General features: G+C 46.3%; 1 pseudogene; it reads left to right on the forward strand.

Moving 5' to 3' along the window:
* The first annotated feature begins 24,784 nt into the window (after window positions 1-24,784).
* On the forward strand, window positions 24,785-25,430 carry LOC104980619 (annotated as a pseudogene).
* The last annotated feature ends 44,469 nt before the right edge of the window (window positions 25,431-69,899 follow it).

Raw genomic sequence — 69,899 nt, forward strand, 5'->3', positions numbered from 1 at the left:
ATTTATTTGGCTGAGTCAGGTCTTTGGTAGCATGCGAACTCTTAGTTGCGGCATATGGAATCTAGTTCCCTGACCAGGGATCAAACCCAGGCCCCCTGCATTGGGAACACACAGTCTTATCCACTGGACCACCAGGGAAGTCCCCGTGCTGCCTGTTCTATTCCATTGATCTATATGTCTGTTTTTGTGCCAGTACCACACTGTTTTGATTACTGTCGCTTTGTAGTATTATCTGAAGTCTGGGAGGGTTGTGCCTCCAGCTGTGTTCTTTTCCCTTAGGTTTGCTTTGGCAATTCTGGGTCTTTTGTGGTTTCATATAATTTTAGGATTATTTATTCTAGTTCTGTGAAAAACAGGTAATTTGATAGGGATCACATTAGATAGCATATTCAAAAGCAGAGACATTACTTTGCCAACAAAGGTCTGTCTAGTCAAGGCTATGGTTTTTCCAGTGGTCAAGTATGGATGTGAGAGCTGGACTGTGAAGAAGGCTGAGTGCCGAAGAATTGATGCTTTTGAACTATGGTGTTGGAGAAGACTCTTGAGAGTCCCTTGGACTGCAAGGAGATCCAACCAGTCCATCCTAAAGGATATCAGTCCTGGGTGTTCATTGGAAGGACTGATCATAAGCTGAAACCCCAATACTTTGGCCACCTCATACGAAGAGTTGACTCATTGGAAAAGACTCTGATGCTGGGAGGGATTGGTGGCAGGGGGAGAAGGGGATGACAGAGGATGAGATGCCTGGATGGCATCACCGACTCGATGGACGTGGGTTTGTGTTAACTCCTGGAGTTGGTGATGGGCAGGGAGGCTGGCGTGCTGCGATTCATGGGGTCACAAAGAGTCGGACATGACTGAGCAACTGAACTGAACTGACAATATATCTGTCTATTATTTTGGGTAGTATGACCATTTTATTTTTTAAATTGTTTTTAGAGAATAGATTTATTTGTTTTAAAAAATCTTGGCCATGCCATGAGGCATGTGGGATCTTAGTTCCCCAAACAAGGATTGAACTCATGTTCCCTACATTGGCAGCACAGAGTCTTAACCACTGGACCACCAGGGAAGTCCCAGCATGGCCATTAAAAAATATGTATATTTATTTATTTATTTTTGGCTGCACTAGGTCTTCATTACTGCACACAGGTTTTCTCTAGTTGTGGAGAGTGGGGCCTGCTCTCTAGCTGTGGTGTGCAGGCTTCTCACTTCATTGGCTTCTCTTGTTGGGGAGTACGGGCCCTATGGAGTATGGGCTTCAGTAGTTGCCGCTCATGGGCTCCAGAGCGCAAGCTCAGTAGTTGTGGTACACAGGCTTAGTTGCTCCAGGCATGTGGGATCTTCCCAGACCAGGGATCAAACCAGTATCTCCTGCATTGGCAGGTGGATTCTTAACCACTGGACCATCAGGGGAGCTTTCCAGCATGGCCATTTTAGCAATATTAATTCTCCCAATCTAAGATCCTGGGATATCTTTTCATTTCTTTGAATCATCTTCAATTTCCTTTATCAATGTTTTATAGTTCTCAGAATGCAAGTCTTTGACTTCCTTGGTCCATAATTATTTTTGTCAGTTACACTGCTGTATATGCTCAGTATAGGAAAATCAGCAAGTACTCAAAAGTAAAAAAAAGGAAATAATTGAAATTACTAGAATTCCCATCCATTAACATTCTGTCATGTATCCTTTTGACTTTTAGCTCATTGAGACAGCTAACCTTTCCTGTGTGCCAGACCCTGTGCTGACATCTGGGAACCACAGTGCTAATTCTTGCCCCACGATGCAGGGCTTCCCAAGTCACACTCGGGACATGGTGTTTCACCGGCTTCATCCCCAGGAGACTCTGGGTCAGTGGAGGGGGACCAGGCCTGGGAATCCAAATTTAGCATGCTCCTGGGAAAATCCTGAGGCAGGTGCTCTTTGGACAATGCTTGGAGTCAGCTAGCTGTGGTCCAGCCTGCTCATCGCTGGTGAGCATGATGGAGGCCCACAGAAAATGTGCTTGCCCAGGGTCACCCAGCCAGGATAGCAGAGCCCAGACTCCCCCATACCCTCCTCCTTGAGAGCTCTCTCTGCTGGGCTCCTGCCACTTTCCTCATGCCGACAGATGTTATTGTTTTCTTATGCCGCCAATTAAACAAAAAATCCTGTCAACAGGCGACAGGCCTAATGCAGGGAGGCATTAACCAGACTTGCAACCCGACCTGGGCCTGCTCCTGTGGGTAAAGCACATTCCCTATGTGGGCCTCCCTTGCTGACTGCCCCCTGACAAAGGGCCCCACTCAGGCACCATCACCCTGCACGTTGGAGCCACTGGATGCCGGTCAGCCTGCCACCACGGTGACCCAGCTGCCACCCAGAGGTCTGCTGAGAGCTCCTTTCCTGGGTGCCAGGAAGCTCTGAGCTGGGGAAACAGTCCCAGAGAATCTGGGCCTGCCTGAGATTATCCATCAGGTAGGAGCAGAATCTCTCACCAGCTTCTTTTCAGTTTTGGTTAAGAAAAGTGAATTAGCAACTCTGGGGGAAGACCCCCTCCAGAACAGGGCCAGCAAGAGTGGGGTGCATTGATAACATCAGGGTGGTCCTTCCTGTATCTCTGCTTCCAGTACCAGGAGCAGAGGCCCTGGGGAGAGGGGCAGCTGTGATCTCCCCAGTGCTTCTGCCCACCTCCCTGAGTCCTGTGTGGGGCCAAGACTCCTGATGGGGAGCCTGAGACTCACATTTCAGGCCAGGGAAACATTTAGAGAACAAGTTCCAGCTCCTTCAGGTTGAGATAGGGAAAATGAGACCCAGGGAGGATGGAGGTACCCATCCAGGGTCACACAGACTCTAACTCTGTCCTCCAAGTCCCTAACAAGCAATCACTGCACAAGAAAACCTGTTACCTCAGCCTATTTTAATTCTGCCTAGAATTATCACTGTCATTTTTACTTTCCATTGTTCTCTAAGTTTCTCATTTTTAGACTGTAAGCTCCATGACAGCGGATGTCTCATGCATCCCTCATCCCCAGTGACAAATGCAGTGGTGTGTAATAAATGTTTATTAATGGAAAGAATAAATGAATGGCTTCATGTCTAGTGAGCTCTCTGACAAGTGGGATGCAAGTGGAGTCTGGATATTCATTTGTGGCCGATGCTGTCTAGGTGGCATATACCTTAGTCATTAAGAGAAATTAAGAATTTCTCCTTTGGTATTTGCTCACTGTGTGACCCAGGGGAGGTTACTATACTTCTCTGAATCTCACTGTCTCCATATGTATAAGGAGGGTGTTAGTAGTACCTGATTCATTGGCAGCTGTGATGATTGTATGAGATGCTGTGATAAAGAATTCAGTGGGGGCCTGGCAGATAGTGAGTGCTCCATGATCATTAGTAAAATCCCTTCACTGGGAGGCCAGGTGTAATGCACAGCTCTGAGATCTGCACTGACTATCAGCCCCTCTGACTGTGAACTCGGGTGGCACACACTCTTGTGCACTATTCTCCTCTCTGTCTCCCAAGCACCGTCTGCACTTAGTGCTTTATCTGTGTCCTTCCTGAGCCCCAAGCCTCTGGGGCTGGGGCTGGCCGCATAGCTGGCAGTGTGAAGGGGTGGACAGAACAGGTGCTCAGGGTGTGCTCCCTCAGTGCCTGGGCAGGCACTGCATTTCTGCAGTGTCATCAGGGAAGGCTTCCAGAGGAAGTAGGACTCTCACTATACCTGGTCAAATGGGCAGGTTTGGGAAAGAGAGGAAGGAGGAAGGAGGGACTGGAGACAGGAAGAAAGGCACGAAGGAAGGCCTGGACGAAAGGGTGCATGCATTCATTCTTTCATTTGTTGATGGGAATGTTTCATGAGCACCTGCTATACAGCAGGCCTTGGCAGGCCCCTGTGCTGGACAAGACCCCCCTAGTTACAAGGAGTGAGGCAGAAAAATAAGCAGATGACACGGCACAGAAAGTGAAGCAGGGGTGCACAGCACTTCCTGGGGTGTCACTGAGTCTGGAAGATCAAGGAAGGTTTCCTGGAGGAAGCCATATTTAAGTTGAGCCCTGAAGGAAAGTGGGGTGCAGGACCAGTGTTCCAGGCAGAGGGCACAGAGTGTGCAGAGACCAGCAGCAAGAGAGAGGGCTTCAAGTTCAAAGACCTAAAAGGCATCCATGAGGCTGGAGTTCAGTAGACAAAAGGGAGCCCTGGTCTACTTTCTGTTCCTATGGATCTGCCTGTTCTGGATATTTCATATAAATGGGATCATATGATACGTGGCCTTTTGTGTCTGGCTTCTTTCCCTTAGCATCATATTTACAAGGTTCACAGTAGGGCAGCTTTGGGACACAGACCTGTAGGATGTGAGCAAGTCACCCATGCAGACGTCGGAAGAGGATACTCAGAGCAGAGCAGACCAGTCAGTGGACCCCAAACTGCCCAGCCATAGACAGTGAACACTTGCTCCTGTCAAGCTGCCCTAGGCGCATGGAAGTTGGTTGGACAGCCTCTGACACCCAAGAGATTTGGAAAGGCTCCCTGGGGCCTCTGTATCCTCATCTACAAATTGGGGCGGGGGCGGAGGGGAGTTGTCATTTGGCTCCTCCAGTCACATGGGGCCGGAATAATGTCCCAATGGACATGTGTCTGTGTGTATCAAAAGCCTAGAACATGTGGAGGGGCTGGTGTTACAGTGATGGTTTGGGCCCCTCAGGGTTTGGGGGGATAGAGGAATAGGGGAGACACAGCTGGGCTTAGGCTTAAGAACCAGCTTTCCCTTTCCATTCCTTTCCTGTGTCCTGAGTCTGCACCAGGCCCTCAGGGATCCAGACAGGCCTTTTCATGGGACTTCTGCTCAGTCAGAGGGTGAAGACTGGAAGTTATCTCCTTGTGCTCATTGGCACTTCTGATTTTTCTGGGTCAAGTCAGAGATGGAACCTGTGAAGGGGAGGAGATGCCCAGAGTCAGGCGTGGCCTCCTGCTCTTAGCAGCATTGTGTTGTTGTTTAGTCAGTAGGTCGTGTCCGACTCTGAGGTGTCAGGAGTCCAGGGTGGGAGTCCCAGCTCACAGGGATCTTTGGCAAGTCCCTTCACTTCCACAGTCTATAGACTCCCTCAATGAGGACACAGACAGATTGATCCACAGTCCCTCCTAACTGTGACCCTCCAGGATTCCAGACCCCTGGAATCACTACGGGAGAGAAGACACACGCCTCAGGGGCACTGAGACTCGAGTAAACTCAAGATGGGGCACATGGCTAAACATATAATATGATGACAGGGTACGGTTTTTCCCTGAAAATGAACTCATTTTTTTAATTTGAAAATATTTTGTAAATCTAAATTGTAGGGTCTTCTGTTAAAGTAAACTACAATACCATTATCACATCTGTATCAGTCAGCTAACACCACAGTAATGCTGAGTAACAAAGCAAACCAAGTTCAGTTGCATAGAAGACAGGCATATGGTTCTCTGCCACGTGGGTGGAGCAGCTGGTCAAAGTAGGATGGGCTTGGCCATAGGCTGTTGTTCTGCTCAGATCTGTTCCGGGCTGTTCTGTGTTTAGTTTTGTATTCTCTTGGGGCCAGTTGGCTACCCTAGGACATATCAGCGTGTTGAGGACAGGAGATAAAGGGCAAGCCCAACCATGTAAGCGCATCTCCACTCTGCTAGGTCATATTCACTAGCATCTATTGACTAAAGCAAATCGAATAACCCAACTTCAACTGGCAGAGAGAGGGGTTACACCTCCCAGTGGGAGAAGCTGCAGAATTCCCCATAGGTTCAGGAAAGGATGAGGAACTGGGTCCATTTTTGCCATTAGCCAGACCCAGCATTTCCACAGGAGACCCATGAGGTATTTGTTTGTTGGTTTATGATTCTTAATGAACTCTAAATGTATTACAGTTGTTTATCCTTTTTAATACTTCTTCCACCCCACTCCTGTCTGCATGCAGTGGGAGCCTCTTCAGGTTAGCATGACCCCAGTGGTCTCTGAGAGCTTCCTTGCTCTGTAGTATTATAAGATGTTGCATGATCATCTTGTACATTTCTGCCCCTGGCCTGGAATCAGCCTATTAATTTGTTTTAAAAAGCTGTACAGTTTTAAGGTTTACAAGTCCAGCCATTCTTGAAAGTACAGAGTGTACAGCACACTCCCAAGCCCCCAACCCTGTCTCTAGAGGCAGCCCACGAATTTCAGTGTCCCAAGAATCTTTCTGAAGGTTCTCGCTGCCTAATTTAGTAGAGATGATATCCATCTTAGTTTTTAAACACAAGATTATAAATTCATTGTTTTAATATTACAGTGTGTGATGTTTTCATTTTATAGCACGTAATAATAGTAATGACTAACACTAAGGCAGCATTTACCATGTGCTGGGCAAGCTGAAATGGTAGTCGGCCTAAATCCAAAGGTATTACCCACGCCCAGTACTTCCATCTCCAGGGTACCAGACATACTCACTGTTCAGTGATCACATTTGGCCAGATCAGTGTTTCCCCAAGTATGGAAAACCCGATGACTCTACATCATACAAAGTGAGCATCTGTTGTTTTAATAGTTATGAATGTATTTTCCTACGTAAAAGAAGAGATAAAACAAGGGTGACGAGGGAGCCTGCAGTGCCCATGACTGTTTGATGGGACTCACTGCTTCCATTACTGCAGCTGAGTCTGTTTGGCACCGGGCAGACCCTGGCTGTCTCTGAGCAGCAGGTAACTGGGATCTCTTGTTTCTCATCCCAGCCCCACTGCTACCTTTCCATGTAGTTCTGAGCGAGTCCCTCTATCTCCCTGCATCTCTGCTGCTTTGCCTACTGCAAAGACCCAGCCTCCAGGCAAATTCTGCAACTTTGATTAGAATCAAGACATCCCCGAGTGTCACAGACTCTTAGGCGCCATCGATTCCTTTCCTCATACAGACAGGGACACTGAGGCCCCAAGAGGGAAAGGGCTGGCCTAAGGCCACACGGTGAATCACACAGGCCAGCCATCTTTATCCCACACCTAACTGTGCCGGAGGTGGTTGTGCTCCTGGGGGTAGAGTACTGGGGCAGCAGCCACTGCGCTCTGATTTCGTTTAGATAAAGGGGAGGACACCTTCCTTCTAAACACAATCAGAATGAAGGGATGAGAGCAGCTTCCAGGGTAAAAAATAAATAAAAATACATGTTCAAACAGCATAGAAGAATAAAACATGAAAACTAGGTCTCCAACAGTAAATCTCCTTCTCACCCCTGCCTGCCAGTCTCCCTCTCAAGAGACAACCATGGAATTTTCTTCAGTATATTTTCCAAGAGATTCTGTGCACACAGCCATAGAGGGATGCCTGTGACTGCACGCACACACACACGCATGTGTGTGTGTGTGTGTGTGTGTACTGAAAAGCTGACATGCTCGGAGTTTCAATTTAGGATGACTAAGTTCTAGAGCAGGTTAGCTGTGATGGTTACACAACAAAGTGGAATGTCTTTCATGCCACTGAATTATACACTTAAATGGTTAAAATTGTAAAATTTATATGTCTTTTACTAGAGTTAAAAAAAAAAACGTGTCTGCCATCCATATTTTCCTCTGTGTTTTTCAGTTACCGGTGTGTCTTGTAGATTATTCCACCATCGTCCCATGTGGTGATCTGTTCTCAATCATTTTGGTTAAGCTAGCAACTTTGTTTCCCCAAATGCCCTTCCTTGTAGGTGTCTGGTTAGAGTCGGCCAGAAGTGGGGTTTTTGGAGATCTGGAAGGTGAAGGCCAAGAGGCCATCCCTCTCAAGATTATGGCAATCAAATGCCCCAGTGGTGGCAGCTTCTCCTCACTCCCTTCACAACCAGCTCCTCTTACCAACCAGGACCACCACCAAGATGATGAGGGTGGGCCAGAGAGACACAGCCATCCAGACACATCTTCCTCCAGCTCTCCCAGGGTGGCCCATTTGCTGGTCCCTCAGATCACGGGGCTCCTCTTATCTACTAGCGTCCCTGCTGAATCTCCATGCCCCTCATCATTCCCCCATAACAAAGCCTTATTCCAGAAATCACAGTGGTTTTGTTTCCCTGAGGAAACCATGACTCTTTCACCATGTTCTGCCTCGTCCTTTTTATCTTTGAAAGTGAAAATGAAAGTCGCTTTGTTGTGTCCGACTTTCTGACCCCATGGACTATAAAGTCCATGGAATTCTCCAGGCCAGAATACTGGAGTGGGTAGCCTTTCTCTTCTCCAGGGGATCTTCCCAACCCAGGGATCAAACCCAGGTGTCCCGCATTGCAGGCGGATTCTTTACCAGCTGAGCTATCAGGGAAGCCCCTTTTTATCTTTGACTGCGGTAAATACACATATAAAACCTGCTCCCTTAAGCATTCCTGAGTGTACAGTTCAGTTGTGTTAGGTACGGTCATCGTTGTGCAGTCCATCTCCAGCACTCTCTTCATTGTGCAAAACTGAAACTCTGCACCCATTAAAGGACTACCCCCCTTCTCCACCTCCTGGCGACCGCCACTCCCCTTTCTGTCTCTATGAACCTGACTTGTCTAGGTCCCTCCTCCGAGTGGAATCACACAGAATCTGTCATTCTATGACTTTTCACTGAGCATGATGCCCTCCCAGGATACTCATGTTGTGGTATGTATCAGAATTTCCTTCCTAATGAGGCTGAATCCTAGTCCTCTCTATGTACGGACCACATTTCCCTCTCCATCCATCCGTGCATGGACACTCGAGGGGCTTGTATCTCTTGGCTGTTGTCACAAGTACTGTTGCCACCTCCTTCTTGATGGCTGTGCTGGAGGAGAGCGGCGAGGATGGGAGCACAGGCTCTGGAGCCAGAGGGACCCAGCTTTAAATCCTGCCTCCCATCCTGGGGACACAGTGGTTATACAGGAAGTGTTTAGTGAACTCTCAGAGCTGGCACCCTTACTGAGGCCATCTCTAGGAGAGGTTCTCCTTTCAAAACTGTAGCCACAGACTTCCCTGGTGGTCTAGTGGTTAAGAATCCACCTGTCAGTGCAGGGGACATGGGTGTGATCCCTGGCCTGGGAAGATTCCACATGCCAAGAGTCAACTAAGCCCGTATACCACAACTACTGAGCCCACCACCTAGACCCTATGTGCCACAACTACTGAGCCCACATGCCACAACTAGAGGAAGCCTGTGCACACCAATGAAGACCCAGCATGGCCAAAAAACTAATTAATTAAAAAAAAACTGTAGCCTCAGCTTACCCCTTGGGTCATCCCATTCTCAGCAGCCCAAGGGCCCCCAGCCCCAGTGTTTCCCAGGGCTTCTGGTGACCACAGGCTTTCTCAGTCTCCTGTTCACTCTGTGGTCACCCTGAGCCATGGAACAGACTCCCTCCCATCTTTTGATCCTTGGCACAAGCTGCTGGGTGTGTGCATGTGTCTGCCATACACATAAGGGCCCCATGGAGGCCAGGTTACAGGTGGAGGGACCAGGTCACTTGCCTCTGGAATGTCCCAGCCACCACCTGAGAGCTGGTTATGGCATCACCAGCTAGGTGGCAGCTCTGCCCTCAAGTCTCGGGAGCCTCTGGCTGCAAAATCTGGGCAGTTTCTTGGCTTGCCTGTTCTCTCATTTGCTCCTTAACATCCTGTGGTTGAGGGCACTGGACCAGGAGTCAACACTCCAGCCTCTGGTCAGCCCCCTGCAGCAGCTCATTCTTAAATTCAGACAAGCCTTATCCCTTGGTGGGCCTCCATTCCTCTCTGTAAAATGCAGGGGTTGACTAGATTCAACATGCTCCTGAGAACACCCAGGCTCTGATTTTCATCTGGTTCCTTTGAGCAGCATTCATTTATCCTTCTACCCATCCATGCACCCTCCAATGAGTTTTCCTTATTTTTTTCACCTTTACTGTTGTTTCTTCTCATTCCAGTGTGTTTTGCTTGCACATGGCCGCATTTCCAGTGTAGGGCTTAGAAAGTGAGCACCACTCTTAGGTTACATCCTCTAGATCTGTGGTTTCCAGTGGGGTGGGATGAGAGTGTTCCCCAGGGGACACTTAAGAATGTCTGGAGACGTTTCTGGCTGTTGTGTCTTCTAGGGGGTGGGAGGGGAGGCGTTGCCACTGCTGGAATCTAATGAAGAGAGGCCAGGGATGCTGCCTGACACCCTACAGTGCCCAGGACAGCCCTCACAGCAATGAATTACCCAGCCTATAACATCAATAGAACCGAAGTTGAAAGCCCTGTTCTAGAGATGGATGCTATAGATATTTGCAGGTTTATTTTCCCTAAAATGTCTATGAATATACAAATAAAAATGTGTATTTTTTAAACCCAAATGGGCACAAATTGCAATTTACCTTGTTCCTTTAATAAAATTAGCAGTGAATGTTTTAGGCATTTAGAGTCCAAGATTGCCTACCCTGGAATCCTGACCTCACCAGTTACCAACTGCGTGACTGGTGCCCCTGTTTCTTCATCTGTAGAGTGGGGATAATAACAGTACTTGCTTCACAGCATAGGCACAGTGTTAGCTGCTTATTGTTACCGGTGTTTTCCTGTGTTTGTGAGGAAGAGTTAGCAGCATCCTTGTGCCCACTGCCCAGATGAGCAGACTAAGACTTGGAATTGCCCGGCGACTCAATGCAGGCAGGCTGCCCAGGAAGTCAGTGGCAGGGTTAGACTGGAATCCAGGGCTCTCTCTCTAGTTTAAGCCACACTTCTAATAAAAGTATGTTTTGTTGTTGTTGTTTTAAGTTTGTTCTATTCTGTTTTGTCTTGGTGAGCAGTGGGGTCAGGTCCAGAGGAGTGGAGGGCCCTAGCGCTGTGCTCCAGGATGGGAGGCAGAGTCTGTCCCAGGCCTTGGACCGGGGTCCAGCCCTCTCGGCCCCAGCCATCAGGGGCTCAGCCTGGCTCTCCTCTAGGCTGCAGCAGGCCCTCCCTTATCTCCAGACGCCCGTTATCTGCACACCCATCTGTGGACAAATGGCCAGCCGGCTGGCTCCTGGTCACCCCTGCAGGAGGGGGGCCCTTCTCTCAGGCCTGTGTCTGGCAATTTGGGCTGGAGCCCAAGGTGGGGGGTCTCACAATGGAGGCGGCCCAGCCCAGTCCCACCCCTGGGGCTTTCAACCCCAGAATGAACAGCTGCTCAGACATTCGGCTCACAGGCTAGGAATCCAGGCCAGAAAACTCATCCCGTCCCACCACCCCTTCACTGACTTGTTTTATGAGTAAGGGCCAGAATTGCCATTCCCATTGAGCAGATAGGGAAACCGAGGCTCAGAGAGGGCATGTGACTTGGCACAGGGCACACAGCAACGTGGTGGCATTGCTGGGCATAGAACCAGGCCCCCCGCTCCCATCTTGGCCTGTGAGAAGGAGGACCCACAGCCCCCAGCTCCCAACCCCACTGCAGTGGAAGCTGGGTGGCTGGAACAGAGAAACTTCCTGTCTGGGCCTTAGCTTCTTCACTTCTCAAATGGAGACAGAAGTGAGGAGAGGAATGGGCCTGCCCTCAGCTCCCAGAGGCCAGGGGAGTAGTGGGTGCAGTGAATCTTGTGGGTTCTGGACTCACGGTGCCTGGGTTCAAACCTGCCTTCCCCACTGACTCTCAGCATGATTTTGGACCATCAGCCAGCCTCCTTCACTTTGCCTTGGTTTCCCCCGTATGAAAAATGGGAAAGCAAGACCCCTTACCTCATAGAGTTGTCTTGAGGATGATAATCTGATAAAGCACTTGGAGCAGTGCTTGCACATGATTATATATAAGTAAATGTGAGTTGCTGTTACTTTTGGGAGACGGAGTCTTCTTTTTTAAATTGCTATTATTTTCATTACTAGTGTAGCATAGCAGAACACGAGAGAGTGCTGGTAGTAGCAGGGTTGACTGCATGACCTTGGGCCACTGATGTCACATCTCTGAGCCTCTGTTTTCTTACCTGCAGAAGGGGGCAGTGAGGGGCAGTACGTCTCTGTGGCTCTAGAGCAGGGCTTGGCAGAGAGTGTGGCCCCAGCAGGCAGGGCAGGGCAAGGCTCTGCCGCCAGGGACCCGCAGGGAGGGGCGTCTGTGTGTCAGTGTCCGCTGGAGACAGGCTGCGGGCCATTGTTTACAGAGCCCATCTCCCCTCTGATGGATGCAGCCGGCAGAAATCTGTTTGCTACTTTCTCCTGGAAACATGAATCAAGGTCTGTTTGGAGAACACGTGGACTCCTCTGTCAAACATTCCACCCATGCTGGGGCCGCAGAGCCCCGGGGAGCCGAGAGCCAAGCATGTCCCAAATCGTCCTCAGGGACAGAGCTGAAGCCCAGAGACCGAGCCTTCCAGCCGGGCCTCAGCAGAACAGCCTGGGCTCGGCGACCTCGGAGACAGACGCCGTCCCTGGCCTCAAGCGGCTCTCTAGAAAGCAAGATAAGACCCGAACTCGACCAGAAAACAGGGAGGGAGAGATAAGAACCCATCTGCTTCCACTCTTGTCCCCTCTGATCTTCCACAGCTGCGCCAGAGTGGTCTTTTAAACACGTAAATCTCCACCCCTCGGTCCCTCACAACCCGCCAGTGGCTTCCTTGACAGTTTGGTAAAAATCAGGTTCCTTAAAAATGGCCTCAGCCCCGTGGGGTTTCACCCCTGCTCTCCGTTCTCCCAGACCTCTCTCTGCTCAGGCACCTCCATCCTCCAGCTACTGCTTTCCAGGCCCTTCCAGCAAGCCGGCCACGTGCCTAACGCAACACGTTCCCCGCCTCCTTCGTGCCCGTGGTGGTCCGCTCCCCAGGGCCACGCGCCTGACGCAGCACGTCCCCCGCCTCCTTCGTGCCCGTGGTGGTCCCCTCCCCAGGGCCACGCGCCTGACGCAGCACGTCCCCCGCCTCCTTCGTGCCCGTGGTGGTCCCCTCCCCAGAGGTCCCCAGTCACCCTGCGGTCATAGCGCCTCTCTTTCCATGATGGCCTCCATCCATTTGGGATTATATGTGTATTTGATTGTTGATCATTTCAGTCTCCATATCTCTAGGGGAAGAGACAGCATCTACTTTATATATAGCACATCCCCAGCCCTTGGCACAGTGCTTGCTGCATGGAAGACTCTGAACTAATGTTTCTCTAGTGAATGAATAGTTGACTATGAGAAGGATTGATCTCAGAAAAGGACAGGTGTGTAGGGGGGATTGGAGGCTTCCTGGAGAAACGGCACTAAAGCCCAGTCTTGATGAGTAGGATGATTTTGACTGGGGGAGATGACAAAAGGAGAGGGATCCTGCTTGGTGTGGGGCGGGAACTGGGCTGACGGAGCTCCAGTGAGAGCAGCTCAGTGTGGTTCTGTCCCTCAGGGCTGCAAATTCATCCACATGGGCCAGGTCACCTCAACCCTCTGAATCTCATTTTCTCTTCCTAGAAAAGGAGGTGATGATACCTACCTCACAGAGCAATGAGAAGTAAACAGGGTGCTGTATGGAAAGCCCTTAATCAGAGCTCAATAAATGATATCACAATTACAGATTTTCATTTTACCACCATTCCAACCTGAAGAAGAAGGTATTACTGTCTGCATTTTTTCTGTGCTACATTAATTTGATTTACTTATAATGCTATATATATTTAAAATTGAAAAAATTTCAATGTATAGAAAAGTTGGGAGTAAAGTACATAGATGTTTTTACCCCTGAACCACTTGAGAATAAGTTGCTAATATGATGCCCCACCTCCCCTGAACACTTTTATGTTTATTATTTCCAACAAATATAGACCATCTCCTGCCAACCATAATACAGCATCACTGCTGGGCGAGTACCACTGACACTCTGACCATAGACTCCTGAGATCCCATCTGAGATTGTGTCCCAAGCTAGAATCCCATGTGGCAACCGTTGTTGTGTCTCCTAGGTCTCCTTCAGCCTGGAACAAACCCTCAGCCTTTCTCTGACTGTCACGACCTTGCCACTTTCATAGATTACAGGCCAACTGTTTTGTAGAACATCCCTTAATTGGGTTTCATCTCATGATTAGATTCAGGTTATACAGAAGGAACACCACAGATGTGATGCTGTTTCTTCTGTCTGCATTTTTTTTAAGTATCTTTCTTTTTGGCTGTGCTGGGTCTTCATTGCTGTGTGTGGGCTTTCTCTAGTTTCAGCAGGCGGGGGCTGCTTTTTAGTTGTAGTGCATCCATGCACGGGCTTCTCATTATACTGCCTTCTCTTGTTGTGGAGCATGGGCTTTAGGCACATGCGCTGCATAGCTGTGGCACAAGGGCTTAGTTACCCTGGGGCATGTGGGATCTTCCTGGCCCAGGGATCAAACCTGTGCCCCCTGCATTCTCAGGCAGATTCTTAACTACTGGATCACCAGGGAAGTCCTGCATATTTTTTTAAGGTAAGGAAACCAAGGAGATGAGAAAGAGAGACAAGAAAGTTGTTAACAGTGGCCTCTGAGTAGGAAACACAGAGCTGGGAATGTGTGTGGCTTAGTCTACTGTAAGTCCTTTCTGCTGCAAGAATGCCCTCATTTACTAGAGGGTTATTGAAGCTGAGACAGACCAGAATGATGCCTCCTGGCATCAGGTACGAGACTGGAAGCTGATAGGGACCACTTTTGGAGAAGGCAATGGCACCCCACTCCAGTACTCTTGCCTGGAAAATCCCATGGACAGAGAAGCCTGGTAGGCTGCAGTCCATGGGGTTGCTAAGAGTCAGGCATGACTGAGCGACTTCACTTTCACTTTTCACTTTCCTGCATTGGAGAAAGAAATGGCAACCCACTCCAGTATTCTTGCCTGGAGACTCCCAGGGACAGAGGAGCCTAGTGGGCTGCCATCTATGGGGTCGCACAGAGTCGGACATGACTGAAGCAACTTAGCCGCAGCAGTAGCAGCAGCAGGGACCACTTTAAAAGTGCTTGTCAGTCTCCCCATGGGATGAGTTGCTGGGCTCCCGGCTTCCTCTAGGTGGCGCACAACTCTCTGGGGAAAGGAAGGAAACCTGGTGAAAATCCAAAGGGAGAGATGATTTTACAGAGGTTCAGTTCAGTTCAATTCAGTCGCTCAGTCGTGTCCGACTCTTTGCGACCCCATGAATCGCAGCACGCCAGGCCTCCCTGTCCATCACCAACTCCCGGAGTTCACTCAGACTCATGTCCGTCGAGTCGGTGATGCCATCCAGCCATCTCATCCTCTGTCGTCCCCTTTTCCTCCTGCCCCCAATCCCTCCCTGCATCAGAGTCTTTTCCAATGAGTCAACTCTTTGCATGAGGTGGCCAAAGTACTGGAGTGTCAGCTTTAGCATCATTCCTTCCAAAGAAATCCCAGGGCTGATCTCCTTCAGAATGGACTGGTTGGATCTCCTTGCAGTCCAAGGGACTCTCAAGAGTTTTCTCCAACACCACAGTTCAAAAGCATCAATTCTTCGGCACTCAGCTTTCTTCACAGTCCAACTCTCACATCCATACATGACCACAGGAAAAACCATAGCCTTGACTAGATGGACCTTTGTTGCCAAAGTAATGTCTCTGCTTTTCAATATGCTATCTAGGTTGGTCATAACTACAGAGGTTAAGCCCTGCCTATCCAAGCAGAGTCCCACAGAGGAGTCAACATTGCACCCCCATACTCTCCCTTGAGGTGGGACCAGTATTCATTCATTCATTCATTCATTCATGTACAACAAGCATTTTTCAGTGCCTCTTTCCTCCATCTGAAGGTCACAGCCCATAGCAAGGGAGGGCAGGATTGTTGAACTTGGAGCTTAGGATAGTAGGCTCAGGCCCCGACTTACTGTGAGACTTTGAGCCCGTTTCTGAGTTTCAGGAGTTTGTTGTTGTTGTTTTTTACGAGGATATCCTCTTGGCTAGATTGGGGTCCTCTTTCATCACTCCCCATGCCCAGCCACGTCCATCTTGCACCCATCCCTAAATCTGTCTGTCCCTCTACTCCACACTCCTCCTCTCTCCCATAGGAAAGGAACCAAGATGTGGGGTTCAAGTGTTCACAGTCAGATGAGAAGGAAGCTTGAAACCGGAGGTAGCTACGTATTTACGTGGTGGGGGAGGGGCTGGGCTGGCCAAGAAATCTCCAGCCCCACGGAGGGGGTGGTGGAAGGAAGGAAGGAGCTGGAAGGCTTATTGAAGCTTATTTTCCCCGCCATCCCCCACCCCAGGGCAGAACAGTACCTTGGCTCCCTGTCCAAGTGCTGCCCTCCAGCTTGCTCACTTGGAAACCACACCAAAGGGTATCTAGGGACTGGCTTGTGCTCCCAGGATCCTCTTGGGCCATAAATTGTGTCCCCTGGGGAAATGAGGCAACCTCTCTGTGCCTCATCTGTTAAATGGGAGCCAACAACACTTTTCCCGCAGGGAGGTGGTAATCACACTGCTGACTAAAATGTTCCCACATGTTTTTGTTCCTAAGAGCAGGGCAGGTGTAAGGGAGGGCACCCTGACTCACAGAAAGACCATGTAGAAAGGAAGAAAGGGGGCCCCAGGCTGTCCATCACAGATAAGGGGGCCTTTTGCTGCTTGCCACGTCACCTACACTATTCTCAGTCACAGAGAGCAGCTTGCAGTGTCCAAAGCACTTCCATGTCAGTGGCCTCTTGTGAGCCTCACCAGGGGACAGGGCTGAGTCTTGGGAAGAGAGGTGTAACTTGCCTGAGATCGTACATCCAGCTAGCAGCAGAGCCAAGCTGTAGAGGAGTCAGGAAGGCCTGAGTTTGACTCCCAAACTGTGACCTGAGGCAAATCAGTTTACCTCTCTGAGCTGCAGTTTCTTTATTCATCCAGTGGCTGCTGCTGCTGCTGCTAAGTTGCTTCAGTCATGTTCGACTCTGTGCTACCCCATAGATGGCAGCCCACCAGGCTCCCCCGTCCCTGGGATTCTCCAGGCAAGAACACTGGAGTGGGGTGCCATTTCCTTCTTCAATGCAAGAAAGTGAAAAGTGAAAGTGAAGTCGCTCAGTTGTGTCCGACTCTTAGCGACCCCATGGACTGCAGCCTACCAGGCTCCTCTGTCCCTGGGATTTTCCAGGCAAGAGTACTGGAGTGGGGTGCCATTGCCTTCCCCGTCATCCACTGGGGATAGTTCAAATTGTTTTGAGTGTTAAATAGGACAAGTCGAGTGAGATGTAGGGTGCCATCCTAGTTTTGGTCATGTTCAGAGTGAGAAAACACTTTTTGTGGTTCTGAACCATCTTTGGGATAGGGGGTGTTTCTTTTTCTGATCCCACTTCTCATCTCACTGACACGTTTCCCCTGGCTCCCGCCTCCCCCCTCATCATCTCTCATCACAGTCTAGCCCTGATGTCTTCCTGGCTGTACTGTAAGCAGCATGAGGTCAAGGACTTGGTGTGCTTCTCTCTTAGTCTGTTCAGGCTGCTAAAACCAAGTACCAAAGTACTTATAAGCAACAGAAATTTATCTCTCACAGTTCTGGAGGCCAAAAGTCCAAGATCAGGGTGCCAGCAGGGTCAGGTTCTGGTGAGAAATTTTTTTCTGGCTGCAGGTTGCAGACTCCTGACTTCTCACTACAGCCTCACACAATGCAGCTCCCTGGGGTCTCTCTATAAGGGCACTTATCCCATTCATGAGGGCACCACCCTTATGACCTCATCACCTCCGAAAGGCCCTACCTTCTAGTACCATCATTTCAGTATATGAATTTGGGGTAAGGAGACACAAACAGTCCATCACAGCCTTGTTCACTGTTGAGCACACAGCATGGCCCCTTACCCTGGGTAAAAACTGTACATGGCTGGCATTCAACACGTTGCTGCAGCAGTTCATGCTAAGCACTGTCTCTGCCTCTTTTCACTGCTCACAGCCCTCCGAGGCAGGAGCTGTTACTCTCATCCTCATCCTGAGGACAGAACTGGAGTTCAGACAGGGAAAGAGAGTCACCAACAGGGCCAGCTCTAGGGTGAGGCAAGAGGAGCACCCAAGGTGCAAAAATGTTGCCATTTATAAAGCCCACCGTGCCAGGAACATTGGCCACGTTAAATCCATGCTGGCTGTTACATGAGCGTCATCATCGCCTTCTGATTCGCAGTCCCTCTTTAACATCCAGGGTTATGTTACCCCAACCCATGACCCACCAACACCAGCCCCTAAGGGCTTTTCCCAGCTCCATGGGGAACATTTTTCAAGCTCTCTTGCTCAACTCTTATCAGTGACCAACTCCTGTGCGTCAGAGAGAAATGACACCACCTGCATGTATTGCAGCCCTGTTTTGTCTGTTTATAGGAAACATGATCTTAGTGCTGTTTCTGTTACAATGGCCCGCATCTCAACCACCTGTGCACAGAAGCGGCAAAACCCAGTCCTGCCTGAGAGAAAGCTCAAGAAATGTCTTCCTCCAGGAAGGAGGAATGTCTTTCCTTCCTTGAGGAAGCAAACTGCTTCAAGGGGAATTTTGAGGGTCAGCTTGTCTCCTTCCCTCCCCCCACCCCCACCCCCCATCTATACAACAACAGCTCCTGTTACTACATCTTCGAGATCATTCCAGCAGGTTTCAGCCAAGGGGCAGGATTTGACTTCAGGGCAGCATTTAGCCTGATGAGGCTATTACCTCATCATTCTGCCTCTGGCCAAAGTAAAGAGACCAGCTAGCTAGAGCCTGCCTGACCCCTTCCTTGGGTCCTCCCTCGCTGGACTGAGAGTCAAGGACTCTAGTTCAAGGTCTTGGGCAAGGCTCTCTCCCTCTTGGGCCTCTAATTGCCCACCTGTGAAATGGAGCATACTCTGGACTTCATGGACTTGGGGGCTAATACGTGAGAAGTCACTGTAGAAAGCGTGGCGTGCACTACTGACCACAGACATACGTAGAGCTGGAGCCTTTTCTGGAGTGTTCCTAAAGGATCAAAGGAAAGGGCCCTGGCCAGGGAGTCGGTGGACCTGGAGTTCTGAGTCCCAGTCCCATGCTCACTGGCTGTACGCTGGCAGGCCGGTTGCCTGTTGCCTCCTCTGTAAGATGGGGCACTGTCTTTGCCTGGCCCTCCTTGCACAGGCATGGAGGTTATGAGATACAGGGACACGTAAGACAGGAGTCCCTGGTGGTTAAGGTCACAGGCTTCAGATCAGAAGGGCCTGGACTCAAGTGCTGCCCCAGCCACTTGCTAGCTGTGTGACTTTGGGCAAGTAACTTAACCACTGTGAGCCTCTACTTTCCCATTCATAAAATGGGGAGAATGGTAGTTCATATGTACAGAGTTGTTGTGAGGATTAAATTAAATGAAGCAGGGAAAGTGTTCAGCACAATGATGGCAAGTGGGGAGGGGACCCAGGACGGCTGCGTGGTTTTGAGTGCATATGCAACTCTGCCTCCTTGAATTTGGTCTCCTCACCTAAGTGATGCCAGGCAGGAAGGAAAGGGTTTAGGGCTCCAGTGATTCTCAGTGCTGTGTTGATGAAGAAAGATGTCTTTCGATCCACAAGCCTCTACCCCTTCTCTGCCTACCGTAGAAACAAAGGATGTTTGCCATGAAGCCAACTCATCAGTGTGCAACCCTGGTGAAGTTAATGAACCTCTCTCTGCCTTGCTTCCTCATGTGGAAAGTGGGATAGCAATGTCTGTCATATCCACCTCTTACGGTTGTTTGAAGACTAAATGCATTAATGTATTTAAAGTGCTTATAGCAGTGCCTGCCATCAAGTGAATAGAGTGGTAAATAAAGACGAGCTTTCCTTTGAATTATTTTGAAATATTAATACTTGTTTTCTTGAAGATGACTTGTTTTCAAGTCATCTTTGCAGTGGACAGGGCTGGGCTGACTCCTTGGGAGTGTGTGGAGAAGCCACAGAGGGTCAGAGAGATCCCAGAGGCCTGGCCCTGCCACTTGCATGCTCAGCGTCTCTGGCAAGTCTTCTCCCCAGTCAGGACCTATTTCCCCATTGGTAGGACGAGGGGGTGAGACCAGGAGTTTTCCAGAATCCTAAGTCTTAGAGTGGCTTGGTCCCCATCAAGAACTCCTGAGGTGCCCACTTTGCTCTAAGATCTCTTGGAACAAAGCCTGCCTTGGTGGCCCCCCTTGTCTCACTTACTCCACAGCTCTGGCCCTGAGAGAAAGCAGACCCTGCCCGGGGCGGTCACGTGGGCTGACCCCAGCTGGGCCTGGACAGAAGGCTGTGGTGGGAGACCAGGGAAGAGGGCATGGGGGCCGGCATGTGCACAGAAACACGTGAGCGCTCACATGGACAGACAGGGCAGGCGCGCCTGTTCCGACATGGGCGGCAGCCACACAGCACGCAGCTGGGCCCCCCGCCGCCTCCCTGAGAGCACCCCAGGCCAGGCCCCTCACCCTACTTTAGTGGCAGGACCCAGCCCAGTGTTCTGCACATCGTGGCCCTAAGCAGACATTCGTTGCTTGACTGAACACAGGAAAGCCTCATGTTCGGGGTGGGGGGTGCCACCTGCCACCAGCCCTTGACCATAGCTTTCCACAGCACAGACCCTCCCCTGCCACAGAAACGAGAGGACTGTTAATAGCTCCCAGATGAGCCAGGCTGACTGGGGTCCGTGCACATTTATCTAAGGTGCACAAAATGTGTCTCAGATAAAATGTGACCAGTGGTTACAATGGAATAACAGACATAATAAACAAATTTTTCCTTATATTTAGAAGTTTCTTTTCCAAAAGCTAAATTTAAAAACAAAGGTAATTAAGTCTTTTTTTTTTTTTAAAGCTCCTTAAATAAAAAATTTAAGTTAATAATAATATGGGTGGAACTCAGGTATGACAACACCTTGGTTGCTTGCTGTTGGTGACACTCTTGACACCATTCAGTCCCAACCCCTTGTCACCATCTTACAGTTAGGGAAACTGAGGCCCAGCTCAGGAAAGGGAAGGGTCTTTCCTGAGGTAAACACTTGCTTGGGGACCCAGTGAGCAGAGCTCTTGGCTTTGCCTCTGATTATGTGATCTTGGGCTAGTCTTCTCATCCCCAACTTCACATTTCTCCACTGTAAAATCAAGGATGGGAATTAGTTAAGACTCTGCTTTCACTACTGAGGGCCCTAGTTTGATCCCTAGTCAGGGAACTAAGATCCCATAAGTTATATGGCATGCCCCCCCCCAATTTTTTTTAATTAAATAAAATCAGGGAGAAATTTATCCCCATATTGCTTGCCTCCCAAGGTGGCTGTGAGGATTGCAAGACAGAGGCAGGAAGGGGAGAGCACCTTGCAAACAGATTTAGAGCATTGCTTCCTTGGTGGCTCATCTGCCTGCAATGCAGGAGACGTGAGTCTGATTCCTGGGTTGGAAATATCCCCTGGAGAAGGTCATGGCTACCCACTCCAGCATTCTTGCCTGGAGAATCCCATGGACAGAGGAGCTTGGTGGGCTATAGTCCATGGGGTCACAAAGAGTCAGACATAACTGAGTGACTAACACTTTCACTTTTCACTCCAGCAGAGGCAGAGCTGAGTCCAGAGCCCAGGGCTCCTGTCCTCCCACCTGAGCTTGCTTCAGGGCAGAGCACAGCATGAGGAAGGGGAAAGGGTGGGCTTCAGAGAAGGTGGGAGGTTGTCTACCTGTTTATTCTCAAAATTCCGCCCCCACTCCACCCCTCCAGGTCATCACTTCAGCACTGTTTTTTTCTTTTAGTACTATGTGTGGGATATAGTATAAAATGTTGAGAAGGTAAAGGGGATCTGGAAGAGGCAGAAATTAGTCTAAAATACATATATTGATAAAAAAAGTGATATTACAAGTGCAGCATGGCGCAGGTTCATGATGTGGAGAGGGAGATTTGCTCCAGTCAGGGAGGTCAGCGCAGGTTCATGATGTGGAGAGGGAGATTTGCTCCAGTCAGGGAGGTCAGCGTCAGGGCAGGTTGACCAGGAGTGATGATCAAACTGAGGTTAAGGAAGAGGAAGAGTTAACTTTACAGAGGGAATGGAAAAGTATTCCAGGCAGAGGAAACAGCCAGTGCAAAGGCCCTGGAGTAGGAGTGAGCAGGCGCCCTTGGTAACTCTAGTGTGGTTGAGGTATAGAGTCCCAAGTGAAGTGTCCTTAGCCAAGTGAAGCTGCAGAGCTAGGCAGTGCCAAGCATGCTGCACTCAAGCAATAGTTAGGATTTGGGCTATAATCGTAAGAGCAGTGGAAATCCATTAAAGGCTTTTAAGCAGGGGCGTGATATCCATTTTGATAAGCTCACTGGCTACAAGTCAAGTGTTAAAGAAAAGAACATGAGGGGGGACTTCCTTTACAGAAACCAGAACATGCAATAAAGTCACTAAAATCAGATCAGTCTGATATCAGGAAAGGCATAGACAGATAGATCCATGGGACATGGTAAATAATCCAGATTTAGACTCCAGGATACAGGTGTCAATACTGGACAAAAGAGGTATCTCGTTTCACTGGAAAAAGGGATGGCTTATTTCACAAATTATGTAGCCCACTGAGATAAATAAAAACAACCGCCCATCTTACACCACCTGCATTTCAAGTGTGTCAAAAAACTTAACGTAAGAATGAAAATAATACAAAATATTGTAAGAGATTCCAGGAGACTGCATGTGCAAAGTAGAGCAGGGGTCAGCTAACTGCTGCCCATGGATCGAATCCATGCTGCCTTTCCCTTTTGTTTTAATAACAGGTTTATTGAAATGTAATTCACATACCATAGAATTCACTTATTTTGGAAAAAATAGCTAACTAGTTATTTTTCCCCCAGAGGGGAACGTTATGTTCCGCAAATAGTGTGAGTTTTATTTTACTGTTGAAAAGCACTTGCTATTTATTTTTTTATTTCCTAGAAATTAAACATATTGTATAGGAACCCCATAGCATCATGAATTAAATTTTGAATTTTGCATGTTACACTCAAACATCAGTACACTCATCATTTCACATGTATTTAATGTGACAGTTTTTTAGTATGGTATGTGTTCATTTCTACCTTTTTAATATTTAAAATTGCTTTTAAATAAACATATTCTCAGTTGATTCCCCCCAAAAATGAAGTGTACAATTGAATGGTTTTTAGTATTTTTTTAGATATGAACAACCGTTGCCAAAGACAATTTAAGAAAATTTTCATAACCTAAAAAAGAAACTCTATAACCATTAGTTATCAACCTCCTATCACCTATCCTCTCCCAGCCCTTAGCAACCACCAGTTTACTTTCTGTTGATAGATTAGCCTATTCTGGATATTTCATAGAAATGGAATTATACAGTATGTGGCCTTTGGTGTCTAACTGATTTCACTTAGCGCACTGCTCCCAAGGTTCACTCATGTTGCAGCACGGATCAGGACTTTTATAGCAGAATACTATTCCATGGCGTGACTATTTATCCATTTATCAGCTGATAGACAATTGAGTTATTTCTACATGCTGGCTATTATGATTAATGCTGCTATAAAATTCAGGTACATATTTTTGGTGGGACCTATGCTTTTGTTTCTCTTGGGCAGATACCTAGGAGCAGAATTACCACTGCTTGTTTTTGTAAATAATATTTCATTGGAACACGTTTGTTGCTATATTGTCTATGGTTGCATTCTTGCTACAATGGCAGTGTTGAGTAGTTGCAACCGAGTAATTGCAACAGAATCAGACAAAATCTGAAACATATACATACTACTTGGCCTTTTAGAGGAAAAATGGGAAGACCTCTCCTTTCAAGGCTGAAAATGAAGAAGTTATAAAAGAAAAGAGGTATTATTTAAAAATTAAATTTGACTATATATATGATCACATATGTCATATATATTTGATATGTGAGAGATATGTATATAAGACATATATAAGATTATGTAGTACATATAAAATCTATACAACCCAAATGTTCCTCGATGATAAATGGATAAATAAAATGTGATATACCATAGGATATTTTTATATATAATGTAACATTATAAATAATATATATTAAATTATATATATGTGTGTAATCTTTAGTATGGCAAAGATACTAAAAATAAAGTCATTGGGCAAAAAAATAGACCTTGAAGAAACAACTGTAACACTGATAACAGAGAAAGGATTCCTATCTTGTATCAGTCAGAGTCCAGTAGGAGTAGTTGTGTCAGTAGGAGGTGGGAAGCACACCCAAATTGAGTAGTATAAGGAGAGGTCTTCAAGGGACAGTATGGAGAGACTGTTTTCAAAGGTGTGAGCAGGGTTGAGGAAGCATACCCAGGGAGGTGCATGAGAGCTGGTATCAGAAAGGAATCATCTCTACCTAGGACCTGCGCCTAGTGGGAGGGGTAGGGAAAGCTTGGGAATAAATACTCCAGTCTCTCTTTCCTCCTGCCCAGTGACCTCCAGCTGTGCCTCCATTTGGCCAAACCCAACCAGAAGCTGAGGACTGCAAGCTCTTTAGAATCCCTATGGTGTGAGAGCCACAGAGCAGATGGAGAAAGGCAGACAGCATGGATCTGGAGGGGCAGATGGAAGATAGCCACCATGCAGATTGAAAGGAGAGAACATCCCAATAGAAAATTGGGTAAAGGGGATGATGAGGTAGCTAATGACTGAACAAATTAGGTGCCCCCCACCCCCCAAAAAAAGATTATGACGCTAGTAGTCAGGAAAACCTAAAGTCTATCTAGTAATACGATGTTTTTGTGTCTATCAGAGCTGTAATACCTACTGCTGATGGGAAAGTAGGGAAAGTCGTACTCACCTAGTGCTGGTAAAAACAGGAAGCGTGACTGCTGTTTGGAAAGCAGCAATTAAACTCTTGGGAATCTCTACCCCATAGAAATACAGACCTTCATAAGGAAAGACTTATGTGCCAAGAGTGTTATATAGAAGTGCGCTCGGCGGCCCCGCGGATCTGTCTCTTGCTTCAACAGTGCTTGGATGCAACAGACCCAGGGACGCCCCTTGCTCCAGCCTCGGACCACCCTCCAACCTTTTTTCCAGTCGCAACCTCCGGAGTCAGCTACTCAGCTGTCCGCGATCCCCGGGACCAGCCACCATTTTTTAACTCCTTATTATTACCAACCAATCATGAGCTCCCAGATTCGTCAGAATTATTCTACCGAGGTGGAAGCCCCCGTAAACCGCCTGGTTTACATGCAACTGCGGGCCTCCTTACACCTACCTCTCTATAGGCTTCTATTTCGACCGCGACGATGTGGCCCTGGAGGGTGTGGGTCAGTTTTTTCGCAAATTGGCCAAGGAGAAGCGCGAGGGCGCGGGGCGTCTCTTGAAACTGCAAAACCAGCGTGGCGGCCGCGCCCTCTTCCTGGACGTGCAGAAGCCATCTCAAGATGAGTAGGGTAAAACCCAGGACACTATGGAAGCCGCCCTTCTCGTAGAGAAGAACCTGAATCAAGCCCTGTTGGATCTGCATGGCCTGGCTTCTGCCCGCAGAGACCCCCACATCTGTGACTTCCTGGAGAACCACTTCCTAGATGAGGAAATGAAACTCATCAAGAAGATGGGTGACCACCTGACCAACCTCTGCAGGCTGGCTGGTCCCCAGGCTGGGTTGGGCGAGTATCTCTTCGAAAGGCTCACCCTCAAGCACGACTAGGAGCTTCTGGAGACCAGTGGCCATTGAAGAACCCACCTAACATCAGGGCTGCCTGAAGCCCCTCTCTGCAGCCACTAGGCAGCTTTTTAACACCCTGGAGCCTTTTCCCAAGCCTTGGATCAAATGGAAACAATAAAGCTTTTTGAAGCATAAAAAAAAAAAAAGAGTGTTATATAAATGCTGTCATACTTGCAATTGCTCAGCGTCTTTTTTTTAAGTTATCTTTTGACTGTGCTGGGTCTTAGTTGTGGTGTGCAGGGGCTTCTCTTTAGTGCACGGCTTCTCTTGTTGAAGTTTGGGGGTTCTCTTCTTGTGGCGCATGAGATCTAGAGTGCACAGGCCCAGGAGTTGTGCTTAGTGAGCTTAGTGGCCCTGTGGCATGTGGGATCTTATGCAACCAGGGATCGGAACCCACATCCCGTGCACTGGAAAGCAGATTCCTAACCACTGGACCACCAGGGAAGTCCCCATTATCTTTCGAACAGCCTTTCTCTGACGTTTGGGGAAATGCCCATGTTGGAGCTCCACCTTCTCAATTTAGGAATCTCAAAGTTGCTGCTGGAATGTGGCCATCCCAGCAGGCTCCACCAATCAGATACTCCTAGTGAGATTTGTCTTATTCTGTGCAAGTGCAGGAGGCAAAAAGGGAGCCCAGCTCTGGTGGCCACAGCACTAGGGGCTGTCTCTGAGGGGCTGAAAAGTGGAACTCTAGGTGAAGACTGACATAGGGTGGTGTGAGGGGAAGGCTTGGTGAGACCACAGCTGGTGAATTCATCAGACTATTCTGTGGTATAGTTTAGGGCTTCAATCCTAGAAACTGAGCCTCCAGGCCAAATAAGATGAGCTGCCATCACATCTTAGAACAGTACCTAACATTTTCTGCAACATTGCTCCCAGTGGTGAGAAACTGGAAGTGAGAAATGAACATCAGCAAGGCAACAACCAGATAAACTCATCCATCCACATAACAGAATATTAGACAGCCGTTAAAAAGAATGAATTAGGGCTACACTAGCTGACTTGGAAAGATATCTATGAATAATGTTGGGTGAAGAAGGCAAGGAGCAAAAAACTATAATATGATCCCATTTTTTAAAAAAGAAACAGTGACAAATAAACTCTGTATATGTAAATGTGCATACAGGTACATGCTTAGAATTGAATGAGTCTGTTTAGGATTGAATGGGTGAACAAAAACACAAGACACATACTAGGTTGTTGGCATGGAGTGTGGGGTGCTATGGTGAGGGGAGGAGACGGAAAAAGAGGAGTGAAATGAAAAAGGAAAGAAAGAAAACTGTATTGACTAAATGAAGTGTATTTCTGATCATTTTAAGGTATTCACATAAAATTATACATGTGTATATTTGTATGTTAAAGAAGGAAATGGCAACCCACTGCAATATTCTTGCCTGGGAAATCCCATGGACAGAGGAGCCTGAGGGGCTACAGTCCATGGTGTTGCATGAATCAGACACAACTTAGCGACTAAACCACCACCACCACCACCACATTTGTATGTATGTGTGTATGTATTGTGGGCATGTGCAAAACGAAATCAAATTTAAAAGATTTTTAAAGCAAAAAGTCACTGGTTATACAATTGGGACAGCCTGGTGACAGGGTGACCAGTTAGGAGGCTATGCCTTTTTTTTTTTTTTTTTTCCTTGGCCACACCGCACAGCAGGTAGGATTTTAGTTTCCTGACCAAGGACCAAAGCCACATCCCTTGCATTAGAAGTGTGGAGTGTTAACCACTGGACCACCAGACGCTGTGCTTTTTGATAAGCAAAGGGAGAGGATGGCTTGGACCAGAACCTGACAGTAAGCATAGAGACAAAAGGATGGACTTTGAAACACACCCAGCAGATAAATGGCCTAGACAGGGAATGGGTTGGTTTGTGATTTGGCAATAGAAAGAAAATCTTGGGCTTCCCTAGTGGCTCAGTGGTGTAGAATCCGCCTGCCAATGCAGGAAACATGGGTTCGATGCTTGATCTGGGAAACTCCCACATGCCACGGAGCAACTAAGCCCATGCGTCACAATTATTGAGCCTGTGAGCCTGGGAACCAGAAGTACTGAGACAGCTCACCCTAGAGCCTATGTTCCACTGCAAGAGAAGCCACCACAGTGGAAAGCCTGTGTACCATAACTAAAGAGTAGCCACCCCAACTGGAGAAAACCTGTGCTCAGCAAGACCTACCACCACCAATAAATTAAGAAAAAATAAATTATATATGAAGAAGATCCTCAGGTTGCTACTAACTGGGTGATCTTGAATTCCTCCATTCCCCAATCTGGACACTAGGTGATGATACCACCTGTTTCACAGAACTGTGGGGATGAAATGAAAGACCATATAAAATGCACATCACCCTCTTTCATTCCCAAGTAACTCAGCTAGGAAGCAGCCATCTAAAGACCAGAGCCTGTTTGAAAGGGTCTCATTGTCATCTTGAAGACCATATGCTCTAGGAGTTCACCCTGGGGAGGCTGAGGGCCTGGGATGCTCTGATCATGGAGGCAAGGAGGGGTTTGGAGAAGGCCCAGAGCATGATTGGAGATAGGGTCCCACTTTTTCTTTGTTACTACAGAGCCCAGATCACTCTGGGAGGAGCCTGAGCCAAGTGAGCTGGGCAGATAATGGAATTTCAAAAGAGGAGGGAGGGGACATTTCCATTAAAGAGTGCTCCTGGAAGGCTTTTGGGAGGAGGTGACTTGAAGGATGAGTGGAATTCAGACATGTAGCCATGGGCAAATTCTTTTTTTTTTTTTAACTTTTCTTTCTTTTTTTTTTTTTAAAAAGGACATTCTTCCCATTCTTAGAGGATCAACTCAAAGACTGCTTCCTGCTTACTAGATCCTGCTGGCTGGAATTATTCATGTTTTCCCAGCACCCTCATTGACAGAAGGTTATTAACAGTGCCCAATGTCTTCCTGTCTAGCTGAGAGGGTTGAACAGCTTGGGGACAAGGGTGGCATCTTCAGGGCTCTTACCCTAGTGCCAGGCAGCTTGCACCTCCACTTAGTATTCAAAAAGCTATGTGTTGAATGAAAGGAAGTGTAACCAATCATGTTTCGGGTAAAATCCACGTTTTTATTTTCCTCTGTTCAAGAACCCAGCAAACATTTCCCAGTTATTTTATTTCCCAAATCAGGCTATGAAAATGTGTTTCTCAGAAGTAAGAAACAGTAGTAGCCTGTGTATTAAGCCTTTACCGTATGTCAGGCACTTTACAAAGTGCTCCATAATCTTCATCCACGTAACCATCAAAACAGTTTAAGAAGAGGCTTTTTTTTTTTTTAATTTGTGCCCATTTCATACCTGGGGAAACTCCAAGATTTAGCAAGGCCAGCAATTTCTACAATACAGCACAGGAAAGGTCAGAACCCCAAACCCTCGAGTGCCATCCCTCACATACACATGGCACTCTGTATGTATGCTCACACATGAAGAGTTCTCAAATTTGTAAAATCAAAAAAAAAAAAAAAAATTTTGTAAAATCAGCATTTGGTCCTGATGGTCTTAGTCGCTAAGTAGTGTCCAACTCTTTTGTGACCCCATGGACTGTAGCCCACCAAGCTCCTCTGTCCATCAGATTTCCCAGGCTAGAATACCAAAGTGGGTTGCCATTTCCTTTTCCAGGGGATCTTCATGACCTAGGGTTTCAACTCATGTCTCCTGCATTGGCAGGTGGATTCTTTACCACTGAGCCACCAGGGAAGCCCCTGGTCCTGATGGCCTTAGACAGCACCTTGGGCCCTGACAAGCCATGGACTCAATCAATTCCATAAACATAAAGATGGTCATTTAAACTTTAGACCCAGGGAGTTTCCTGGTGTTCCAGAGGTTAAGACTCCATGTTTCTAGTACAGGGGGCATGAATTCAATCCCTGGTCAGGGAACTAAGATTCCACATGCTAAGCGGCAAAAAAAAAATTTAATTCAAAATGGAAAAAAAAAAAAAAGAAAAAACCTTGAAACCCGGATGATGCTCACCTGGCACTTGAGAAAACAGGCTTGGCAAGAATCTGTGACTGGTGCAAAACAGGGGCTCCTTGGTGGTGGAGCTGGGTGCCTGGCCCATCTTCTCTACTCACCAGTCTGTGCTCTTGTTCTCCATGCCTCAGCATGTTCTGGTCCAGCGCCCTGATTGTGGTCCACATGATGGCAACAGCTTCATGGCCTGCTGTACATCGCCTTTCAGGTCCCAGAGGAGATGGAGGTCATTCTTCATTGTTTCCCCCATTTGATCCCTTTTTTCTTTTTAAAGACTATTAAGTGCCATGTCTCAGGCTTCCCAGATGGCTTTGTGGGTAAAGAATCTGCCTGCAATGCAGGAGACAGGGGTTCAATCCCTGAGTGGGTATGATCCCTTGGAGGAGGACATGGTAACCCACTCCAGTTTTCTTGCCTGGAGAATCCCATGGACAGAGCCTGGAAGGCTACAGTTTATAGGATCACAAAGAGTCAGACACAACTGAAGTGACTGAGCAAGCAAGCGCCATGACTCAGACACTGCGCTAAGCAGTTTACACCCAACAGTGCTTTCACTTTCAGTAAAATCCCGTGAGGTAGGTGTTAACATTCTCATTGAATGCATGAGGCATTGAGGCCCGATTTCCTTAACTAGGGAGCAGAGGTGCTAGGATTTGATCTCAGGTCTGCTGCTGCTACTGCTGCTAGGTCGCTTCAGTCGTGTCTGACTCTGTGCGACCCCATAGATGGCAGCCCACCAGTCTCCCCCGTCCCTGGGATTCTCCATACAAGAACACTGGAGTGGGATACCATTTCCTTCTCCAATGCATGCAAGTGAAAAGTGAAAGTGAAGTCGCTCAGTCGTGTCCGACTCTTAGCGACCCCATGGACTGCAGCCTACCAGGCTTCTCCATCCATGGGATTTTCCAGGCAAGAGTACTGGAGTAGGTTGCCATTATCTGCCTGACCCAAAGCCCAACTTCTCCAAGCATGCACACAGCACCCAAGGCCACAGCTCTGCAGGGGGCTATGGAGGGGATGAGAATTGAAGGCCATCCACCAATGGGGCCTTGGAATTTAAACATCTGTTCCTTTGCCCAAAGGCTTTGGGGGCAAGACACTCTTCTTTGTGGCAACTCTAGGCTGTGGTGATGATTTTATGGGACAAGGACACTTTGAATGGGTGAGCAGAGAAGGACACAGCAATAGATGTAAAGGTTGCTAGCACTTAATAAATACACTGTTCCCTCTTTTCTCTCTCTTTTCCCTCTTTCCCTTTGATGATTAAGAGCCAGACTTTGAAGTCAGGCAGACCTAACTTAAAATGCTGGTTGAGCAACTGACTAGCTGTGTGGCCTCGGACAAGCCATTTAACCTCTCTGGGCTTCAGCTCCCTCATCTGCAAAATTGGGGACCCTTTTCTATGGGCCTCAGCTTCCCAGTTTGTACAGTGAGCATGTTTGACTAGGTCAGTGTTTCCCCAACCGTGGTACACCGGTAGTAAGCTGGACAATTTACATGGTATAAAGTGAACATGCATCATTTTAGGTTATGAGTAAATTTTAATGTATAAGAGGAAAAAATAAAACTCAGATACCAGACACATGACTTCATGGATGTTGTTTGGAACGTAGCTAAGTGAAAAGGTAATGATTTAAAGTAAATGCCATTAAATAAATAATAAATGGTGCTAGGAAGTGGCAGAAATTGAGAAGGTGGTCCTTGAATAGCCGGCCGTAGGGGAAATTGGGCCAGATGATCTGGCTCTGATTACATGGCTGCCCAGAGAAACGGTGGCTGTTGAGTGACTTGCCAGAGGGATCCCTTGTTCCCCATTATATTTCTAAGCGGCCAGGTTCCTGTAAAGCCCCACTGCCAGGAGTTTAGGGTAATGCCCTTTCAGTACACATTGCAAAAATGATATAAATAACTCATCCTGGGACTTCAAACACGCCACCTCAGATGTATGGTGGGAGATTACAGGTTCCTAAGATGCAGCCCCTCCATCATCCCCATGGCTTAGAGGCTTGCTGGAGAGTGGAGATCAATGCTTTGATTTTATGAGCAGCTGGGCCACGTGACCAGGCCCCAAATCCTTTGCTTTATGGGTTGTTTACACATTCCTGGTGAGAAACGGTTTACATTCTGGGCCCCAAGCACACTCCTAAATCAGCTGCCGGGTTCTTGCAGTTGGAGGTGAGAGAGATCTGTGTGTCGGTGGGCACCAGGAGGCAAAGGGGAAGACAAAGGCGGGCTAGAGGAGGGGCACCCCTCGGGGCCCCTGGGTTTCCTGCCAGTGGCACCTGGATCCCATTTCTGGATCAGTGGAGGGCACTGTGCAGGGCCTGACATGGGGAGGATCCTGAGGGTTGCAGGCGCACCGTGGCTCCAGGTTCATCAGGCTCCACTCTACGTGGGCACACATTAGTTCATGGGGCTCCCGCAGCAGCCCCGGGAGGTTGGAATTACTCTTATTTCCAGATAAGGAACCAGAGGCTCAGAGAACTGAAGCAGCTTGTTCCCTCTCTCATGGCTGGCAAGTATCCTGGAGGGATGCAATCCACTTTGACAGAGGCAAAGGCTGATGTCTCACCACTACTCCTTCTTGTCACTGGGGCTCCCTAGAAGTCACTTGGGCTGGAATTTAGGCAGTGGCTTGGAAGCGGAGGATTAGGTGATGACTCTTTCTGTCTGGGTTTTGCCCCTGACTTAGCTCAGTCATGGTCTGAGAATCCCACGTCACAGCGTTGACTATAAGGATCCAGTGCACAAGATCCCCGGAATGAAGTGGTGAAGCTCAGGGTACCCAATGGACCCTTGTTTGCTCCTTTTATCCCCATCCCTCCCTTCCCTGTCCTCATTCCCTGCTTTCTCTTCCTCATCCTGGCCCCCTTTCCCTTCTATCCCCTCACTCTAAGAGGGTCCTCCCTATGCCTTGGTTCTTCTTGTATCTCTCTCCTTGTGGTTTGCATCCCTTGGTCCCAGCTCTGCCCTTTGTAGCTGCCTGGGCTTCTCCTAGGATGGTGCTGTGATGTTGGGGATGGTCCTCAGTCACATCTTCTCCAAGCCACTCAACGCCTTCAGCAATTCTCCAACCCACATGGGCCGTAGCTCCCTCCTCAACCTGACTGCTGTTTTCTGAGGTCAGGGCAGAGAGATGACCCAAAGTTGGAGAGTGGACCTAGCAGCAGCCAGGTTAAGGAATCTTCTCCCTCTAGACTGAAAGGCATCTGGGTCTTGGGGAAAGCATACAGGCTCTGGGGTACATGGATTACAGCCCTGTTCTGACATTGGGTCATCTGCTTCAAGGCACTTAACCTCTGGAGCCTCCCTGTTCTCCTCTGTAAAGCAGAAGTAGTGAAGACAATGCACAGCGGGGCTTTCTGCTGTCCAGCAGCCTTCCACCTGGTGCCTCAGTTTCCTATAGGGCACCATTTCTCTTCCACCCTCAGCCCATATGGTTTAGAAGCAACTGCACCCTCTGCTCAGGGACTCAGCTACCCACACTTCCCCTCACCCTTCTCCTTAGTGATTGGTTCAGGGGTGTGCACGTGACCCAGTTCCAGCCAGTGAGAGTCAGCTTTGAGGGACAGCTGCTGTCTCTTTTTGGTAGGTGTAAAGCTGTGAGAATGTGGGCTACCAAATCACTTTTGTTGTTACACTATCATGAAGGAAAAGCTTATCTAAAAGTAGAGCAAACCCAGAGCAGAGCCAAGCCAGGAAATGGAGATATTGAGTGCCTACATTAAGCTGCACCTGAAGCCAACCTCTTTTGACTTTTCAGATACACAAGCCAATACATACTTTGTAGATTATTTACAAAAATGGGCACGTTTCCTAACCCCTCTCTTATCCATGTTCTTGTAACATGGCTTTGCGACAATTCCCTTCAAGAGGTAGAATCTTTCTCCCCATTCCTTGGATCTAGGTTAGTCTGGTGATTTGTGTTGGCCAACAGAACACGGCAGAAGTGACAGTGGGTCAGTTCCAAGCCCAAGCCTAAGGGGTCTTACGCGTTTATACTCACTGTCTTGGATCTATAAATCCCCTTGGGCTAGCCTGCAGAAGGAAAAGAAACAAGTGGAGAACAGCCCACTGTCCCAGCCAAGAGCATCCTGGACCAGCCTACGTCCTGCTGGCTGGAAATGCATGAGAAAGTCCAGCCAAGATCAGCAGAGCTGACCACCAAAGTTGAGCCTGGAGGGACCAGAAGACCCGCCCATTTAACTTATGAGCTGCTGCTGCTGGGGCTAAGTCGCGTCAGTCGTGTCCGACTCTGTGCAACCCCATAGATGGCAGCCCAACAGGCTCCCCTGTCCCTGGGATTCTCCAGGCAAGAATACTGGAGTGGGTTGCCATTTCCTTCTCCAATAACTTATGAGTAGTTAGTAATTATTTTAAGCATTGCATTTGGAGGCATTTTATTATGGAGCAATAGCTAAATAGGTTTATTTTATTTGCTTAAATTAATCCCAGTTGGTTTTTCTGTCATTTTTAATCAGAGAATTCCAAATGATACAACTATAATACCTATCTCACAGCACTGCTGCGAAGATTAGAAATGATATTGGCAGAGTATGAGTTCGGGCTCTATCTCCTGGCACTTGTCAAAGTGATTCATCTCACTGGCAGCAAGCACGGAACTCAGCCCTCAGAACTAGTGCTGTTGCCTACAAAGAGAAACCATTACCCACCATGCCTGCCATTGTGGGTGCATCTTTGAGATACGTGGGTGTTCTGTTTCTTCTGTATATACTTAATAAGTACATGCTTAATACTTAAAAGTATACTATATATTTAATAAGTATTTAGGGAGTCCCCTGTTATCTGAATATTCATTATCCAGGATCCCTAGAATTACAAGTTTGCAGAAGGAACCAACAGTGCTTTGAAACATGAAACAATTCACTAATGGAGCTGATACTTTAAAAAATTAGGCACCTTTCCCCATATGCCTCTTTAATACAGATTTCTATCTCCACCCATTACATCAACTCTTTCTCCCTGGTCTTTACAAAGACACAAAATAATAGTACAATTTGGTCATTGAGTGAAATTGTAAATATTTTTAAAAAATGTATATAGATTTTACAAAATCTGTGAAAATGATGGTGTTGAACTACCCAAATCCTTGCAGTGCTGTGGACAATGTGGGACACATCAGAGTTAGGTCAGTTAACACTGTAAAAGAGGAAATGACATTGGGGTTTCATAAGAGAACAGGCTGACTGCTAGAGGATTACTGGAAACCCTTTGGGAGATTGATAAACCCTTGAATATCTTTGCAATAATTATTTTCTTCAAAAATCATGCTGAGACTAAAGTAAAGTGAAAGACATTGTCATAAGACTTGATTAGGAAAAAACTGTGCCACCAGAGCTAAAACAAGCAGCACATGATTTCTTTGTTCATGCTAAGAATTAGCACATAGTCATAATTAATAAAAGTTCAATTAGGGACTTCCCTGGTGATCCAGTAGCTAAGATTTTGCCTTCAAATGCAGGGACTGAGGGTTCGATCCATGGTTCAGGAACTAAAATCGCACATGCCTTGTGGCCAAAATACCAAAACATTTCAAAATATCAATCAAACATATTTATGCAATGTTTTCTTTCATTTTCCAAGGTAAAGTCCCAGTCCCAGTCTCTCCCCCACAGACATACACACTTTGGTGTGAAATTTTGGCCCCCATATTCAGAAGATTCACTAAGGGACTCTTTCCTGTGTCACTTATTCTACACCCTTCTGTCTCCGAGAGGATGAAGAGGCCAAATCCTTGCCGGGCAAATGGAGCTGTGGGAGAGGCGAGCAGGGCACATGCAAGTGGTAGAGAAGGTTTCTCCCTGGCAGGTAGCCTCAGGAGGAGACCAAGGGACCCAGCTTTGTCTCCCTGTCTCTTGGAGGTGATCCCCTACATGCCTCTGAAGATGCAAATGACATGCTGCCTCACAGTCGAGCTGAATGGCTGTTTAAAAGTCTTCAATAGGGATTTCCCTGGTAGTCCAGTGGTTAAGACTCCATGCTCTGCGTGCCAAGGGCCCAGGTTCAACCCCTGGTCAGTAACTAAGATCCTGCAAACCATGCGGTGTGGTCAGGGACATGGGGAGTCTGGGGGAGTCTTAACAAGACTTCTCTATTTACATGATATTGTAAATCAATTATACTTCAGTCAACTATACCTATGATTCAGCAACTCCACTTCCTACCTGTATATGCCTGAGCAAAATACTTTGCTTCCCTAAACTTCAGTTTCCTTGTTTACAAAATGGGGATGAAAAATAATAATCACCTCTGAGAGTAGGATGAAGATTAAATGGGAGAGCAGGTGAAGAGGGGGTACCTGGGACCTGGCACAGAGTGAAACCACAGAAAAGGTCAGCCATGGCTGGTAGCACGTTTTTCACTGTAGCTTGTTTTTTGTTTAGCAACAAATTTTTGGTGATCACAAAAAATGTGTTTACTATTCAACAAATCTTTTTTACAAAACCCAAAATGCAAAAAAAAAAAAAAATTCCTATAATATGTTGGCCTTCTTTCTACATATATATACAGATGTATTAAAAAAAATTATGTCCATACCATGCATACCATGCCGACTTCCTTCCTTTCTCCAGTAGTGGATCGCACAGAGTTCCCAAAGGATTGTTTCTTAAATGCCCATTACAGTCCTGCTTTGCTGGAAAGGGGGAAAGGAAAACTGAACTGCATTGCAAAAACAGCGGCCCCTGTGGTGCCCTTTGGGGTAGTTGTCGGCCTCCCTCATTACAGGGCACGCAGCCCCTCCCAAGCCCTTCTTGGAGATATTGGTCACCCCACTCCGGTGAGAAGAGTCACCCCCACTCCAGTGCCCAGTCTCTTCTCACCCCTTCCCGCCTTACCTCCCAGCCACCCAACCCACTGCTCCTCCGCTCTGCCCCTTCCAGGTGTCAAATGGGGGAAATTTCAGTCTGGAGTGAATGTTTACAGCTTACTTGAAACCCTTAAAAATAAAAATTCATCATAAACTGACAGACCCTTAAATTTAACTGCACCAACAGTGCCACTCTCATATTTAAAGCTCCGCTTGAATGGGTGTTCTATCAAAACCACATGGGCTCCCACCTGGCTCTCTCCCTGCAACAACAACCAAATCCGAGGAAATGCTGGTGGGATGTTTATTTGGGCTGAAGGCACAGATCCTGCTGGCTCTGGGTTAACCTTTTTTCCAGGGACTTTCACGTTACTTGGTGGACAGCCCTGGGCCTTTGGTCTGAAGTTCTGAGTGTCATTGTCTGCATTCACACAAAGGAAACACGAAGAGGCGGAGTGAGCACTTGGCAATGTGGGCTTCAGCTTTGTTGGTTGGAATCTTGGTTCTATGAGTAACAAGCTGTGTGACCTTCAGAACCTTACCTAACCTCTCTGTGCCTTGGTTTCTCTATCTGTCAGATGGGAAGTGGTGACAATGAAAGTGAAAGTGAAGTTGCTCAGTCTTGTCTGATTCTGATTCTTTGCGACCCCATAGACTGTAGCCTACCAGGCTCCTCTGTCCATGGGATTTTCCAGGCAAGAATACTGGAGTGGGTTGCCATTTCCTTCTCCAGGGGATCTTCCCAACCCAGGGATCGAACCTGGGTCTCTTGCATTGCAGACAGATGCTTTACCGTCTGAGCCACCAGAGAAGCCTGACTTCCTTAATACAAACTCTAAGTGAGTTAGTTTCTGTAATGCGCAACAATATCTGGAATATAGTATGTCCTGAATAAATGTATGCGTGTGTGCTTATGTGTGATACTTTAGGTACAGAGGATAGAGTTAATATAATTCCTCACCATAGAATTGGACTCAGGATTGCCTTTGCCCCACAAAAAATACCACCCCAACATAGTAGAACATGTCCTTTATGGACCTGTGTGAAAATTTCACTAGACTCTACAGCTAGGAATGAAATGATCAGATAATATGAATGCATTCCTGCTTTGATGGGCTTCCCTGTTGACTCAGACGGTAAAAAACCCGCCTATAATACAGGAGACCCAAGTTTGATCCCTGGGCTGGAAAGATGCCCTGGAGAAGGGAATGGCTACCCACTCCAGAATTCTTGCCTGGAGAATTCCATGGACAGAGGAGCCTGGCAGGCTACAGTCCATGTGGTCACAAAGAATTGGACACGACTAAGCACTTGATTTGACTAAGAACCATAAACTGCCAACTCATACCTTTGGCCAATTTTCTATTAAGGGTTGTTTTTCTTGTCAATTATCAAGAACTCCTTTTATTCTTGCTAGATTTTGACCATGCGATTTATCTTCCTTCATTCTGTCATCTCTTTACATGAGATGTAAAGCTCTCTTTACAATCTCTTTACATCTATATTGTTCTCCATTTTAAAATTCTTTATTTTTATATATTTATATTCTTTTTCCATATGTTGCGTACTTTTTAGCTTTATATGACTTTTACTGAGTTATATACACAAAAAATGTGCAGACTTTAAATGTATAGTTGGGTGAGTTTGGACAAGTGTGTACACACATGTAAGACTACCGCATTAAAGATATAAAACATTTCCATCACCCCAGGAAGTTCTTTCTGGCCACTCAACCCCCACAAAGGCAAATACCATTCTCATGTTCATCACTGTAGCTTAGCTTCTTCCATTTCAGAACTTCATATAAATGGAATCACACATTTCATGGCTGGCTGCTTTCACTCAGTGTGTTTTTCAGATTTATTTATGTCATTGCATGTACCAGTAATGTGTGCTTTTTTATTACTGAATCATACAACATTATAAGAAATTGTTTGTCCACCAAATTACAGATGTCAGAACTGTTTCTAGCTTTTGGCTCTTATGTATAAAGCCACTATTAGCATTTGCATTCAAGCCTTTTGTATGTGTGTGTGTATGTTTATCTTTATATAAATATAAAATCTTTGTTATATAAAATACAATATTCTAACATATATATTCATTTCATTCTTAGAAATTATATTGCTGGCTCAAAGGGTAGGTGTATTTTACCTTCAAAAGAAACTGCAAAAGGGTTTCCTAAAGTGGTTTTACCATTTTACACTCCAGCCAGAAATGTAAGAGAGTTCCAGTTGTTCTATGTCTTCATCAATACTTAATATTGTCCGTGTTTTTAATTTTAACCATTCTGGTATATAGTATCTCATGTTGGCTTTAGTCTGCTTTTCCGTTGTGTCTAATAATTTTGAATGCCTTTTCATGTGCTTCTTGGCCATTTCTATATCTCTTTGTTCATAAAAAAGAACAAATTACTGATGCAATTTGTTTTGCAATGTCATTGCAATTAACATGCAATGACATAAATAAATCTGAAAAACACATTAAGTGAAAGAGGCCAGCCATAAAATGTGTGATTCCATCTGTATGAAGTTCTGTAATACGAGAAGTTATGATGAACATGAGAACATGACACTTTGTAGTGTCTACTCAAGTCTTTTGTCCTTTTCGTTTTAAATTAGATTGATTATCTTTTCATTGTTGAGTTACAAGAGTTCTTTATATACTTTGGGTGCAAGTCTTTTGTCAGATGTATACATATTGAAAATATTTTTTCCCACCTGTGGCTAATCTCTTCATTTACTAATGATATCTTTTGATGAACAAAAGTTTACATTTTTGATGAAGTCTAATTTATCAGTTTTTAATAGACAATTTTTTAAGAGCCATTTTAGGCTCACAGCAAAGCTGAGCTGAAAGTATGAGTGGAAAGTACAGACAGTACTGCCCCACCCAGGCATTGTCTTCTACCATGAACATCTCCTACCAGAATGGTGCATTTGTTACAATCTACATATTAATGATTATCACCTGATAGTTTACATTAGGGTTTACTCTGAATATTGTACATTCTGTTGATTTAGACAAATGTATAATGACATATAATGGTTTCTCAGAATAGTTTCATGGCCCTAAAAAATCTTCTGTGCTGTGTCTATTCATCCATCCTTCCCTCAAGTCCTGACAACCACTGATCTGTAATTTTACTATTTCCATAGTTTTGTGCTTTCCACAATGTCATGTAGTTGGAATCATGTGGTATGTAGCCTTTTCAGATTTGCTTCTTTCACTTAGTAATATGTATTTGTGTTTGTTCCATGTCTTTTTATGGCTTGATAGCTCATATCCTTTTCAGTGCTAATTGCATTGTCTGGATGTACCACAGTTTGTTTATCCATTATCTACTGAAGGACATCTTAGTTGATCCCAAGTTTTGACAATTATGGATGAAGCTGCTATAAACATCTGTGTGCATGTTTTTTGTGACGACATAGCTTTTTAATTCATTTGAGTAAATACCTGTGAGCACAATTATTGGATCATGGCTCAGATGGTAAAGAATCTGCCTGCAATGTGGGAGACCCAGGTTCGATCCCTGGGTTAGGAAGATCCCCTGGAGAAGGGAATAGCAACCCACTCTAGTATTCTTTCCTGAAAAATTCCATGGACAGAAGCTACGATCCCTGGGAATGCAAAGAGTCAGGCATGATGAGCGACTAACATACACACATGGTAAGAGCCTGTTTAGTTTTATAGGAAAAAGCCAAAGTGGTTGTAGCATTTTGCTTTCCCACCAACAGTGAATCCTTGCTGGCATTTGGTGGTGTTAGTGTTTTGGATTTTGACCACTCAAATAGATGTGTTGGTATCTCATTATTGCTTTAGTTTCCAATCCCCTACTGACATATGATGGTGAGCATTTTTTCATATGCTTATCTGTATATCTTTTTTGGTGAAGTATATTTTCAGGTCTTTGGCTCATCTTTTTAAAATCATGTTATTCATTTTCTCATTGTTGAGTTTCAAATGTTCTTTGTACATTTTGGATAATAGTTCTTTTTTTATTCAAAAATTCAGAATGATTTATTTTTAAGCATTATATTAATATGTATACTTATAAATGCACATATGACATATTTTATGTATGCGGATTAGATAGCTCTTTGAAAACATGTTATATACCTCCTGGAAAATTACTTTCTACAAAAATACAGTGTGAAAATTAACAGATCAATTTATGAGACTAAAGTTTTACATGGATACACAAAATTAGTATAGGTTTTCATAATCAGGAAGAGTATCCTTACTCTTTCCTAACTCTGACCTCCATCCTAGGGGATTATTGTGGGACAGAAGACTGTTGATTAATCAAGGGCAGTGCTTTAAGATACTGGTTCCCAGGTGGCTCAGATGGTAAAGAAACCACCTGCAACACAGGGGACCAGGGTTCAATGCCTGGATCGGGAAGATCCCCTGGAGAAGGGAATGGCTACCCACTTCAGTATTCTTGCCTGGAGAATACCATGGACAGAGGAGCCTGGCGGGCTACAGTCCACTGGGTTGCAAAGAGTTAGACACAACTGAGCGACTAGTATTTTCACTTTCACTTTCATAGCCATTAACAGTGTTGTGATAGTTTCAGGTGGACAGCAAAGGGACTCAGCCATACATGTACATGGATCCATTCTCCCCCAAATTCCCCTCCCATCCAGGCTGCCATATAGCACTGAGCAGAGTTCTCTGTGCTATACAGTAGGCCCTTGTTTGTTATCCATTTTAAATACAGCAGTGTGTACATGTCTATCCCAAACACCCTAACTATCCCTTCCCCCATTCTTCCCCCTGGCAGCCGTGTGTTCTCTAAGCCTGTTTTATAAATAAGTTCATTTGTATCATTTATTTTTAGATTACACATATAAGGGATATCATACAATATTTCTCTTTCTCTGTCTAACTTACTTCACTCAGGATGAAAATCTCTAGGTCTACCCATGTTGCTGCAAATTCTTTTTGATGACTGAGTAATATTCCATTGTGTGTATATGTGTGTGTGTATACTGCATCTTCTTTATCCATTCCTCTGGGACAGAGGATTTTGAAATATTCCATGCCCAGGAAAATCAGCTAGTTGGTTTGTTTTTGGCAACTACTGGATGCTGTGAAAGTGCTGCCCTCAACATGCCAACAAATTTGGAAAACTCAGCAGTGACCACAGGACTGGAAAAGGTCAGTTTTCATTCCAATCCCAAAGAAAGGCAATGCCAAAGAATGCTCAAACTACTGCACAATTGCACTCATCTCACACGCTGGTAAAGTAATGCTCAAAATTCTCCAAGCCAGACTTCAGCAATATGTGAACTGTGAACTTCCTGATGTTCAAGCTGGTTTTAGAAAAGGCAGAGGAACAAGAGATCAAATTGCCAACATCTGCTGGATCATGGAAAAAGCAAGAGAGTTCCAGAAAAACATCTATTTCTGCTTTATTGACTATGCCAAAGCCTTTGACTGTGTGGATCACAAGAAACTGTGGAAAATTCTGAAAGAGATGGGAATACCAGACCACCTGACCTGCCTCTTGAGAAATCTGTATGCAGGTCAGGAAGCAACAGTTAGAACTGGACATGGAACAACAGACTGGTTCCAAATAGGAAAAGGAGTACATCAAGGCTGTATACTGTCACCCTGCTTATTTAACTTATATGCAGAGTACATCATGAGAAACGCTTGACTGGAAGAAACACAAGCTAGAATCGAGATTGCCAGGAGAAATATCAATAACCTGAGATATGCAGATGACACCACCCTTATGGCAGAAAGTGAAGAGGAACTAAAAAGCCTCTTGATGAAAGTGAAAGTGGAGAGTGAAAAAGTTGACTTAAAGCTCAATATTCAGAAAACGAAGATCATGGCATCTGGTCCCATCACTTCATGGGAAATATATGGGGAAACAGTGGAAACAGTGTCAGACTTTATTTTTGTGGGCTCCCAGATCACTGCAGATAGTGACTGCAGCCATGAAATTAAAAAATGCTTAGTCCTTGGAAGGAAAGTTATGACCAACCTAGATGGCATATTCAAAAGCAGAGACATTACTTTGCCAACAAAGGTTCGTCTGGTCAAGGCTATGGTTTTTCCTGTGGTCATGTATGGATGTGAGAGTTGGACTGTGAAGAAGGCTGAGCACCGAAGAATTGATGCTTTTGAACTGTGGTGTTGGAGAAGACTCTTGAGAGTCCCTTAGACTGCAAGGAGATCCAACCAGTCCATTCTGAAGGAGATCAGCCCTGGGTGTTCTTTGGAAGGAATGATGCTAAAGCTGAAACTCCAGTACTTTGGCCACCTCATTCGAAGAGTTGACTCCCTGGAAAAGACTCTGATGCTGGGAGGGATTGGGGGCAGGAGGAGAAGGGGACGACAGAGGATGAGATGGCTGGATGGCATCACTGACTCGATGGACGTTGAGTCTGGGTGAACTCCAGGAGTTGGTGATGAACAGGGAGGCCTGGCATGCTGCGATTCATGGGGTTGCAAAGAGTAGAACACGACTGAGCTACTGAACTGAACTGAACTGGCCTCTATGATAGGTCAGCAGCACTTAAAACTGTCCTTTCTTGTCTCTAGGGAAGAGGTCTGTGTCCTGGGTACCCTTTCCAGTCCTAGAAGGAGTAGATTGTCTGCTTCAGATAAGGCCAGCTGGAGAAAACTATCTCTGTATTATTTTCTCTGAAGTATAAAGCAAAGTTGGGCAAAAGTAGAGTAGTAATTTAAAAACCACCTCCAGCATGGTCTGATGGACTGATCACTAGGTTATCAGCTCTGAGGTCTCACACAGGATTCAAAATTTGGCTCCAATATACATTGGCTGTGTGATCTTTACATTCTCAATTTCTTTGTGATTTTGTTTCCACATCAATCATTGAGAGATTATGCTCTGAGCCACAGAAAACCTTTTGTTAGATCCTAGCCATCTTCTTCAGGCTGGAGAAATGAGTGGATAATAGTTCTTTATCAGATATCTCTCTTGCAATTATTTTCTTCTAGTCCATGGCTTGTCTTCTCATTCTCTTTGTAAATCCTATGTAGTGAGATCTCTCCAAGAGATATTTGTCTACCCCAAGGTTGAAAATATTCTCCTGTCTGTTCCTAGAGGCTTTATAATTTTAGCTTCTACAAGTAGCTCTTTGATTCATCTGGAATTGATTTGGGGTATAATATGAGGTAGGGATTGAGATTCATTTTTTCCCTCCCAGATGTCTCATTGTTCCAGCACAATATGTTGAAAAGTCTTTTCTTTCCCCATTGAATTACCTTGGAACTTTTGTTGAAAATCAGTTGGCCCTATATAGGTGTAGATGTTTCTGTAGACTGTTCTGTTTCATTCATCTGTATATCTATTCTTTTTTTTTTTTTTTTTTTTTTTTTTTTTTCTATTCTTGATTATTGTGGTTTTACTGTAAGTCTTGAAATCAAGTAGGATAAGTCCTTCAACCTTGTTCAAAATTGATTTGAGTATTTGAGGTTTACATTTCCATATAAAATTTAGACTTAATTTGTACTTTAGAGAAACCCTCCTGTAACTTTGAGATTGTGTTGGATCTATACATACATTTGGAAATAATTAATATCTCAACAATATTGAGCTCTGCAATTTATAAACATGGTATAACTCTCCCTTTGTTCAGGTTTTTTTTATTTCTTTTTTGTAGCTTTTAGTATGGCGGTATTCCACATCTTTTGATACATTTATTCCTAAAAATTTATATGTTTTAGAACTATTATAAATATTATTTTTTACTTAAAAATTTTAAACTATTTGTATTTATGGCTGCACTGGGTCTTGACTGCAGCACACGGGCTCTTCCTTCTCCTCATATAGGCCCTGTTAACCTTCTCAGTGGCTCTACCCGTCCTCCACCCTTTTCTAACTGGACAGTTCCAAGCTTCCCTCACTCCCATGTCAGTCATTCCACAACATTCAACAAATATGTGTTGAACACATACTAAACTCCAAGTTCTGGAGACACACTGATGAACAAAACAGAGCTTTGTGCTTGCAGAGCTTGTATTCTAGTGGAGAGATACAGATAATAAATGTAACAAGTAAATTATACAGCATGTTAAAAGATGACAAGTATAAAACTAGAATGGTGTTTTTCTTTCTGGCTTACTTCACTCTGTGTAATGAATCACCAGTCCAGGTTCGATGCAGGATACAGGATTCTTGGGGCTGGTGCACTGGGGTGACCCAGAGGGATGGTACGGGGAGGGAGGTGGGAGGGGGATCAGGATCAGGAACACGTGTACACCCTTGGCGGATTCATGTTGATGTATGGCAAAACCAATACAATATTGTAAAGTAATTAGCCTTCAATTAAAATAAATAAATTTAAATTAAAAAAAAAAAACTAGAATGGGTTGATGGGGATTAGGAGTAGGGAGTGAAAGATGGGGGAGACAGTTGGCAGTTTAGGTCAAAATAGGTCTTACTGAGCACACTTGAGTAGACTTGATGGAAGTGAAGGATGAAGGGGGGAAAGCATTCCAGGCAGGGGGACCAGCAAAGGCCCTAAAGCAGGAATTATCTTGGTGTATTATAGCAACCCTTTCCAGTATTCTTGCCTGGAAAATCCGATGGACGGAGGAACCTGGTAGGCTACAGTCCATGGGGTCGCAAAGAGCAGGACCCGACTGAGTGACTTCACTTTCCCTTTCTATCAAAGAAGGGAAAGGTCGGTGTGGCTGGAGCAGAGTGAGTACTGGAGAAAAATGAGATGAGGTCAAGGGGCGGATGAAAGATTGTGCAGGAACTGGTGAGGTTTTGTAAGGAATTTGGCTTTTATTCTTCTTTGGAAGATTTTGAGCAAAGGAGTATCAGGGTTTGAGGTGTAATTTATAAGAGTCGCTGACTGTGATCACAGACTCTAGAAGATAGGAGATCACCCAGAAGTCTATAGTAGAAATACAGAAGAGTGACAGTGGTTCACAGCAGGGGCTAGCCATGGAGGTGGCACTAAACAGTCAGAGACTATCTGAAGGGCAGTCAATGCTTTCATGGGAGTGGGGAGAGTATCTTCTTCCAGGCCTTTAGATTCAGTTTCTGACTCTCCCCAACTGCTCTATGCCCTGGGAGGCTGAGATCTATGAACTCCATCAAGAGTTTTCTTTGCTCTGCTTTCCACTGGGTTTGGCCAGAGGAGTTTCCCATTAAGTTTAGCCAAAAACAGTACTGGCAAGGGATCTGAGGGAAGGAGGAGAGTGAGGTTGGGGTACATTTCCTCGACTTCCTCCTTTCAGGCTTGGCTGAGCCCTCTACCAAGGGCACAGCTCTAATCAGGCAGTGCACTCAGAAAAGCTACTCCTTAGGGGTGGATAATGGCTCCTCCCCTTGCCCATTAGACCTGAGTGGTGACCACCCCCTGCTCTTGCCAGCCCCAGGGTACTATGCTATAACTGGTAGCATTTTTCTTAACTCTGCCTATAAATCTGTGGATAGTTCCTTTATTAAATTCCCCTCAAAACAACCACTCTGCGTGTGCCCCCTGTTTCCTTCAGGTACCTGATTGACAGATTGGATGCCAGTCATGAATGAAAAGAATGGTTCCTTTGGCTGCAAGACCCAAGGTTAATCAGGACCTCTTCTGAACAACTCTGTGCCTCAAACCTGATTCCCCTTGGAAGTACCTGAACTGTGCAGAACTTCTAAACAGTGGAAGGTAAGAGTAAACACAGCCATTTTCTCCCACCCTCAGGCCTTCCAGATGAAACCTGGTATAGAAAAAAAACACTGGAGTGGACATTAGGAAGCTCCCTGGTCTGGTCTCTTCAGAATAACTACCTGAACAACCATTAGCAAATCCCTTGAGTGAGCCAATCCTCAGTTTCCTCATCTGAAAAACCGGTAACAATGAAACCTAACTCAGAGACTTGTGGGGGAAGATCAGATAACAGTGCTGGACTCAACACCCTGTGATCTGCTGTGTGGGCTTGGGAGCTAGAGGCCGTGACTTGTGTTACAGCCTTGTGGTTATTAAGCCGCACGACATTGAGGAAGTTGCTGAGCCTCAGTTGCTTCATCTGTAAAATGAAAATGTTAATAGCACATCCTCCTGTGCAGGGGTATAGAACTTACATGAAATGAGAGCCTGCTTAGCAAGTGAGTATTCAGTGTTAAGTAGTCAACAAATATTAGATTGTTTCCTTCTCCCCTTCTGGAAATGAGAGAATTGAACTCAACATAAAACACATACAATAACTTTCTTTGCTGATGCTAAATCTAGGGGTAGGAGTTAAAAATTTTATTATGCAGCTTTTCAAAATTATACAAAAATGTGTACATGCTAGAACAAACATCCATCTCCCCACTACCAGGTTGAAAAATCAGCTTTACCAAGGTAGTTTGTATATTTCATATAATGATTTTCAGTGTTTTAACATTTTGAATAATTGGTGTCATATTATGAATTCACCTGTAACTTGGTTTTTTGTTTCCCCCCAACAATGTCTCTGAGGTTGTCCATTTCACTACTGTGTGATGTCACATTGTATGAATTTGCCACAGTTTATTCATCCATTCTCCCATGGATGGACATATACATTGTTTCCAACTTTGGAGATTACAAACAATGCTGCTCTGAACATCAAGATAACTGGTCCTGTGTTCACATACACCTTTCCAAGTCTGAGTTTGTGACTCAGATGCTGGTATGAGTTCCATTTCAGATGGGGGAAGTAAAGGGAGACTGTACTAAAGTTGGGAGTGGGAGGAGTCAGGGAGCTGAATCTTATTTAACAGGTTCTGAGGCTTTGTAAGGCTGATGCTGAGGCTGAAACTCCAATACTTTGGCCACCTCATTCGAAGAGTTTACTCATTGGAAAAGACCCTGATGCTGGGAGGGATTAGGGGCAGGAGGAGAAGGGGACGACAGAGGATGAGATGGCTGGATAGCATCACCGACTCGATGCACACGAGTTTGGGTGAACTCTGGGAGCTGGTGATGTACAGGGAGGCCTGGCGTGATGCAATTCATGGGGTCTCAAAGAGTCGGACATGACTGAGCGACTGAACTGAACTGAACTGAGGCTTTGTAAGTAACAGCTCTTAGATTTTGAAGATTTAAGTGTAAATGAATCAGAGCCATATGGATTACATTTGCCCTGAAGGGCACAGGATTTAGAGGGTGAAAGCAGTGCTTCAGGGCGAAGGTGCAGGCAGTCTGTGGGTTGTCTCCTTTGCTCACCAAAGACCTATACTTCCCTATCTCCCAGTTGTGTGCAGAGAAGAGCAAACGCTAGCTGCCCAGGTGCCCTTTCCACGGCCCCAAGAATCAAGTAGCCAGTGCAGCCCCAGGCTACCCGAAGGGGGCACTGTAGAGCCTCAAAGCCTCAAGATGTTTAGTCCTGGTTCCTCCTTTGACGCTGCTTTGCTGTGTAGCTTTGGGCCAGATGTTCTGCTTCTCTGGGCCTTAGATTCTTTCTTTGCCAGTGAAAGGACTGGAGGTGGGATAGCATAGTAATTAAGAGCCTGGGTTTGAAACTATCTTCTAATCTCTTTTTGGCTGTGAAACCTTGGACAAATTGCTACTCAGCCTCTCTGTGACTCAGTTTCCTTGTCTGTAAAATGAAAATATTAACAGTATCTGCTTCATAGGTAGGTGTGAAGAATAAATGAGCTAGTAGTACACCTAGCAGGTGCCTGGCTCTTAGAAAGCACTCAACTGGTACCATTTTTGCCTTTTCATTATGGTCCTTATCAAAGATCCATCCAAGTCTGATTTCCCCTGGCACTCTCAGGCAGATATGATGGAGGAGAGCATGAGAAATGAGAAAGGGTTACCTGGGGGCCGGATATTTTCTGTTCTTGTAGCAACCGCATCTCTATTTCATGTTTATCAATTCCATACCAGGTTAAATATGAATATATACACATGCTTTGGCTCCCAGGTGGCTAAGTGATAAAGAATCTGCCTGGCAAGCAGGAAGTGTGGGTTCAACCCATGCGTCGGGAAGATCCCCTGAGAAGAAAATGGCAACCCACTCCAGTATCCTTGCTGGGAAATCTCACCTACAGAGGAGCCTGGGGGGGCTACAGTCCATGGGGTCACAAAAAGAGTCAGACATGAATCAGCTACTAAACAACAACAAAAAAAACACGTGCTTATAAAATGGACCATGCTGAGTTATAATCTGCTTTTTTTCCCACCTCCGCTGTCCCATATATGTATTTCCTTGTCATTAATATTCATCTCCAACATTTGTCTATATCTGAACCAGCACACAGCAAACCACCGTTTACCAGTGGTAAATGGAGCGCTTACTGTACTCCAGGCAGCGTGTTAAATGTTTTCTATGTGTGTCCTCATTTAATCCTCAAAATAAGAGAACAAATCTGGTTTATTATCACCCCCATTTTACAGCTGAGGAAAATGAGGCTTAAAGAGACTGCATAACCTTCTTAAAATATCCCTCAAGTCCAGACCTGCTGACTCCTGCCCATTACTGCTCATCCACTCCCAGGCACAGCCTGCAGGATTGAAATATATCACGATGTGACCCCTGGCCCCTATTCTTAGACACTTGGGTTGGGGTTTTTTTTTTTGGCTTCTTACTCTTATCAACAGCATGTGATGAGCATTCTTGTAGCAAGATCTTTGCCCACATCGAGATTGCTTCTTTGGGATAGATCTCCAAAGTGGATGGGATGGGGTTTGGGCTTTTGTTTTGGAGATGAGGAGAAACAGAGGCACCCAGCTGGACAGGAGGGTGAGGCGGGAAGCCCTCTAGGAGGTGGGCCCAACTGGAAAGCCAGGATGCCTGACTAATCCACAGTGCACGCTGCTTCGATTTATCTGAGGGACGGTTGCCCAAGCTCCCCAGGCTTACCCTGAAGCCCTTAGGAATCTAGTTTTTTTCCATCCTGGTTTTGCTGACTTGGCCGAAGTCCCTGCTCAGTGGATCAGCTACAAGACACAGTCACGTCACACACACACACACACACACACACACACGTGCACACGCGCACCCACTATCTCTCTCTCAAACATTCCTCCAGGAATTGGGCGTGAGGAAGACACTTTGCAGGGAAGAGGCCAATCTCTGGGAAGTAGGGGATCGTACCTTACTCAGAAGCAAAATTTTCTGGGAAAAACTGTTCACTGTATTTGCATAAATCCAAACTGGCCCGGTTTCATTTAACATTTTCATAACAGCTTTGAAAGCTGGGGGTAATTTTTTGTGTGTGGGGAGGAGAAGTTGACATATTCATTGTTTTTTAAAATCCCTGAGAAATCTATTTGAAGATGTAAAAATATTTAAAACTCTCATCTCAGGCTGGGTGATGTAAGTCAGTGCTTTTCCAGCACTGGGCATCTTCTTAGAATGCAGATACTGATTCAGGAGGTCTGAATGAGGCCTGAGAGTCTGCATTTCCAACCTGCTCCCAGGTGAGGCCAATGTCACTGATCCATGGCCAAGTCTGCAAGCAGGGAGGACGCAAGATATATTCGTTAAAACAGAGATTCTTCTGTTGTGGACTTGTAACTCCAAAATATTCCCATGTCAGAGCAAGGGATCCTAAAATCATTTGGTCAGAGCCTCTGTTGATGGGGGGAAACTGTGGCCCAGTACGGGGATGGGCCAAGCCCAGGGCCAGGGAGCTCAGCCAGAGCATGATTAGGGGCTCCAGGTTTCTACTCAACCAAGTCAGTTTTGGCTGTAGGACCAGCAAAGGCTCTGAAACTGGCTTTGTGTAAGGAACAAGGCCACCAGGCAGGCTGCGTGCCAAGCACCATCTGATGCTTTACATGCATACAATCTCAGAAAATCCTCACTATGGCCCCACAGCAGTATATCATCAACTCCATTTTACCCTGAGAAACCGAGGTTCAGAGGGCCAAGTCACCTGCCTGAAGTCACAGCAAATGAGTGTGGAGCTAGCATGGGTGCCATGTGTGAGATCCCCCAGCACTGTCTCCCAAAGTCCTTTAGCACCCACCTTCAGAATCTTCACCTTATTATGTCTGAACAATGGCTCACTTTCTGTCAAGGGAAAACCAGTATTGCTTAAAAGAGACTGTGAAGTGAAGGCTCCTCTGTCCATGGGATTCTCCAGGCAAGAATACTGAGGTGGGGTGCTATTCCCTTCTCTGGGGATCTTCCTGACCCAGGGATCCAACCCAGGTCTCCTGCATTGTAGACAGATTCTTTACTGTCTGAAAGCCACCAGGGAAAGAGACTATAGGAAATAAAACTGAAACAAAACAGTGTTATTGAAATCTAGCCAGATCTTAGCACACCTACAGAACCCAAGGCCTGCTCTCCTTGTGAAAAGGGGAAATCATTAGAGACACATTAGAGACAGACTAGATCACACGGAGGGCTTCCCTGGTGGCTCAGATGGTAAAGAATCCACCTGCAATGCAGGAAACCTGGGTTCAATCCCTGGGTTGGGAAGATCCCCTGGGGAAGGGATTGGCTACCCACTCCAGTGTTCTTTCCTGGAGAATCCCAAGGACAGAAGTGCCTGGTGGGCTGCAGTCCACGGATTCACAAAGAGTTGGACACCACTGAGCGATTAACATTAACACTAGACCACACTGAGACTTTCCTCTTGATGAAATCCAAAGGATTGAAAGAAAGTAGAAGAGAGAATAATTTGGCAGGACACGATTCCACCTCTAGCAGTGCCCTGTATGAATTCCATTTTCTTCCATCTTCACCCAACCATCTCACGTCTCACTACACTACCTTTCCACCCTGAGCCGGGTGGTATCAGTCAGGACTGGCTTCCTGGAAGAGGCACTGGACCAGGTTTCACATCTTGGGAGGCCTAAGCCTGTGGCATCTCTACTTCAAGCTCCTTTTGTTTAGGGGGTGCTGTCCTCTCTCCTCCCAGGGTGGGCCTAGGAATCAGTCAGCAGGCCGCCTGGAGCCTGGGTATGCTCCCTCCCAAAGAGATGACCCATCAACCCATTTGCCTAATGGGACCACGTTGGAAAAATTGTTTGTTCTTATCCTGCTAAAAACAGCTTCAAAGTGACTCCCGTCTAGACTGTGCCAGGATCGATTATCAGATCCCTGACCTGATCGAAACCACAGGGTGACATAGTCATTTGCTTTAATGCAATTAAGGCAAAATATAATAATGTATCCAGGCCGGGGACAAGACCAAGGCTCCCTGGAAGGTGGGAGGAGAAACCAGCTCTGGATAATTTCTTCTCGGCTCCAAAGAAGTGAGTTTAGACTTTTCCTGTCTCTGTCTCCAGGGCAACCTTGGGCTCCCTTGCTCTGATGAGGGTCACAAGTGAAGGTGTCCTAGAAGATGGGGAATCAGGAGGAAGCAGACTTGCAGTGGGATGTGGGTGGGAGTGAAGTGAGCACTGTCCAGGAGGAGGGGAGCCAAAGAAGGAAGGTGGGAAGAGGGCAAAGATGACAGAGAGGGGAGGAAATGGATGCGCCTGGCTCGGTAATTCCCAGGATACCTGACTACTCCCCAGTTCCAAGGAAACCAGAGAAAGCCTGATGGGTCTTCACAGAGGACAGCAGTGGGAGAAATTAATCCAGCAAGGCACCAGAAAAATGGGTTTTCACTTCTCAGGGAGCCACAAGAGGAAGGGAGATCAATGCAAAAGCCTTGGCCTGGTGATCAGGTAGCACCAAGCCTGCCTTGTAGCTTCTGACCAACACCCCAGGATTCTGGAGAGATGCTGCCCCCCGCCAGGACAGGTAGGGAAGCCCTCAGTGCATTCCGGGGGGCATGCCACATGCCTCCATGGGCTTCTGTAACAAGGTGCCACAGACTGAGGGCCTTAAACAGCAGAAATGTGTCCTCCCAGCCCTGGAGGCTGGGAAGTCCAAACCTGAGGTGTCGGCAGGGCTGGTTCCTTCTATGGGCTGTGGGGGAATGTGTCCCAGGCCTCTCTCCCATGTCATGGATGGCAGTCTTCTCCCTATCTTCTGTCTCTGCACCACTCTGTGTCCAAACGTCCCCTCCTCATACGGGTGCCAGTTGTATTGGATAAGGACCCACCCTAATGACCTCATTTTAACTCTACTACCTCTGTAGAGACCTTGTGTCCCACTAAAGTCATATTCTGAGGTGCTGGGAGTTAGGATTTCAGCATATGAATTTTAGGGAGCAGATACAGTTCACCCCACAGCACTGTCCATGGGACCTTCCTCTGCAGCTGCCTTGCAGGAAGTGAGGGAAGAGACAGGGCTCTGGGAATGCTCAGGGCGCCCTGCCCCCTGGCCTTGGGAAACCAAGTCCCCTCCAGAGGCCTCACTTGCTCTTCTGCGAGTTGAAGTGGAAACACTGCCCCCGCTGGGTGGAGAAGGACACTGACTCCAAGTGCTTTCTTTTCCGTGTTCACCAGACTTTCTGAGCTGGGAAACATCTTTGGAGATCGCATGTGCTCTCCTTTGCCAAACTCAAGTTTTCTGAGAAGCAAGAGCCACTATCTACCCCAGAAAGTACAACTCTGGTGCCCTTTCTTCTCCTTCTTCCTCCTCTTCCCCCACCCCCTCCTTTTGTTGATTCTCAGAAGCTACTGTTATTTTATTGATTGTTGATGTTTGTTATTTTATTGATTGTTGACAAGGGGAAGCCTTGTCACAGAGTTCATTGTGCAGACGTTGTGCCAAGTGCTTTACCATCTTCATCTCATTTTATAACCCCCCATTAATCCTATAGAATAGGGATAATTGGTAGTCCCATTTTATAGATGAATAAACTGAAGCTCAAAGACTTGGCATAGGCCCCAAAGGACAGAGCTGGGACACTAATGGGGAAATCTCCAGAGGGCAGATCTCAGCTCCGCAGAAGGAAGGTCTTCCTCGTGGGCTGCCTGGAGGGTGGGGAGGTCCCATCCATGACCCTGCCAGGAGGGAAGATCATGGGCCCTTAGAGTCTGGGAGTGAAAGCAATTTGAGGGGTCCAAATGCCTCTTCAGGGCCCTGTGCAGAAGCTCCTCTTTAACATTTCAAAGGCTCAGCCAAGGAGAGTCCTGAGGAGGGAAGTAGGGACTCCGGCAAACCCTCCCAAACCCACATGCCAGTTGCCCAACTAGCAACTGCTAAGCACGCACAACAGGCACTCAACACACACATGATAAACAAATGAGGGGCCTGTCACGTGCAGTAGTCACAAAAATAGCCACCTTTGCTGCAAGACGATCATCTACCAGGCTCGGGTGAAGATTTTGACCCACAGGTTTTTTTTGTTTGTTTCAGTTCCTCCTTTCCCAAACCCTACAGGATCAGTGCAGTTATTATCCCAGTTTTACAGCTAAGAAAATTCAGACCCAGGAGGGTTTAGTAACCTGCCCATCTGCCTGACTCTGAAGCTCTGGACCACTGAATTAGTGGATCTCAGACTCTGGCGACAGTAGGAGGTATATTCATTTAACATTTCCATCAAGCCCCCAGCACACAGTGGGTGCTTAATAAATACTTAATGAATGAACTAACAAATCCATTCATCAGACTTAGTCCACTGAGGTAGACATGTTAACAAACAGCAAAATCTCTTTGGGCCCATAAGATTCCCCCAGCCCAGTGCCTGGCACACAGTAGGTGCTCAATAAATATTTGTGGGATGAATGGCCGTCTGGCCCCTAATGTGAACAGCTCTGCCCATAAATTTCAGCTGTGGGCACTTTGAAGTTCCCCCAGGGAACAGCTGCTTTTCTTGTTATCAAGGCCCTCCCTGCCCCCATCCTACCCCCTCGCCCCCCTGGCCCCCTGGGCCCATCCAGGCCAGGGACCTGGGGCCGCCAGAGCTGGGAGATAAGGATGATGGATGGCCAGTCGCCTGGCTCCACTGAAGCCTGGGGTTTCCTGGGAGCGGGAGACAGTCTAGTGATTCCAAAGCCCCTCGGAATTCGAGTGGAGAGAGCTCAAGGAGGGGGCAGGGGCAGCATCCCAAGTGTCCCTATCTCCTCAGAGATGCTGGACCCGACAGGAGGTTTCATCACCCCCCGGCCACCTTGATCTCTTTCCATGTTGACAAGGCTTCCTTTCAGCATATGCTGGACACTAGAACTCATCATTGGAGCTTCCAGTAGGAGTCCAGAGGATGGCGTCCCCCTCCATCCCACCCTCTCCCTCCCCCTAAGTTGGGCCTATGATCTGGAGGCAGGGCAGGCCAGCTTCCTGCTTTGTGATCTGGGCTTTACCATTAATGGAGTCTTTGGCAAAAAAAAGAAATCATTTAACATGTACACCTTAAACTCACATAATGTAATAGGTCAAAGGTATTCAACACATTTAAAAAAATGTATTTATTTATTTTTGGCTGTCCTGGGTCTTCGCTGCCGCTCGGGCCTTGCTCTAGTTGCAGCCAGTGGGGCTGCTCTCTAGTTGTGCTATGCAGGCTTCTCATCATGGTGGCTTCTCTTCTTGTGGCGCACAGACTCTAGGGTGCACGGGCTTCAGTAGATGCGGTTTCTGGACTCTAGGGCACAGGCTCAGTAGTTGTGGCACACGAGCTTAGGTGCTCTGTGGCATGTGGGATCTTCCCTGATCAGGGATCAAACCCATGTCTCCTGCATTGGCAGGCAGATTCTTGACCACTGAGCCAACCAGGGAAGTCCTCAATACATTTTTTCTTTTTTTAAAATATTAATTTACCTCAATACATTTTTTAAAAAGGAAAAGAAAAAGAAATGTCTGGCCTCAGTTTCCTCATTTATAAAATAAGTCATGGGGGAGGTGTTCCCATCCAGCAATGCCAAGATGGGATTTTAAATATAATACCTACGGGGAAATCAGCTGGGGCTGCACACACTGAACACAGTGGGTGCTGCCTCAGTGATGAAGCTGGCTTGGTCTTGGATTCAGGTAATAATAGTCATCGGTTCGTTTAATTCAAAATCTCTGATCCCCAAACCAAGATGCTTCCTGGCTTTGGGTAGATCATAGAGCCTGAACACGTTAGATTGTGAAGGACTCTTTGAGACTGAAACTTGTAAGTTTCTTTTTGTCCTTCCCTTCTCTCTGGACTCAAGTTTATTTTATGAACTTATTTTATAGCCCTCAGTCCTGGACTACTTCCCCTTTCTTTCTGGAAGCAGCACTATCATTTGGAGATTCACCTCCCAAACCTTCCTCAGCACCTTTTCATGTATCTATCCACCTGTAGCCAGATATCCAGATTTATTCTGCAGGAGGTAGGGATTTATATCAAAGGAATCAGCCTACTCAGATTTGAGTACCATTTCTACCATTCAGCCCTGTGGCCAGGGGACCCATCTATGCTGGGACATAAAGACTCATCTCATTACACCTAACTGGGGTTCAGCTCACGGCTGGGTGGTCCAGTCTTTCAGATAAGCTCTAAGAGGGCAGAGACTTGGTCTATCCTTTTCTCTGGTGATTCCCAGTGTCTACAACAGGGCCTGGCAGGTATTACTCAATAGCTATGAATGAAAGAAGAGATGAATGCAAGCCTGATCTCACGCATGTAGCCCATCCTCTGCTGGCAATTGCTTCCAACTTCTCACCAACACAAGTGGTGTGTGATGAGCATCCCTGAACATGTCCTCCCACCCCTGTGTTCACTTTTGAGAAACAGTAAATTGTGGGGGGCTCTCCCTGTGCCCCAAAGAGCACAGTTTGAAATCCTTTGATTGGGCCAAAGCTTTCATTCTGAGCATAGGGAGCCCAGAGAGGGCTGACCACCGGCCCCAAGGTCACCTAGTACTTTAAGAATTGAGTAGAGTCTCGGGGGTAATTTGAACTTCTCTGCCATCTTGGATTCTCTTAGTATCTACACTGTCTCTCACCCCGCAACTCCAGCCTATCTCCCTCAGGAGGGTGACTTTAGGGACGGAAGTTCTGATTCACTGAAGACACAGAGAAGGCATCTGCCTCCAGAATCAGGGGATTTCATCCTGGGGTTCTCAGTCCCAATATTGACTTGTTGAAGGATCTGCGTAAGTTATACTTCCTTCCTGGGTCTCAGTTTCTCTAATCTGTAACGCTGGCTAACAATTCTTGCCTAACTCTTGAAGTGGGGATAACAAAAGAGTTTATGAAATAGAGAAGAGACATAGGAATCTAAGAGAGGGCTAGTTTAGTTTTACAATATAGAATTTTTAAAAACAATTTTCAGATTAAAGGATGTAACAGGTTTCCACTTTTATAAAAAGAAATTATAGATATACATATATATATATTTGAATAAATTTGTTTAAATCCAGAAAACTAACAGCAGTTACCCAGAAAATGTTATTTATCAGTGGCTTCCTCTGGAGTTCATAATTACAGAGGAAGTAAAATGGCTATTAACATTGTCTTGCTACACTAAGTTTTGTTTGATTCTGTAAAAGCCTGACAAAACAAAAGATATATTTACACATTAAGGGCATGTATTCATGCATTCTCAGTCATGTCTGACCCTTTGCAACCCTGTGGACTGTAGCCCACTAGGCTCCTCTGTCTGTGGAATTTTCCAGGCAAGAACACTAGAGTGGGTTGGCATTCCCTTCTGCAGGGGATCTTCCTGACTCAGGGGTCGAACCTTTGTATCCTGCATTGGCAGGCAGACTCTTTACCACTGAGCCATCTGGGAAGCCCATATATTAAGCAGTGGTGGTTTAGTCGCTAAGTTGTGTCCAACGCTTGCAACCCCACGGACTGTAGCCCACTAGATTCCTCTGTCCATGGGATTTTCCAGGGAAGAACACTGGAGTAGGTTGCCATTTCCTTCTCCAGGGGATCTTTCTGACCAAGGGATTGAACCTGGGTCTCCTGTACTGCAGGCAGATTCTTTACTGACTGAGTAACCAGGGAAGCCCACATATTAAGTATGTAACCTCAGAAAATCAAAAGAGAAAAGATAAATATTCCTAATAGGAAAAAAAAGTAAAGCAAAAGCTGCAAATAATCCATTTACAAAAGTAAAACTACAAGTAGTTAAATAAGAAAAAGCCCAGATCTTTTTCTTGATCAAATAGATACAAATTAAAGTAACAGTGAAATGTCTTTTTTTTTTTTTTTGTCTATCAAATTGTGAAGAGTGATGTGACAGAAACAACCGACAAGGTTTTATTCCTGTCTAGGGAGAGGATAATCATAAAGGGGATTAGCAGGAAGGTGGGGACACCCACACCCCTCACAGCGATGACATGTCCGTCCTGTCCTGCTCCCCAGTGTTCTGATAGAGCCATCCCGAGGACAGAGGGAGATGACAGGACAGAGTCACCACTTCCTTCAGCTTCCCCCTCCTCCAGCTGTTGGCGTCTTCTGACTCACTGCCCCTAGCCAGGGACACTCCTCCCGCATCAGATCTAAATCCCCTTTCTCCTGATGAAAGAGTTCTGGATCCTGTGACAAAACCAGAAACGACGGGGAAGGTGCCTCGGATGAGGAGACTGCCCCCTACCCCCAAACGAATTGTTAGGTTCAGGACAGAGAGTACCCATCGAGGGATCCATGGTCATCTGTGTGAAGCCTCTGAGTTTAGGCAGAACTGCCCTCAAAGACTTTATTTTGATGCGTTTTTAAACTGGGGACACACTGCCATACTAGGGAGAGCCATTAGCAGTCATCTGGTCCAATAGCCCCATTTTATAAAGGGAAACTGAGGCTTAGGAGGGCTCATGAGAAACCCAAATCACCGAATTGATTGGATGGAGCTATGTCTAGAACCACGGAGAAGGAAATGGCAGCCCACTCCAGTGTTCTTGGCTGGAGAATCCCATGGACAGAGGAGCGTGGTGGGCTACCATCCAGGACACAACTAAGTGACTAACACACATGTCTAGAACCTAGGTCTCTTGACTCCTGGTTCGGTACGCTTTCTGCTTAGATTCATTATCTTTTATTCATGGATTGAATCTGTTCTTTCATTCCAGTGTATCAAAATCTATTATCTCCCCGGCTATGGCTAAAAATCCCACTTGTTTGCTTGGGGAAGGAAGTTGTTCTGAGATATTTTACGTTCACAGTGGAGATCATGTATTTAAAAGGAGAAAAGATACAGTTCTGACAGTTATAATAAATAGCATTAATAATAAACAGTGAGGACTTTCCTGGTAGTCCTCTTGTGAGTAGGACTCTGTGCTCCAATACAGGGGACCCAAATTCAGTCCCTAGGGAACTAGATCCCACATGCCATACCTAAGAGTTCAAATGCTACATCTAAAGATCCCGCATGCCTCAAGAAGAATGAAGATCCCACAGGATGCTACAAAGACCTGGTGCAGTCAAATGAATAACTACTTGAAATATAATAATAAACTGTAAACACTCATCAAGGAGTAATACAATTAAGTCATTTTAAATAATAAAAAATGTTAAATAAAACAATTAAAACCCCTGATTATATTGCATTATACAGATGCAAACACAGGACATTTTTTTTAAACATTTTAATTTTTTATTTTTGGCTATGCCTCCAAGCACAGTGAAACAGCAGAGTCCTAATCACCAAACCGCCAGGAAATTCCCTATAGGGCATTGTTAATGTGCTTGACACAGCCTTTGTCTTTGTTTTACTCAGCCCACCCATTTGACCAAGATCTGCCTAGGGAGAGATGAAGGAAAGGTAGAAGAAACACAAGGTAGTAATTCAGTCTCTATTTATCACAGAATTCATGTCAAGTAGTTACCGACCTGCCTAAAAGTGTGCCTTGGTGTTAAGCAGATTCTCCTTTTAAATTCTTAAGAAGAGACTATGAAATGGTGGTGAAAAGTAGAGCTAGGCAAATTTTTTTGGCTATATGTGTTTTTAGATAGTTAATGCTTTTAGACCTTGCGAGTCGATGATTCCCCTACTGCTATACCATGAAAGCAGTCACAGACAACCTGTAAATGAATGAATATTACCATGTTCTAATAAAACTTTATTTATAAAAAACAGGAAGTGAGGAGGATTAGGCCTGTGGACTGTCGTTTGCCAACTCTTGAACAAGAGTTTGGCTTGAGAGTCAGGCTTAAATTGGAATCTCAATTTTGCTGCTTCTTCATTGAGACCTTGAGCAATTGAAATATAAGTATTTGAGCTTCATGTGTAGAATGAGGAAAATTGTACCTGGTCACTCAGTGGAACACCATTCGGCTCAGGCATTTGTCGGTGCTCAGTATGTGAAACTTAAACAGGCAGGACACAGCCCGCTGTGCTGGAAGAACCCTGGTTCCCATTCTAAATAAACCGCCCCATCAGCCATTTAACCTTGGCCAGCTATGACCCTTAACAGCTCCAGACTCCGTTCCCTCCTTCTGTAACGTGGGAAGAGAAACATATTTATTACCAGGACTTTTAGATATGTTCTCACTTAACCCTCACAACAGCACTTGTGTTTGTTACTGTCTCCATTTTACAGAGAGGAAACTGAGTCACAGAGAGGTGAGGGGTCTCTTAGTGGTAGAAACTAGATATTTAAACAGGGACTGTCTGATTTCAAAGGTTGAGGCATTTCTTTCCATTCAACTGTGTTGCCTCACTAGAAAATGGGAGGAGAAGAGGCATGGGCTTCATAAAGCTCTCAATTTGGACAGCCATGGACTCCTGCATCAACAATCTGGTACCTAAAGCTCCTCCCAACATCCTTGTCTGGCCTCTGCTTCCACAGTACCAGCACATGGGGGCTCAGTACTGCGCTAGACAACCCTTTTACTCCCTAGTCAGCACTGCCTGTGATAAGACCTTGAACTGAATGGACCCCTATCCCGTCAGTTCCGCTAAGAGTCTAAGTTCTCTCTGAGAACCCCCGACTTTGTCACCCTTCTACAGGATGCTTTCCCATGACTCAATGACAGTTTTGCACCTCCTGACTCCAGAGACCAGTTCCTACAATTTCGCCTCCTCCCAGGGGAGGTGGCAAGGAGGCCCCTGGTCTTCCTGCCGCCCCAGCCTAGGGTAGCTCCAGTGAGTCTCTACGCCTGGAAGACTGTGGCACCCAGAACTGCTTTTCTGCCCATCGGGCTGAGCTGTCACGAAGGTGAGTCAGCACGTGCCCATGATAACATCTACTCAGCCAGCCTGGGAGGCAGGTGCTTCTCCCGCCAAAGGGATGGGTTTGGGACACAGAGGAGCCTGTTCTGTCCAGGGGTGAGGAGTGGAGGAACATGAAGGAAAAAAGGCTCCCCTTTCTGAGAACAAACTTTTGAGAAAGGAGGATCTTGGTCTGACTCTTACAGAAACGGGGTCTTTAGGAAAGGGCGTCTTTAGGAAACAGCATAGACAGGTCAGGTAGGAAGGACTTGCCAGGGAGGGGCAAGGCTGTTGTAGAAACCGGGGTGTGCTTTCTGAAGCTGAGAGGATGAAGAAGGCTGATGATGCTAATGTTACCATCCAGAAGGTGTTAACTTGTTACTGTCTCCCTTTTACAGAGAGGAACCTGAGTCACAGGGAGGTGAAGGGTCTCTTAGTGATGGAAACCAGGTATTTAAACAGGGACTGTCTGACTTCAGAGGTTGAGGTATTTCTTTCCACTCAACTATGTTGATCTTCCTGATCACTGGGGAGGGCCCCCTGGGCTAGAGCCAGGCTCTCTGGGTTTTATGCCCAATTCTGCTGAAGAACTCTTGTGACGGTGGGCTGATCCGATCTCCTCTCTGGACCCCAGCTGACTCATCTGTGGGATGGCCAGATTGGGCTCCCTCAGCCTCTCCGAGAGACAGTATGATGTAGGGGTGGGGAGCTCAGAGCTCTGGGCTCCTGAGTCAATCTGGCTCTGCCTCATCCTGGCTGTTTGACTGCAAGCAAGTTACTTAACCCCTAGAGCCTTGGTTTTTTCATCTATAAAATGAGATAATGATGAAGCGCTCCATGTGCCTGGTCCCACTCAGCAAACAGGGGTTGTGGTGGGGGTTATCTGAGGGCTCATCCTCCTCAGCGTTCTGAGATTCCACAAGTGGGAGTGGGAGACATGGGTGCACGTCGGGGCGAGGCTGTTGACAAGATGCTGAGTGACCCCCAGGCCCAGCTTTGAGGGGCTCTGGAACTCTGGCCACCTCTGCTGCCTGCACGTGTCTTGCTCGACCCTCCCACCAGGCCTTTGCCCTCTCAGGGGTCTCACCCCTATCAGCCCAGAGGCGTCTTCAGTTCAGTCATGCTCACTCTCCAGGGCTCTGCTTAGGAGCCATCTCCCTCCCTCCAGAAGACTTCCCAGACCTCCTTCTCCTCCTCTGGTACCTTACAGATTCTCTTTTTTGATTTTGTTGTTGTTGTTGTTTAATGTTTATGTATTTGGCTGTGCTGGGTCTTAGCTGCGGCATACAGGATCTTCAGTCTTCATTGACATGCGGGATCTTTAGTTGCAGCGTGTGGGATCTATTTCCTCAACCAGGGATCAAACTCAGGCCCCCTCATTGGGAGCACGAAGCCTTAGCCACTGGACCACCGGGGAAGTCCCTGGATTCTCTTGTTGAAACCCACACTTAGCAGTCTTAGATTTTGCATTGTCTGGTGGCTAAGGCTGAGCTGCGGAAAGAGCCAGCTAATCCACTAGACATGGTACTGAAAGCCCACAATATGTTTCAAGGTTCATAGAAATGTTTTAATATCTTTTTAAATAAGGAAAACATGAAAATAATAAGAATGAATATATAACAATGAATTTAGTCTGGATTATATTCATCTTTATACCAACACAGTGGTACTTAAATTTTTTTGATGGAGGCAGGGGCACATTGAAGGCAGAAGTGCCCAAGGCCCGTGAAAGTCCTAATGTGGCCCCAACTGCAGGGCTGTGTCTGGGTCTCACTGTGCTTCTGGGTCAGGCACAGATCTCTGCCCAGAAAGGCAAGACTCCGTGAAGGCAGGAATGGGGTTGTTCTGCTCATCATCACCATATCCCCAGTGCCCAGCACATAGTAGCAGCATAAAATATGTGGGGCAAAGGGGTGGCATTGGGAGGGGATGTGTGTGTGTGTATGTGTATATGTGTGTGTGTGCATGCCTCCAACAGTCAGACAAGAGTCTTCCCTGCATACCTTTGTTTCTATCTGCAGGCTATGACTAAGCGAAGTCAAGGCCAGGCACTTAGAATCATAGATTCTTAAGTGAGAGTTGAAGGGATCATTTATTCATCCCACAGACATTTCCAAAGCATTGATCATGTGCAGTTTGTGTTCGAGACCCTGGAGACCACCACCAGGGGCTCTCATGGCCAGTCTTCAGAGGGACTTCAGGGCCCTAAGAATCCCTGAACGTGTACATAAAACTTGGAATCTGCATCTGTAAAATGTCCTTCCTAGAGAGACACTCTGACAGCAGACTGCCAAAAGGCCAGTGTCTCCAAAATGCTAAGAACCTGTAGTTCAGATCATCCCCCAACGGGCTTTTTTCAAAGCTGGGGAAATTGAGGCCTAGGACAAGAAAATGACTTGTTCAAAGTCACACAGCTAGTCAAGGGCAGAGTTGACCTCTTCATGAGAAGACCCCTTCATTCGTTGGTAGAGGTAGATGGAGAAGGGCCAGCAGTCGAGCTGATTCTATGGGTCTCTGGATTCCAAGGAGCAGCCCCTGCTAACCCCCCACCCATACCCCACACACACTCCTCACCCCCAGCATCCTCCAGGTCCACCCATCGGAGGCCTGGTTTGGAGCCTCAAGTCAAAAGCAGATAACCTCTCCCAGGGATGTATAAACATCTAGTGGCGTCCAGGGCTGAAGAATGTGGAAATGGATTCTTTTCCCTCGGAGTAGCGGACATCTCTGCCAAGACGGCCTCAAAGATTCTGTGACGTCTCAGATCTGCGCCTGAGGCTCTTTGAGTCTCCATGTGTGTCCCCGAGATGCTTTCTCACTGATGGTGACTTCCGCAAGCTCAACAAAGCTGGCTTCTCAAAGCGGCCAGGCTCCCGCATGCCCTCTGCACGTGCCTTTGTCCCAGCCCCATGCCTTCCGTGGCTTGCAGCCTGCAAGCCAGGGGCTGCCAGCTGTGGGCTGGCCCGTCCTTCAGAAGGGCATTAATGGAGGAACCTATGGGAGGTTTTATGTGGAGACAAGTGGTTTGAGTTTGAGGGGAGGGCACAGGGGAGCTAATTAGACAGCCTGCTGCTGCTGCTGCTAAGTCACTTCAGTCGTGTTCGACTCTGTGTGACCCCATAGATGGCAGCCCACCAGGCTCCCCCATCCCTGGGATTCTCCAGGCAAGAACACTGGAGTGGGTTTCCTTCTCCAATGCATGAAAGTGAAAAGTGAAAGTGAAGTTGCTCAGTCGTGTCCGACCTTCAGCGACCCCATGGACTGCAGCTTTCCAGGCTCCTCCATCCATGGGATTTTCCAGGCAGGAGTACTGGAGTGTGGTGCCATTGCCTTCTCCGAATTAGAGAGCCTAGTTGTGCTAGATAGATATTTGTTTTATCCTTTTTAGAGAACTAAATCTTAGAAAAACAGAAAAAAGTAAAAGTGTTACTCGGTCGTCTCAGACTCTTTGTGACCCCAGGGACTGTAGCCCACCAGGCTCCTCTGTCCATGGGGCTTTTCCAGGCAAGAATACTGGAGTGGGTTGCCATGCCCTCTCCAGGGAATCTTCTGGACTCAGGGACTGAACTGGGTCTTCTGCCTTGCAGGCAGATTCTTTACCACCTGTGCCACCAGGGAGACAGAGCTTGAATTTAAGCAGCACCTTTTCTCCCCTTCAGCTACAATTTGTTTCCAGATTAAAAAAAAAAAAAAAAAAAACTCTCCACAAATTTGATCAAAAAAGTCAAGGAGAAATGCAGTGAAGCTTTGTCCAAATCTGGGGACCAGAAAATATGGCAGACGAGCACTATGTGACTCTGGGGACTGTGGGTTTGGTCTCAATGCTGAGCAGATGGAAGGGAAGCAAGCACAGGGATGCATGGAGAATGGGATGCTGCCATCCATTCGCAGTGTTACCAGTTGTTGCCAGAGTTTGGAAAGATAAAAACATGATTCCCACCCCCATCTTTATCCAACCTCCTTGTTGCTATTTGCCAGCTTAGCTTCATCTGGGAGAAGCCCAGGGATGGTTTCTAAATGTGTTTGGAGTGGCCTGGAGTTCATTTTCAGAAATGGAGCCTGTGTCGTTGAATTTCATGGTGCATCGAGCATGGCCAGCCGCCTGTGCACCTGCCTACACACACATGCAGACACATACACACACATGGACACCCTCCTTACCCAACCTCCTCCCCAGGCTCCCCAGATGGGCCTTCAGTTTCCTCAGAGCTTGCAGAGAACTTGGCAAGCTCTTCTCTTCCAGAACTTCTAAGCTCAGCTCCACATCAGAATTACTCATGCAAATGAAAATCTCCTCGGGTCTTTAAGAGAAAATTCACAGGCCCCCTTACACTGACCGCAGAGAATGACAGAACTAAGTGGATTAGAGCCAGAGACACTACAGAACCTCTCACAGGCCGTGGTGAGAATTCGGGGCCTGTTGCTTAACCCAGAACATAGTGAGCGCTCAGGAAATTTTTTTGAAACCCATGATGGAAGGAAAAGAAATGCCTGAGGCTGTTACTTCCAGCCAACGCATCTTCCCCAGAACAAATGTGAGACTTGAAGGTATTTGAAGCTGTTATGACATACCTTTTGTGGGTCAAACAAGCAACTCAGAACCGTAGGAATGGGTTGAAGGGATCATTTATTCAGTGACTAATTCAACTCCTATTCAGTGGTTATGTTACTAATTTTATGTTGTTTAGTCTCTAAGTTGTGTCCAACTCTTTGTGACCCCATTAACTGCAACGTGCGAGGCTTCCCTATCTTCAGTATCTCCTGGAGTTTGCTCAGACTCATGTGATGCTATCTAACCATCTCATCCTCTGCTGCCCTCTTATCCTCTTGCCCTCAATCTTTCTAAACCTGTATAGTCCTAGACTCCAGGTTGGAAAATATCTGAGAAATCCACTTTCCCTAGTCATCCTAATGGACGGTGAGTTGGCATCTTGAATACTCTAGCAATGGGCCTCCACCACTGATGCAGCGAGGAGTCAGAAAGCACAGTCTGGTACTGGGGTGAAATCTGCCTTCCTGAAGTGTCCACCCACCACTGACCCACTTCTGTCCTTCAGCGCTTCTCAGTTCTGCTGCTCCCCTTCCCCAGGGGGCCTCTAAGTTCTGTGAAAACAGCTCTGCTGGCTGTCCCCATCCCCCTCCCAAACCCCAGGTCTTTTCTGGAAAAGAAAAGAAAATCCTCCCATGTAGTTGTGGTTCAGATTAACTCCCAGGATGTCTGTGCTTCTGGTGTTTCTATCTCGCAGAAGCAGCCGAGTTGTCCCCAAATCCTGAGTCCATGGGCTCCAGGGTCACACCCCCCACAGCACATGGGAAGCCAGGTCACCAGGTTTGTGCCATCTCCCTCTTGTCCAGGCCTCTCAAGGCCATGTCCAGATGAGAATATTTTCCGTTTCATAAAAGGAGAAGGAAAGAATCTACATGGCTTCCGGACAACCAGATTCCCCCACGGGGCAAGCTGTAACCTTAGGGAAGCCCCTCTCTGGGGTTGTTTCCCCATTTGTGTAATGGATCGAGAGATCCTGCAGGGGAACTTTCTAGAAGTAAAGTTAAGACAAAAGGGATGTGCTATCTGAGCAGAGGCACCTGATGCTGCCAGGCCCAAAGTCACCATGGCAACCAGTGTCTCCACCTCTGAAGTTCTCCTTCACCAGAAGGGACTTGCAGCTGTGCCTTCTGCCTAGAGGGTTTGTTCCCTGCTTTTCACAAGGCTGGTCCCTCATAACCTTCAGGCCTCGTCTTAAACATCATCTTTTGAAGGCCTATCCTGGCCACCCCCAAACAAACGGGTCCCCTACACGCTGTTTCTTTCCTTCAGCACTGAGGTTTTGGTCACCATCAGAGGTTATTTTATTTCATAGTTATTTGTTTGTAACATCTGTCTCCTAGTAAACATCAGCCCTTCGAGGGCAGGAACCCTGGCTTGTTTACTGCTGTATCCCTATTCCCTAGCAGAGTATCTGGTACATACATGGGCTCAATACACGTTGAATGAATGAACAAGTGAATGAATCAACAAATAAGTGCCTGGGCCTGGTTGGCAGTGCCCTATGGACCAGGCCCCTCCTGTGAGCCACTCCCTTTTGTTCCCTCTTCCTCTGCCTCCTTTCTCCCCTTCCCTCCTTCCTCCCAGTCCAGGCTTTTCTTTGCCCTCATCTGTCACTTTAATTCCAGCTGCCAAGTGTTTTGGTCCTATCCTTCCTTCTCCTCTCCACCTGTCCACTTCACATGTATCCTCAAGACTAGGGCACGCACTGCCACCACCACCTCCATGAAGCCCACTAGGATACATGCAGGGCCCTCTTTCAAACATCTAAACGTTGTATTGACCTGGTGCCCTGCCATTCACCATGGACTTCCCTGAATGGCTCCTGGCCACAGCCCCTGGGGGAAGCAGAGTAGCCACGCATAAAAACAAATCACAAAACACCCTCCACCTGGCATAAAGTGTTGCTGCTGCTGCTGCTAAGTCACTTCAGTCGTGTCTGACTCTGTGAGACCCCATAGACAGCAGCCCACGAGGCCCCTCGTTCCTGGGATTCTCCAGGCAAGAACACTGGAGTGGGTTGCCATTTCCCTCTCCAATGCATGAAAGTGAAAAGTGAAAGTGAAGTCGCTGAGTCTTGTCTGACTCTTACCGACCCCATGGACTACGGCCCACCAGGCTCCTCCGTCCATGGGATTTTCCAGACATAAAGTGTTACTATACCCATTTTCCTGACAAGGTAACTCTTCATCAAATCTCTGTTACTCTGTCCAAATACTAATACACAAGTGAGAAAGTGAGTGGGTGTGGCTCAGTCTCTGAGTTTAAATCCCCTGGCCTCCCTGTGCTCTACGAATTCCAGCCCTGAAGGTCCACTATTTTGACTTTTTTTATGAAAATTTCAAACATAAACCGAGAAGAATAATACAATGGATATCTATATGCCCACCCTGTGGCCCGGTATTTTGGGCCTTATTATCCATTGTTCTGTCTCTAGGGTGAATTTGCATGCTTATTTCTTAGACCTCAAATTCAAAGCACCAAGTTAATACCCTTCTTTCCATTGATCCCGGCTCCCTGGATTTTACATATTTACTTTCTCTATTCCTTTTCATCCTCTTTGCCCATTTCTGTCCCCCACCCACTGACCCACCCACACAAACACACACAGCACATACAGAGGAAGCATCCCATTGGTTTAATGTACCCATTTTTTAAAAATTAAATATGCCTGGTTGTTTTGGGCATGTTTATTGTAATAAATAGATAATATAAAGTTTACTGTTTTAACCATTTTTAAATGTACGGTTTAAAAAATGTACATTAAATACAATTGAAATATACAATTTTTTAAGCACAATTAAAAATGTACATTAAGTGCATTCATGATGTTGTGTAACCATCCCTACTATCAGTCTCTAAAACTTTTCCATCACCCTAAGGAAACTCTGTCCTCATGAGCAAAACCCCCATTCTCCCCTCCCCCCACTCCTGGTAACCACTAACCTACCCTCTGTCCCTATGAATTTGCCTATTCTAGATAGCTCACGCGAGTGGAATCATACAATATTTGCCCTTCTGCGTCCGGTTTACTTCCTTTAGTGTAGCGCTTTCAAGTTTCACCTGTATTATAGCATGTATCATTCCTTTTTTATGACTGAATAATATTCCATTGTATGTATAAATCATCTTTTGTTCATCCATTTATTTGACAGATACTTGCCTTTTTCCACCTTTTGGCTGTTGTAAATATTGCTGCTATGAACATTGGTGTACAAGTATCTCTTGCAGTTTCTGTTTTCAATTGTTTTGGGTATGTATCTAGGAGTTGAATTGCTGTTCATGTTGGAATTCAATGTTTAAGATTTTAGGAACTGCCAACAGTTTTCCACAGTAGCTGGGCCATTTTACATTCCCACCAGCAATGCAGAAGGGTTCAGATTTCTCCACGTCTTTGTCAACACTTGTTATTTTCCCGGTTTGGTTTGGTTTTGGTTTTTAAAAAGTAGCCATCCTAGTGAGTGTGAAGTGGTACCTCACTGTGGTTTCAATTTACATTTATCTGATGACTAATGATGCTGAGCATGCTTGCAAGTGCTTATCAGCCATTTGTATATCATCTCGGAGAAATGTCTGTTTGGGCCGTTTGCCGGGTTTTAAGTTTGGTTGTGTTTTTACTGATGAGTTTTAGGAGTTCTTCATGTATTCTGAATATTAATCCCTTATCAGATATATGATTTGCAAATATTCTCTCCTCTCTGTGGGCTTCCTTTTCACTCTCTTGATGGTGTATTTTGATATACAAAAGTTTTTAATGAAGTCCAATTTATCTTCTTTCATATGTGCAAAGCCTATGCTTTTGATGTTACATTAAAAAATTAATTGCCATGAAGATTTTCCCTCAGCGTATTCTTCTAAGAGTTTCATAGTTTTAGCTCCTAAATTTAGGTTTTGATCCGTTTTGAGTTAATTTTTGTACACAGTATGAGGTATGGGGCCAACTTCATTCTGTTGCATGTGGCTATCCAGTTTTTCCAGTACCATTTGTAGAGAAGACTGTCCTTTTCCTACTGATTGGTCTTGGCACCTTGGAAAATCAGTTAACCATAGGTACAAGGGTTTATTTCTGGGATCTCTTTTCTGTTCCTTTGGCTTCTATCTTTTATGCCAGTCTCACAACTGTTTTTGATTATCATGGCTTTGTAGTATGTTCTGAAATCAAGAAGTGTGAGACTTCCAGCTTTGTTCTTCTTTTTTATGATTGTTTTTGGCTATTTGGGATCCTTTGAAGTTCCATATGAATTTGAGGATGGACTTTTCTATTTCTGTATCAAAAAATACTGCTGAGATTTTTATAGGAATTGCATCGAATCTGTACGGGTGCTGTGTCACGGCTGTATCTTTTTTCCACTCTACTTTTAAGATCCATCCATGTTGCTATGTGAACACTGGGTCTGCCTCTGTCATATCTTAACTTCTGCTGCTCACTCATGGTTACCCATCCTCTGCCTTGAGGGACCTATGGTTCCTCCTGGTTTCCCAGGAGCACAACAAAGCTAATTCATAAGAATCTCCATGATATCTCCATGAGATATAGTTGTGCACTTATCCGTGTGATATAATCGTGATTTGCTAACAGTTATAGACCCTTTCCTAAAGGCCAGGTGCTGTGTGAGCGCTTTGTAGGATTCCCTCATTCTATTAGTATAGTAACAACTCTATGGAAAATGTATCAGTATTATTGCCATTTTACGAATGCGGGAATGAAGGCTCAGAGAAGGCTTATTTAGGAAACATCAGGGCCAGAATCTGAACACACGCCAATCTGGCTCTGGCACCTGTGAGATGCATCCCTGTGCTCCAAAGCTGGGCCCCTTGGGGGACAGTCCCTCCAGCTCCCTTCCATGCTGACTGCGTGCCAACTGCCCAGTGAACACCTGGCCCTCAGGGACCTGGGACCCAGAGAGGGGAAGGCACCAGCCCAAGCTCACCAACAGCAGCTGAAGGAGCAGAGTGAGGCCCGGAACGCAGGCAGTGTGAGCCCTGCTCATTGGGGTGCTGTAGGCCAGCGATCGGGAGAGGGGTCACAGTGCACACATCTCCTTCAGCGAAAGGCCCTTCTGGCAGCCCATAAATCCAGCTGGACCCTGCTTATCCTGTTTACTGGATTAGCGGACTGGGCGTCTCCCTATAAATCATCCAGGGTGATTTACGGGGAGGCCCTGGAAGGTCTGAAGGCCAGGCTGACGCGGGTCCCTGGGGAGGGGCAGATAAGTGCCGCCTGCCTGCTCAGCCCGACCCCCCCCCCC

Source organism: Bison bison, unplaced genomic scaffold (assembly GCF_000754665.1).
Source record: "Bison bison bison isolate TAMUID 2011002044 unplaced genomic scaffold, Bison_UMD1.0 scf7180017864505, whole genome shotgun sequence".
Taxonomy (NCBI): domain Eukaryota; kingdom Metazoa; phylum Chordata; class Mammalia; order Artiodactyla; family Bovidae; genus Bison; species Bison bison.